Raw genomic sequence first — 72,089 nt, 5'->3', positions numbered from 1 at the left:
AAATTGCCTCTTCCTGAGACTTTAGAGCAGCTGTTTCAAGGATCTTCTGAAAGCATGCAGAACTCCTTCATGTCACTTGCAGGCCCAGCAGAAAAGCTATCTGGGCAGGTAGGATTTCAGAAGGTTCCCTGAGGAGCTATTCCGAGCATCCAAAACAGCCACGCTAAAACCCCTTTGAAAATGGGCTCTATGGTCAAGACATTTAGCAGACTTCTTCTTTGAATGGTTTGCAGAAGGTTATATTTTCTACTGACACCCTTACATTATGCGAACAATCTATAAGTTTCTTAAAGTAAGTTAACTCTTGAAATAACAAGAATGCCATGATGCTTCCTTGTAATATTGCAACTGTTACAGAGTTCATTTTATTCCAGATCTTCCCATTTCTAAAATTACCAAGGAGTTTTTTCCTTGGTTTTCCATTGTCATAGAAATTATGGTTTTGCTTGTTTTGTAGCTATAGTTTTTGAACTGGGACCAGTTGTATATAAAACCACATACATATACTGTATAACTAGAACACGTTTGGAATTATACTACTTCTTATACAGCTAGGCTTACACTATAAACTAGTAATTCTACATAGCAGCTTTCCTTATTCTTATTTTTCAAATATGCTTTATTACATCCTATGCACATGATCCTTAAGAATGGGGAAGTGGGGTACCTACAACCCTGGAGGGCACCAGGTTGCTAACATGTAGATTTAACTAGTATAATTGCTGCACTTATTATTTTTATACATAAATAAACCTAACTGTTGCACTTATTATTGTAATCTGCGGAAGGGAGTTTGCGTTGTTGATGAAAATCTACGTGGTAATTATTTGTTTGCTCATTCATTCATTGATGCAATTTATGTGGCCACCTAACTTGAAAAGGTGGTGCTTCAAGATTTCCATAAACAAGAATTAACACCTGTTGTTTCACTTTAAGATGAATCATTCTGACTACAATATTATAGAGCAGTTCTGCATGACAATCCCACTACTGGACAACATTTCAGAACTGTGATCCCATTGACATTTTATTGAACTGCAAAGAAACAATAATTTAACACACATTTGCAAAACATTTATGGTGATCATGCAGCTCTCCCAGAAGTTTCTTTAAACTGTCTTCCCCACCAATTCATCTGATATTCATATTTCATCTCAAAGTCTAGCTGGTTGGCAGAACAACAACGTATATGGAGGTCTCTTTGATTTAGTGGTTCACAGATCTTTTAAAAAAAGTTACTTTCACCTCTGAGTCTACCACTCATGAAGAACCAGCCTACAAATCACTTGTCAAGAACTTTGATCTACCTAGTTTCAGGTGGTTTCCCCTCTGTCTATTATTTCTGCCAAGAGACCCGTGAAAATTAAATACAGACCTCATCAATGCTTGAGTGACCTGGTGCTCCATCATAACAGCAGTGTAATAGCAATAAATCATTTCAACTTTAATCTATTGTTATTGATGAATGTACAATTATTTGTCATCTAATATGCTGAAAATGATGACCAAAGAAATATATCAACTTTTTTTTCCAGCTTCCAAGTACGGCATTGATGGATTGTATCCCTAAGCTGTTATTACACTTATAATGTGCTCTTCTGTTATGACAGCACAGCTAGTTTTTTAATCATTCCATAGTAATCAACTTAAGACAACATAGCAAGATTCATAACTCATGTTCTTTTCATTTTTGGCAGTGATGGGAAATGAAAGTGTATACTTTTGAAATAATTCTTACCTGACTAAAGCGAAGATTGCTTTAAAATTCTAAATAAACGGTTGCTTATTGAGCTGGAACTGAAAAGTGACATATTAAAATGTCTGTTTCTAAAGAAAATAATAATAATATGGCCTTGATTGAAATTAAGTTTTTGTTAAAAAAAGAAAAAGAAACTTTCTTCCTTTCCTTTTCAAGCAATTCAGTCTGAATTAAAGCATACGTGCCAGTTGGTTTAGCTGGGCAAAACTGTATGCATTTTGTGGTTGCAGCATACAAATGCCACAACATTTTGAAGTGAAAAATTCTGTCTCTTGATTATATCAGAATTTGATGGCTTGACAAGGGATTTAGACCTACTTTTAGAATGCATATGGCATATGATTTACTCCTTGGTGAGGAACCGAAGGAACCAGAATACACCAAAGACTCCTTTTGAAAAATGGACATGGAGGTCTAAATTCTCCAATTATCTTCCTTTTGTGGCCTTAGTTTGGTTGCCAATGCTGTTCCTGAAGGTCTCCCACCATTTTGAAATACCATGGCATGTGGTAATGCAGAATTGTGGCTATGGGTAAATGAAAAGCATGAGGTGCCTCATGAAGTGTTGTTAGAAGTGGAAGGCCATCTTCATCACTGCAGCACTAGGTAGGGCCAGAGTTCATGATAGCTCTTTCTTTTAACCCTCCTGCCAACCCCAATTGAGTGCGACATATATGATGGTGGTGCAGCAGGGAGAAATGAAATGAGAAACATAAAAACTCTGTCCCCTTCATCACCATCTTCAGTGGTACATTACTGAAATCATATTTGGTTTCAGTCCTGTAACAGCAGTCCAATGATAACATACTTAAATCTCCAATAGTTCTGATGGCCCAGTTCTGTGTTTTTGAATATGGCTCTTATTGAATTCAATGTAAAAGACTATTAAGTCTACTTAGACTACTGGATTAAAATAGTTAAATAAAGTTTAGATAGCGATATGGATAGAGTAAGTCGGTATAATCAAGTTGCTAGCTAAATCATCTCAAATTTGGGGTTTGGGTGGGTAGATGAAATGTTCTGTTTCTTTCTCTCAATCAAATTTACAGTACTTGTTTCTCCCCATTCCTCATTGGGGCAAATATCCAAGGAAAAGCAAAGGTTTATTGAGCAAAAATAAGTTTTGCTCTTGGCTTACACAGCTCTGCTGTGGATTCTACTGTGTATCTTAATCCTGCTAAATGTTAGCAGGAATATTCTGCTTTTAAAAATACTAATCCAACCAAGGCAATTAAAAGTAAAAGTATTAATAAAATTGAAATGCATTAATAAAGCAATCATGTGCCTTCCCAAGAAGAGCTGAAGTCACTTGATCCTGAAAGGGGGGTGGGGGAGAAACCAAGTGAGACACAAGGTTATACTTCTATCTCGGTCTTCCAATTTATGTCAGCTTGTAATGAAGAGGGGGAATACAATTAGGGAGCCTTCAAGGTGTTTTGGAATCTACCAAAGAAAGGTTCCCTGCTTGCATCCCCCAATAAGGAGGACATCCCCAAATTGCCATAAAGAATACAGTGGGTTTTAAGGAACTCACAACAGGCTGTGACAACTTTTATTAGCAAGTCTATATCTAGATGCATATTTCTCTGGGACCACACAACTAACTTGGTTTCTTTAAGGAGGCACCAAAAGATTCAGCAAGCCACCAGACTAGAAATTCTAGACCTAGAAAACCTAGAACTACACCGCCTTCAGTCCGATCTAAGTATAGTATATAAAATCATACATTGCAATATCCTACCTGTCAATGAATACTTCAGCTTCAACCATAACAACACAAGAGCACACAATAGATATAAACTCAAGGTTAATCGTACCAAACTTGATTGCAGGAAATACGATTTCAGCAACGGAGTGGTCAATGTCTGGAATACTCTACCTGACTCTGTGGTTTCTTCCCCAAAGCCCCAAAACTTTAACCTTAGACTGTCTACCATTGACCTCACCATTTTTCTAAGAGGTCTGTAGGGGGTGTGCATAAGCGCACCAACATTTCTACCATCCCTGTCCTGTTGTTTCTTTTATTTCTTTTATTTTTCTTATATCTATCCATGTATTCATAACTATGTTTTTACTTATACCTATTATCTTGTAAGAAATTGACAAAAATAAATAAATAAATAAATATTGGACCTTGTCCACTTCTGACCCAAATGCCTGTTTGTTCACTTGTTATAATCAAAACCTTCCAAGCTCACCTCAACATTGTCCTTTATCATGATCTCATTATTAATATTACTTTCCTCATCAGTTCTCTAAATATTTATGGGATATGCCTCCCCCTTAGCACTTCTATAAGGCCTACATTCTTCCCAACTTTCCTGTGTAAAACAGAGAAATGCCACCAAGAAGTGTTAGTAGAAAGTGTGCAGCTGTGACAAAAGGCTTGTTGATTTTGCAGCAAAGATTTGTTAGTAAGTACCCACTGATGATAGAATGAATATGATGCTTCTTAGCTCAGACTACAAACAAAACAAGTTCTAATTGAAAGATTAAAATACCAATAATAACCAATACTAATAAGTTTGTACAGAGTCAAAGAGACTCAAACCTCTGGGTGATATTATTCCAGAGGACAGAGGCAGTGATGTGATTCAACTCGTGTAACCAGCCATTCAGTAAGTGCGCATTTTGCGTGTGCATGCACCAAACACGCGCTTTGTGTGCACACACAGCATTTAGAAAAGACCATTTTTACCTATAATACTTACCTTCTGCTGCAGCCCCGATGAGTAAAACAGCTGATGCACGTCAAACCACTCTGCCACGCTAATAAACTGTGCTCAAAAACAAGGAAACAAAGCACAGGAAAAGGGCAGGGCGGATGGGCGGAGCCAAATGATCACCAGAACTACCAGCTCACCCGAACCTGTCCAAACCAATAGAATCCCACCCCTGGGCAGAGGCCATAAAAGAGAAGGCACATCATCCATGTCTCTTCAGATGCAGGGTCTCCAAAGCCATTTGATGGTATCATTAAATAGGAGACATCCATTGCCATCATAAGCTCTCGCCAACCAAGGACCATCTTTAGTGACAAGTAAAAATCAAATAAAATAGGAAACTTCTATCTAGTGACAGGCATAATGATGCCAGCAATGGTGACCATAAGAAACCATGACTTCATATACATGATGATATCACCATGAAACTACCGTCATTGTCTACTTCTATCATGATGCTTAATGCAAATACTGTACATTCTCTGTGGCATTTGTGGCATTTACATCATGAGTTGAATTAAAACTTCACAGGGATTTGAACTATGGTCAATGATTTAGTGCTTTCCAATTTGACAAAACTCAACTCCAGCTTCCCAGTTCTAATTGCTATAAAATTCCTTGTCTATAAATGTCATATTTTTTCTTACTGTATTGTACTTCATATCGGTTAATCCTGTATTTCAAAATTCTATTTTTATGCACCTATACTCCTAAAAATATTTACCTCATTTTCTTCTGAATAAGCATATTTAACTTTTTGTTCTCCATTATAACCAAAGAAAGCCAATTTGGTTTCATTGACCTAATTGTCAAACTTCCAATTGATTTCAGAAGAATTAGATGTCACCTAAAATGTTTAACTACAACATGGGATTTGCCAATATGTGGAAAAATAATTTATTTTTTAAATGAAGCCAGCATGTAGAAATAAAGCTACAAGACAAACCTGATGTTTACACGATGTCAGCATTGAGTATCACTTTATCTGTGAGAACCACCAAAATCTTGATTCTTACAACAGCTGTATGAAGGAGACCAAAATTATTTATTAACAAGAAAAACGTTAAACATTCAGTTTAGCATATGATAGCTTTGCCTTCATCTTTGCGATAGCAAAACAGTAGCAGATCTTTATATATTAATCAGGCCTTTACCTTATTTGTTTTTCTAGACAATTTGTTTTGAGAAGTTATGAATCTTGCTAAGAACATGCTTAGAGTTCCCTAGACTATAACCATCATTATCAGTTATCCTTAAGGGCAATATTTTCTTCTTCTTCTTCTTTGTAAAATCATGATCCATTTGATATCCCAAAAACAGCAGCATTAATTTTAATTTGTCACATTGTAGGGTGTAAATTGAGTAAATGTTAATAGCATTCTTCTTGAGTAATCAGTTCTACATGATTAACCTAAAAATTGCCAAAATGTTGTTTACCATTCATTTGTTTGGGGGGGGGAATGGCATGAGGAGTCAGAGAGAACTCGATTAATTTACTTTCTGATCTGTATTAAAACTTGCCACAATGATTCATAATCATTTCACTCCATATTTATTCTGACAAACCACTTTGGGTGCTGCTCGGAGTAAAAAAATATTGCTTCACTGACAACAACACTGATCTTATTTGTTTTCAAATGTTGCATGAACGTAAAGTTTAATCTTATATTAGCGTAGGTTTATTTCTTTTAAAAAGGTAGATTTTTTTCAGGATGACTCCTGTTATTTTTATATCTTTATTTTAAACTCAAAATATCTAGTGTGTGGTCTTTAGTACCATCTAGTGGAGAAAGGGGGACAGAACAGGAATAAATAAGATTAAATTCATGGAAAAGAAAGTGAAAAATAAAAGGGCAAGGAGCGTTGGCCATCTCAAGCAGAAAGATTAAGGAGCCTCTTTCTTTTTATCTATCTGTCTTTCTATCTGCCTACCTACTTATCTATCTATCACATTTTTAGGGTTAAGGCAATATATCAGTTTGTCATGATGTTCATGAAGAATTCAGAATAACAAGAGTTGGATGGGACCTTGGAGGTCGTCTAGTCCAACCCCTGATCAAGCAGGAAACCCTATACCATTTCAGACAAGTCCACCCTTCTTAAAAACCTCTGGAGCAGCCACAACTTTTGAAGGCAAGCTATTTCATTGGTTGATTGTTCTAACTTCACTTTGGAGTTCACTTCATTTGGGATTGTTTTGACATCATTTGGGATGTAAATAATTCAAGAGAAAAGAAATCTAAGGAGAGAAGGATATACCATTGTACCTTCCTCTCTCTTTTTTTCCTTATCATTTAAAAATATGTAGCTGTTATGGCCAATGTTCCTCCTCCTTCTCCTCCTGACAACTAGTATCAACCACAGCATTGGTTGATTGCTTCCTTGAAATGATATTAGCAATCCACAACTATGCAGACTTTTAGTTATGATGGAGAACGGTGGGGAGAAATTGAGAGCAAGAAAGATTACATTGAGTGGGTGCCCATATTTTACAAATACCACAAACTTTTCCGGCAAATTATTATGTGGAAGCTTACTGCATTTCAGTATGTTAGTATACTACTTTCAATCCATGGTTTAATAGATCTTGTTTGTCTTTTAATGCCTTCTGTGTATTTTTCACAACTGAAAGCATATTGCAATTTAGTTTCCCCTCATTTTTTCCTCCGACACTAGTATTGCTGGCAGAGCCTATATTTCCCTTTCATGGGTGAATCCAGCCGTATCAGTGAATAAGTACTTAGCTCTGGAACCATGAACTCATGAGGAAACGACATTTTCCAGTTAATAGAAAGAGAAGAAAGATGTTGCATGAATTCATGGCTCTGTCATTACATTGCTTTCACAAGTAGACAACTCTCAATAACAAGTCATTGTGGAAGTAGAAATGACATTTATTATGAGAGGATTTTGTACAACAGGGTACTAGTCATGTCTGTTTACTTAGAAATAAGTCCAATGCCACTTACTCTGAATTCAGGATTCAGAGATTTGCAACCCTGATGGTCTAAAGAATTTAATAAATGAAAATAAAATAACCATCAAAATATATTTTCAGGCTGAACAGGTGAAAATCTGCCTGTCTAGGGTTTTTTTTTCTGATGTTCATATTTTATTAAGCACAAATTTGTTCTGCCTCTTTCTTAATTTCAATTATTATTAAGGCCCTTTTTAAAAGTTTTTAAAAAGTATTCTCTCATATATTTGTTTAAGTCAATTTTCTTTAATATTTGCTTTTCAACTGACACTTTCTTTTCCATTCACATTGTTAACACATATTCCTTGATCAGAGAATGGCATTGCCAAATTCAGGGAAGTGTGAAAATAAAAACCAACATATAATTGTGCAGCAGTTTCTAGATTATTTCAAAAAGTGTGAACTGGGGTGGTTTGTATCAAAATATAAACCAAACAAATTTCTCCCCCATCTCTACTTCATGCAAAGCCTTGATCTGCTTAACATTCCTTCTGGACCAAATTGTGCAAATTTCTAGATTAATGATACTTTTGATTACATGTCTCTAATCAACAGAACAATATAATTATCTTTCACAGCTTGTACAGTATGAAATTTAAAATACATTTACAGCCCATTCCTCAAAGTACTTCCTCCAACATAACTCCCTTCCACTTAATGAACCTGGCACAGACTGAGAGGTGGGCTGTTACAAATTAAGTGGATACTAAATTGTCTCAATAGAGGAGTTATCCGACATAAATAACAAATTATACAAACAGTTGCAACAGAGTGATAGCTTTTCACATGAATATGTATTTTGCATCCTTTTGGTAAACTAATATGGGTGCTCAGCTCAACGTTTATGGACGTTTAGGTCTGTAAGATTAGTTTTGAAAACAAGTTTTGAAAATGATAATAAAAAAATCATGTAAACTATCCATGAAAATTAAAATGGGAAAAATATACATTTTAGAACAACTGAAATATTAATAACAAAAATCACAGTATCTATGCATTGGTCTGAATATGAGATCCCTAATTATGTCGTTTCATATTAGCAACCTGAACTTGGCTTGATATACAGTCTTGTATGAGTACCAAACTATGCACATGGTTTACACACATTCATAAGCACACACAGACACACATTTCTGTAATTCAGCAAAAGCCACAACAATCCAACTTTGGATGAGTTCTTATGGGCTTTCACGGTATTTATTTCAATAGGTCTCATGTAAAAATGCTTGTTTTATTCATATTTCCAACACAGCAGCCAATCCTCATTCTTACAGACGTTTATGAATATTTTCCTTCAGGTTTTGAACTTCCTCAAATTTTATCATCTTTGTTTGGCCTCAGAAATACCTTCCAAAATTTATATTTTAGAATAAAGAACATGTATAACGTGACCTTTGAAAGACATCACATTTAGAAATACATCTTGTCTGAAAAAAAGGCTAATTTTAAATGGTGTTAATGTTCATTTCATTTTATCTCTATTCTGTGGTTCCACCCTCAAATCCTTACAAGAGTTGGCTTACTAATGTTTTTTAATAAAATAAATAAGAGGAATGTTTAATTATATGCTAGAATGTGTTAAGGAATACATTTTTTAAAACTGGGAGTTTTTAATGGTTAAAAATAGTTTAATTAGAAACAAGATGGAGTAGAAGTATATGGAACTGCATCTAAGAATGAACATATATATGAGCCTATCATTAACGTAATGTGTCTCTAACATTACCAGTAGATTATCTGGAAAGAGAGAGGGTTGAGAAAAGAGTTAAAACCCTTATCAAACATAACTCTTTTTTGACTCAATGGCTTGACATAATGCAACATAAAAGACCCAAGTGACTGAATCAACAAAGATATCAATGGGATCCTAGTTGTCATTAGAAGCAAGATAATCTCAAGATTGGATTACTTTTATACTTTTGTCCATGGGCTCTCTTGAAAATGGTGTAGAAACAGCATCTGATGCAGAAAGCAGCTGCAAGATCGTTAAGCAGATTTATTAGTTTTACTTTTAATTGTTATTACTGATAATTAATTACATTGCTTTAAAGTTTCAATAGAAAGTATGAGTTTTTTTAAAAAAAAGAGGAAAAGATTGTTAAGGTTAGATAAGGCTAAATAACTTGAGATAATGATGGTTTTTAAAGGCTCAACTCAAGGCATTGGCCTTAAATGATTTAACAATCAGAAAGGATTACTTCTCCAGCACGATCCAATCTATTCAGTAAAATCGACTGGGAAGGCCATATTTGTACCCCCACCTAAGGGTTGGTCATACACTGTAAGGACTTTCTTGGTGATAATGACAATTCTGGAATCTCCTTTAGGAAATATAGTTAGATTTTATGCTGTCCTGAAAGTTACTAGTTTAAACTCATTCTGCGAGTCTTTTAACTGCTTTTTAAAATATTTTCCAGCAAACACTGGTTTTATTGATTTAGCATATTATTTTTGCAGTTTTGATGTTTTACATCTGGGCACTGCAGTGTATTACCTGAAGTGTCAAGTCAAGCCAAACTTTACTACAGTCAAAGCCCACCATAGAATTAAACAATGAACAAACTGTTAAAAAGTAAAACAGGAGTTTATTTGACCTGAGTTCTTGAAGGGTGGTAGTGATTGCTATTATTATTATTATGTAACACAAGCAAGTTAATATTATTACTAATCCAACAGAGCAGCTCAAGTCAAATTTGTAGTACAACTAGAGGTTACATTTAGAAATCAGAAGGAACTAATATCTTTGATTTCTTTGTCATGCTACCCTTACTATAAATCATACATTTTTAAAACTAACTACACTCCTACTTTTAATACTAGTTTAATAACATAATGAAAATTATGTTAATACTAAACACTGAACTCTGTTTTTCCTAATACTAAATTCTTGAAACTACATCAAATATGCCAGAGGTTTTGGAGAATGGGATACCTACAGATAGTTCTAGTCCAGTTTGCCTCTATTACATGCTTGAGCATTTCTCCTAATACTGCACTCTCAAGAATTTGGACCTCAAAGGAAGCACATTTCACATGAGTTATCTAACAGTAAATTGTCTTAATGTTTGCCATCAATATTTCCCACTATGCTCAATTATTTCTAATCCAGTGGCTTCTCTGCACTCCCCAAACCAGTCATTTCTTATACTATAAATAAAGTTAAAAATCTTAATTAATTAATTAAGTTAAAAAAAAGATTGTAAAATCTTTCAGGACTAACTCCTTGCCAAAACTATGATCACAAGCCACGGTCATCCCCATCTTCAAAAAGGGAGACACCAGCCTAGTTGAAAATTATAGACTAATCTCCTTATGCTGAGTCACCTGTAAAGTCATGGAATCAATTATTAACCAATCCATTATCCTCCACCTAGAGTCTAACAACTTACTCTCCAATAATCAATTTGGTTTCAGAAAAAAAATGTCCTGCAATTTACAACTTCTACACTGCAAAAACATATGGATTACACAACTTGATCAGCGCAAAGCAATTGACACAATCTACATAGACTTCTGTAAAGTTTTTGATTCAGTGGTACACAACAAACTACTACTAAAACTAAAATCTAATGGTATCTCTGGACACCTACATAACTGGATAGAAGCATTCCTTCAAACAGGCAACAATGGTCAAAATTGGGAGCATCCTATCAAATTCTGTACCTGTCAACAGTGGTGTCCTCCAAGGCAGCGTTCTAGGACCAACTCTCTTCATACGCTACAAAAATGACCTCTGTGATCATATTAAGAGCAACTGCATTCTCTTCGCTGATGATGTAAAGCTATTCAACACCACAGAAAATAATACTACCCTCCAAAAAGACTTTGACTATTATCAGGATGGTCAATCAAATGACAACTTGAAATCTCAACAAATAAATGTTCTGTCTTACATATTGGCAGAAAAAAAAAATCAGAAAATAAAATACAATCTAAATAGTCAAGACCTTGTTGATGATCCAGACTCTGTCAAGGACCTTGGAGTACTCATCTCTAATGATCTAAGTGCTAGAGCCCACTGTAACTACATAGCCAAAAAGGCATTAAGAGTTGTTAATCTAATCCTACGTAGTTTCTTCTCTGGTCATATCACACTACTAACTAGAGCATATAAAACATTTGCTAGACCTATACTTGAATACAGCTCATCAGTCTGGAACCTGCATTACGTATCTGATATTAATACAGTTGAGAAAGTCCAGAAATATTTTACGAGAAGAGTCCTCCACTCCGCTACTCGTAGCAGAATACCTTATGCCACCAGACTTGAAACTCTAGACCTAGAAAACTACGCTCTAGACCTAGAACTACGCCACCTCCAATCCAATCTAAATATAGTAAGTATATAAAATCATACATTGCAATGTCCTACCTGCAAATGAATACTTCAGCTTTAATCATAACAATACAAGAGCACACAATAGATACAAACTCAAGGTTAACCGCACCAAACTTGATTGCAGGAAATACGATTTCGGCAACAGAGTGGTCAATGTCTGGAATACTCTACCTGACTCTGTGGTTTCTTCCCCAAACCCCAAAAACTTTAACCTTAGATTGTCTACTGTTGACCTCACCCCCTTCCTAAGAGGCCTGTAGGGGACATGCATTAGTGTACCAATCGTGCCTACTATCCCTGTCCTATTGTCTTTTATTTTTCTTGTAAGTATCTATCTCATGTATTCAAAATTATATTTATTCTTATACCTGTATCTTGTAAGTGATTGACAAATCAAATAAATACTAAATACAAAAAAACCCCTAAGTTTTCTTTGAATCGGATGGGTGGGTGGATGTTAACCGATGTATGGCCTTAATCCTAGATAGATAGATAGATAGATAGATAGATAGATAGATAGATAGATAGATAGGATGGAGAGAGAGGGGGAAAGATCTTCCTTTGTATGTTTTTTTTTATTTTCAGTGGATATTTTATTATCTGTTGAATAATAATCTTTTATATAACCACATAGAGAAATAAAAAGATATGCCAACATATCAGAACCCAAAGTAAACCACAACCTACCTTTGAGGTGTTTGTGTTTGTTTTTTTCCTTACAATTCTTCCTTTACGGTTTATTGGCTGATTTAACATTGTGTCCTTTCCAGTGAGATGGAAGATCCAAGTGCCAGCAGCTGATTTCCCCATTGCTAACCATGGCTGTGTCCTGTGTCCTTCCTGGAGGGATCTTTAATTCTTTGCACCTGATTAAATGGTAACTAAGAGTCATGCTTTGGGGTGATTCACTGGTTTGGATGACTGACTAACAATCTCTACAGGGCAGTGTACAATTTACTTGTGTGCCCTAATTAGCACTGCTAATTGGGGCACAAAATCTATGTAAAATTGGACCCTCTTTTTTTTTTAATCAGCCATCTTTTTGAATGGCAAGCAACTAAGATAAAAAGTTTTATTTGTCTCTTCTGTGAAGTACGTCAAACATATGCATAAAAACTTTGATTGTATCTATGTGCAATACATACACACTGGTATGCAATGAGGACTGAAACTTTCAGTCATGTTTCACAAACTAATTACCTATACTTATTTATTTATTTGTTTTGTCAGTTATAGACAAATTCATTATCCTTCTTCTCTCTTTTATATTACAAAAATCTCTTCAGCCCTTTATTTCATCCTTTTTCAAAACTCAAATTTTACTTTTTATTTTTCAAAAATTGAGAAATCATTTTCACTCTTTTCCATTTTCAGCAAAAAGTCTATAAAGGATACCCAGTCTTTTATAAAAGACTGTTTCTTATAAAAGTTGGCTGTTCATCCCTCTGTCTCCTAAAGCCATTCCCACATACCATTACAGTACCTTAGCCTCTACATGAAACTGGTTCCCAATATTCTTCAGATACGATGTTGAACATTTCCCAATTTTGTCACCATATTTTCCTGAAAGAAAGATGGTGATTTATTCTCCAAATAATGCCCTTTAAAGTAGAAAGCCTTGTCTTATGTGCAGTCCACAGAAGCAGACACTATTGAAAAAGAAAAGGTAGGAGATAGATAGAAATAACACAAACAAATGGTTGGAAGAGTGGGATCCCCATCTCGTTTGTGTCAGAGGCACCATTTAAGGCACTTTCAATTTGAAATAATTAGATAGTGACATCACCATTGCCAGGAATGCCAGTGGAGTCTCATTTCATGTCCCCTTCAAGGAGCTGGAGTGAATGACAGGAGCTCACCCCACCACACAGCAGCACTCGGGTCTCCAATATGGACTTGCTAACCTTCAACCCAGCATTGTAACCATGAGCCACCACTCTCATTGGAAGAGTGGAATGAGAGGGAAAAAAGCATTCACCATTGTTTCTTGCCCAAGAGCGGAATTTCTATTAAAAATGGTGGAGTCCACAGACAGATGTTCTGGAATGCACACTATGGCTGATTAACTGTTGTTGTTTTTTTAAAAAAACTCCTTATGTTCAGTGTGTATGAAATTGATTTGAAAGCAATAGAGATCTGGTTTCTTTTCTTCTGGCAGGATGCCTCCACATTTCATGTGTCCCAGAGCACTCCTGAGAATAAGAGAACAAGGTAGTTGGAAACTGGTGGTCTGTAGCATTTCAGTTTCTAAAAACAAGTGAGAAAGTCATGTGTGAGGAAGCCATTTGTGGAAGTTTGCAGCTGGGAATGCAGTGGAAGAACCTGCAAGACAAGATGGCTAGAGGAGCCAGAAAAAATTGAAAACCTATTCAGAATGCACAACTTTTGTCAACAGTCATGAAGGCCCTGCTAGGCAGGATCTCACTAGTTTCAGAGTATAATTATACTGTATATAAAGGCCTGCCTGACATTCATGATGACCAGAGCTACCTGTCGAAGCTCTAATAGTTACACTCAGGATTTATGAAGTAAATATCATCCATCTTCTCCAACATTCATTGAGAAAGCATAGCCTGTTATTGCTTCCTTCCTAAACTTGTAGGAAATGGCTTCCAAATCCCTTGTCACCTTGGTATTTTGGCTCTCCACTGGACCTAATTCAACTTCTCCATTCCCTTTCAAACTGTTGTGCTTAGAATTAGACACAGTATTCCAAATGTAATGGAACCACTACAAAATAACCTAAAATCTGGATACATCAATAGTCCTTTTAAGGGTTGGTTACACACATTCCTTGCTCATATAGATATAGAAAAACAAAAAACAAAGCAAGCTTTCAAGTATATTTAAGTAACTGTTTTACAGATCACACTATTTCATATATCAACATACAGCCTAGATAGTTCGTTGGTTCATTTTTTAAAAAAAAATCAAATGTACATGGTTACGTGTATACTTGTAAAGATAACTTTGGAGGTTGCAGGTACAATGAAGCTTCTAAGAACTATTTCTTATATCAATTAGATATAATCAGATGCATTTTACTTTACATATTTCTAAAAATATATTATTCTGCCTTTCCATTAGCCAAGGTCAGCGTATTCAGAATAGCCACAATATAACCAACAATGCAAGAGAAAATCAGTAGAATGTTAGCCTCTTTAGTGAAGAGACTGTCCAGACGAAATGCCTGGTGGGGAAACGTATTGTGTCTTTGCAACAGTAGAAGTTCATCTGAGAGGCAATGAGACAGTCCTAAGGTCTGCCTGAAATGATCAGAAGACTCAGTCTTGTCCCAAATGAAAGCAGTTTTATCAGTCCACTTCAGAAACAAAAAGCAAAATTCTCCACAAGATGTTCAGAACCAAAATTCAATCCTCTCCGTGCATTTCAAGACATTAGACAGTTTGAAGAAACATGGAAAGGGACAAGTTAATCAGAAGGAAAATGCTTTTTTTGTTTTTACTTTTTTTTTTCAGAGATGAAAAATATTAGAATGTGGTAAAGTACAGTTGGGAAGATGAAGGTGTGGCTATTTTGTTCTCTATTCACAGGCAATAGTTGAAAAGAAGTTCTCCAGCCACAGTGCATTTTAGGAGAAGGAAGTGGAATGATAGCATTTATGCCATATTCTCTGTTCTTTGTAAACTCTTAGTAAAATAGATTGTTTTGCTAACTGGGAATTTCAAGACTCTTGGCTAGACTGGGATGTTGAAAACACTGTAGAAGATGGCAGCCCCAAAGTAATTTCACAACATCTTGAAGAAAACTGCAGGAATCACAGGAGTTGTGCATGGCCTCTTTACATTTATCATTCCAAACTTCCCAACCCTTTCCTTAAAATTCACTTTTTCTAAGCCAGTCTCTGAATCTATACACTGATCTTGCATTTATCTATTACATTTCATTTATTATTATTCTATGTTTATCTGTCTCATTAAGATTCAAATAAATCCTTCCTCTACAAAAATCAAATTTAATGCCTCTAAAATTTCTCTTGTACAAAGTCTCTGCATTTAACAAGTCTTATCCCCACCAAAGGATCAAAATCAAAACTCATCTGATTCTGGTGGGAAAGCAAGGAATAAATCAAGACTTTTCCATTTAAAAACAATAAACATTTAAAGGATCTAAGCAGACTTATATATTTACATATTCAGATATACTTCTTTTCCTAAAATTTAACAAGCTTATGGAAGACTATAAATCTTAAGGTTATACCCATTGTCAGACTTTCTCCAACAGTCTGATAGACAGAGTTATAAGAGACAGACAGACATATATGTCTCTTAATAAGAGACATAAATCTTCGACTTTCCAGATTATATTTCAGATTCAGTCATGGGTCAAACAGGGCTGAAATGATGCAACTTCCCAGTCAAAGCACATACATCATCATAACTTTATTTACAGTCTTTCTTTCTTTCTTCCTTCCTTCCTTCCTTCCTTCCTTCCTTCCTTCCTTCCTTCCTTCCTTCCTTCCTTCCTTCCTTCCTTCCTTCCTTCCTTTTAATTATCTTTCCCATTCTCTTTCTTATTCTTCCAAGGTCCTATGTGTTTACTAATCAGGATGGCTTTCTATTATTTCCACTGTTAGAAAAGAATATGCCTTTGAATGCCAGTTGCCATGGAGTACAAGTGGGAGGCACAATTGCCTCTTTCACTCTTCAGCTTCTAGGAAAAACAATATTTATCTGTTTAGTTAGAATTTAAAGTTTTCAAAAGCCCTACAGTGACTACAATTGTGCAGTAAGAACTCAGTATTGACCAAGGAATTCCGACCACCTTGTCATTCGTGGTGATAATATATTAGGTGTAGCTTTGTTTCCTGCGATTATGCCCAGGATTGGCTTGTGGCCTGTGATTAGTGGGAAGGTTCTCTCGTAGATATATCTGTGGAAATATTTTATTCCGGTGACAGCGGCCAATGCCTCTTTATCTAGTTGACTGTAGTTCCACTCCGGCTTTGACAGAGTCTTTGAATAGAAGGCTATGGGTCCTTCTTTCCCATTGGGTAGTATGTGGCTGAGTACAGCGCTGATGCCGAAAGATGATGCATCGCAGGTTTCTGTTATTATAAGTGTCTCACTGTATTGTATTACTACGTGGTCTGATGTGATCAAGTTTTTTATCTCCTGGAATGCTGTTTTTTCCCGTTGCCCCCAGGACCAGGTTGCTTTCTTGTCAAGCAACCTGTGCAGTGGTTCCGCAATGGTTGCTTTCTGTGGTAGGAATATATTATAAAAGTTAATGAGTCCTAAGAAAGCTTGTAGATCGGTTTTATTTGTGGGTCTGGGGGCTTCCTTGATTGCTCTGACTTTATTTTCAGTGGGGTGGATTCCTTCGCTGTCTGTAAGGTATCCTAGGAATTCAACTTTTCTGGCGGCTAATTGGCACTTCTCCTTTTTTACTTTTAGTCCAGCCTCCTTGAATTTGCCTAGGACTTCCCTTAGGCAGTCACGTAGTTTTTCTTTGTTCCTGGCGGATACCAGGACATCATCAAATTATGATACCAACTCTATGGTTAATTGAAGAACTCTGGTATGTTTTTTGAATGTTACCTTGAATTTTCTGGTACCTACTACAGGGATTTTGTTCCCCTGGTAGTCTTTCAGATTTTTTTTTTTTTTGAGTTCTTCCTGGCTCATGTCTGGTATCAGTTTTTTTATTGTGTCCCATGATACCATTGACAAGTATGAGCCTGAATCCACTTCCATCCGGCAAGGCTGGCCTTCTATTGTGACCTGGACATATACTTTCTTGGCATTTGTCATGTTGGAGTGTCCGATGGTCACCGTCTGGTGTGTTTCTTCCTTTCCGTTGCTTGTTTCTTTCCCTCACCTGCTTCTGTTGTCTTGGTTGCAACAGCTCCCTTTTTGTCTTTCTCTCTCTCTCTAGGGGGGGTGTTCCATCTTTGTCTAGGGCTGTAGTTCTTTCTTGCTCGGCATGCCCTAGCAATATGTCCCCGCCGTTCACAGTGTTTGCAGATGACATCTAGGAAATGGCACTCGAAACGTAGATGGTTCCCCTCATAACCGGCACAATGAAATTCTCTCCTTTTTCCATTCCGTTCCTTTCTGACCTGTTCTGCTCAGAGTTGATTTACCCCTTCTTCTTCCTCATTGTCTTCCAATGGGGACTCAATGTCCTTGTGGTGGGTTGTGGTGGTATTTTGGGGGGTCTCCGGTGTCTCTTTGTTCATCTTCCGCATGGTGGCCGCCTATTTCTGCATTGCTTCTGCTGTAGTAGCTTCCTCTATCGCTTCTTTTAGTGTTATTTTGGGTTTTGTTAATAATCGGCCCTGGAGTGTAAGGTCTCTCAGTCCCAGGACCACTCAGTCCCCCATGGCTTCATCCAAGTTTAGGAATTCACATGCTCCGGCAATGTCTCGCAACATTGCAACAAAATTGCTGATGCTCTCTCCTTCTTTTTGGTCACGTCAACAAATTTCATGTCTCTCGATTAGGCAGGAAACGGTTGATGTGTAGTGAGCCCTCGATAATTTTTCAAGGTCCAGCCAGGCCATCATTTTCATGTCGGTGGGTGCCACTATCGTTTTGGCCATCTTAAATACCGCTGGACCGCAATGGGTTAGGAATATGGCCTTCTTCCTGTTTTCGGATACATTATGGAGGTCACTTCCTTCGAGGAACATAAGGAATCGGTCGATGTACGATTCCCAGTCTTCGGTTGCCAGGTCAAATGGTGTGGGTGGCGTGTTGTTTCCAGCCATGTCACCTCGATCATTGCCGGTGTTTGTCGGTCACCATGTGCTCACTGGTTCCCTTTGTCTCAGTATCCCACCTTAACAGTCGCCACTGTTAAGTTGTGGGAATGAGACTCAGGACACCAGCATGATATCAATCTGTTTTACTTCCATATAGGACTGGGCGTCTAAGAAACCACGGCACCCCTTGTTATAGTCGGGCTGCTTGTGGCTATGGCCAGTGACAGCTCTTCAAAATTCCCGCTGCCACAGATTGACCAATTGCAGGGAAGTATGCTAATACATAACACCTACTGTGACTACAATTGTGCAGTAAGAACTCAGTATTGACCAAGTGGATTTAAATATCTCGCACATAGAGTAAGGGCCATGGGCTTAACAAGAAAAGTTAAGGTCAGCAGTAGGATAAAAAAACTATCTAAAGGCAAAGAAAATGGTAGAGAGTTTGGGCTTAATATCTATGTGTTAGAGCAGAGCTCTCCAACTTGGCAACTTTAAGACTTGTGGACTTCAACTCCCAGAATTCTCATAGCTGGCTGGAGAATTCTGGGAGTTGAAGTCCAAAGTCTTAAAGTTGCCACGTTTGGGGACCTCTGTGCTAGAGCTTCAAAAACTAGATAGTTGCCAAAGCTAATTCATAATAGAACTTTTTTAAAGAGTTGCCTGCAAGAGAACTTGTGACTTTTGACTGACTTGACTCCTGAGCATTTTGATTGACTGCAAACTTCTCATTTGCCAAGGCTTTTGATTGCCTGAAAAGAACTATAGTGAGTGGTCAGAAAGTCGGAGGAGTCCAACACCTTGCTCTGTATTCAAGAATCAAAGCATCTCCAAAAAAAAATGACATCTAACAAAAATAAAAAGTTAGTTTTAAGAAAGGGCCCAGGAAGGCTTTGGCCCTCAGACTTAGAGAGGATGTTGAAACCAGATCTGCAACTTTCCAATAAAACCAGAATTTTTCAACAACCTTTTCAAATATATTGTACACGTTTTTTCCTTGACCCGTCTGGCATTGTTCTGTGCCAGCTAAAGTGATGGGTACCAAACAATAAGACCTTTCAAAGAGTTTGAAAAATTTAAAAACTGCATATTCCCATTTACCAGAGTTCTCTCCTCTGTGAATTTTATGTTGGTGTATTTTTTTTCTCTTCCATAGTGCCTCTGTCCACTAAACATTAAACCAGAATGTCCACTGAATGTTAAACTAGAAATTTAAATCAGAAAACCTCAACTACTGAACAAACTCTTGGAATTGAATTCTGGCTGATTTGATGTATCACCTTCAACAGGCTGACCTGATCATTTGAAATACAGATATTCTTTGGATAGCCCTACTGTGCCTGGGCCTGAGTCATTTCTATTTCTCCCAAAGACCCACAACAGGGAAGCTATCCCTTGAGTTGAGGATATTAAATTAGGAATTTAAAGAGGCCCATAGTTATAAGACATGACACCATATATTCTCCTTCCTTGACTTAATGACTAGAGCCAGCATAAAGTCTGCAATGGAGGACAGAGGAAAACAACAGCTGTATAAAGATTTTCATTAAACCTTCTAGCCCATCATAATTTCTAATGTCAGCAGCTAATCAAGAACTTACTGGCTTCATCAGTGAGTGGTCAGAAGAGACTTCCCATGGGACTAATTTTTTTTTCTGCGAGGATGAAATGTATTCTTATGCCATCACAAGGGTTTTACTGCATTTGGTGCACTGAATATAAGCAATACTGCATCGCCTTCTACTGTTGAAATGCACATTTCAACCATTGGAGTACATGATTTATCTTTCGCAATAAAAACATTTATATAAATGACAAGAGGTTTGACTGCATTATTAGTCAAAAGGACAGTCAGCCATTAGCAGTCTTCTCATGCGCACAGCCAAGACTTATCCCACTTTGATATTTTGATCTATCATTCGGAAGGGGGGAAAAAGGAGGATAAATGGAATCTATTCACTATTAAATCTGCATCTGAGGAAGTATGGATGCGCATGCAAACATTCTTAATAATGCTTGTCTGTTTAAAATGCAATCCTGTGTTCACTTACTCAGAAATTAGAAAATTACAGAAGAGTTCACTCTCAGTGTTATGTGAATTAAACATTTCTGTCAAAATTTGGGTAATTATTTTTTTCAAATAATTATTTTGATGCTGCTTTCATTGATGGATTTATTTGCACTTTTCTTTAATCCACTCATCCTTATGTAAAACTTTTCTAATTAAAGTACATTTATATGTAGCACTTTCTAAAATTAGTTGTCTTTTTCTGCATAGCTTTCCTTAATGCATATTTTTCTTCAGTTATTGAGCACGAAATAGTTTGAAATAGATGTCAAAGACTTTGTGATTTATAAATCCATTTGGCTATTGTCTGGGAAAAGAATATTTGTAGCTCAGGATTGAACTGTGGAGTCCTAGGTGTTCTCGGTACTTGGTTGTTTTCTTGCAGATGTTATGTTACCACATTAGGTAATATTATCCATACTAGAAGGGAGTAAGATTTGCTCTCTGTTTATATGCATGTAATTTACCTGTCAATGTTTCTTTTGGGGGCTTTTTGATTATCTTTTTCGAATGCTCTGTACATGTTGGTAATCTCTATGTGCCTGTTGATGATTGATTTCTCTGAGTGCCAGGCTTTGAGGAACTCACAGTGTTTTTGGACTGGGCTTGATCTAGGATGCTCTGGATGCTATGATGGATTCTTTTCTGGTGATATATTAAACAATTAGAACCATATTTTCGCTATACAAATAGATTCCTTTTTCCATTGGGTCCACCCATACCCACACCCACATCAAATTGTGATGGGCTGAATCTACTAACTTGAATCTCTTAACAAATCAGGAATTGAGAGGAATATAGATCAGCATCTCTCTCCATATCTTATGCCTTTTTCCCCTATAGAAGTTTGATATGAGCTTTTAATACTGTATATTGTCTTATACACAGGATTTACATCCATACAACAATACAAGCAAAGGAATAGAATTCATACAAAGCATAAAAGAAGGAACAGACTGATGAGCTATTAACAGCAACCAAAAACACAGTAAGCATTACACTCTTCTTGAGGAATGTAAACAGCAACAATTTTAAACAAGGTATGTTTGTTGACTGGTTGGGCAATCTTGGTTTCTTTCTGTTCAGTTATGGAGGAAAGATCTGGTAAGACTGACAATGCATAGAGATAACAATGGTAAATCAGGGAGGAATAAAAAGAAATAAATTCTAGAGGGTAGGATCTGGAAGGTAGGATTGTTCTTTTCTAAACCCAAATGGCCATGCTAGGGTACATGAGGTTTTGTTAAGCTAATGCAGCCTGAATGAAAAGTAACAACAGAGAAAACTCTAACCGCCTACTAAATCTGGCTTTCCTAGTCACCATACAGATAAATGATAAAAACAGTAGTGGGTTTTGACCACTTAGGGCACTTATGGTATAAAAAGGATTATATGGAAATGGTACCTTCAGAAATGAAAGATGAATTCTATTTTTCTCTGAGCTTTCCAGTACAGGGCCAATTTATGGAGACTTTCAAGCACACTGTTGGCCCATTCCAACACAGTTTTGTCATAGGTGGATAACATTATTATGCTTACAAGACATGTGGCTGCTTTTCTATCTTTTCTAGGAGTAACCTCAAGTAAAATCAATTACATTTATATCTAAGAGTGTGTATCTGTAGATCAGTTCTGATCTTTTATCTCATCCATATAAAGGCCAAAGTGATCCCAGTGGTAATACAACCACCTGGTGTGTGCGTGTCTCTTAATCTGGTAGACTGGTTCCAACAGGTCCCAAGAATAATATCGGAACTCTCTGTCCAGAAGAGTGCAAGGAACAGGTAATATCCTGTGCACAGAACCTTCAGACTCCTAGGACCTGAAATTGAGAGAGACTCAAACCATCCATAATGGTAAGAAGGAAAAAAAATTACATACACATATCCATACACATACGTACTATATATGGTAAGTTTATTACATTTATACTGGAAAATGTATTACTATTTTGAGCTTAGATATCATTAATGAATTGCCACAAAACTAAGGGGAATCTCTAATTCCAAAGACTCTAGAAGATGCTTATTTTATGAAATAAGGACTGAAGTCATGCAACTCAAAGCAAACAAGCCAAGGATAACATAGGCTCCATTTAAGACTCTACTCATAGAACGAGAGTCATGCTAGGATGAATGAGAATGATGTCCCTGAAGCATATTATCCAAATATAATCTCTGTTATGCTAAACTACATCATAAGCAAAACATCATTTGCCATATGCTTTTCTCATTCCCAAATGCCAGCAACAATTTGACTTTGCAATGAACTCAAGTGCTGAGACACCAAGATGTGACTTTTATTAGAGCTGGTATAAGCTAAGAGTTGATATCCTTCCATTACGGTTCTGATGCTAATTTTCACAGAAAATGATTTCCTCCTTAACCAGCCCCACAAACCAAATAAGGCATCTTCTCTGACATATGACTTACAATGGCATTAAATTTATTTAAATTGTTTTTTCCTGTGCGGTGATAGTGCTGACCCTTTTATTCTGTCAACAATTTGTTCTTTATATATTACGGCTTCATCTCCTAAATTGTGAGAAGACGAGTCTGAGTTCTTTATATTTTAATTGTACCATCAAAGCCCATCGAGGATACGATAAAGTAACCAGAAGTTAAATTATCAATAAGAGTCATTTGTTTTGCATTTTTTATTTTTAAAGAATACTTATGAGAATTGTGATAAATTAGCAGTGACAAACTATGTCTTGCAGGCCAATTTTGTGTGGAGACTTTAATTAAACATTGCAGCTGTTTATCTCTATGGTGATTACATTTTCATATGTAAATTACATGTATTAAGATCAAGATACTTATGTAAATGTCACTTGCCTTAATGTTTTGTGTTCTTGTTATTAACATTTAACCATCAGCTTGTAATCTGCTTGTACTGCATTACACTGGCATGCGCAACATGACTAAAATAAGGAGATTTAGATCTTAATAACAAACAAGTTTTTAAAGAGAACTATGGCTTACAATGTAATTGAGATACAGAGAGATTAAAAAAATCCAAAGAGCTGTGTTTTTTTATTTCAGATTATCATTGGTTAGAACTTTTCCATTTCTTTCATGTCACCCATCTGCCAGTCAACAAATGGTTCAGAGAATAAGTCATGTGTATCTCCAGTTTTGAAAAATAAATTAAAAATGGAAGACATTTGTGGATTCCAACATCAAAGCTACATTAAAACCCAGTCAAGATATACCACATCACTCACATAAATCTGTAAGAAGATAGCATGCCATGTAGACAAACAGTTATATACTATATATAACTAATGGAAAAATCAAGTTATTATAGGGCACAGTTTGAGCAAAATACATCAATCTAAGACAATGAGAATAACAGACATATTTATTATTAAATAAATGGGATGTAATAGGGCTTAATCTGACAGATATGTCCCATGTCACTTATTAGGCAGTTTGATACCTAATAAAACAACATTTGTGTTGTTCAGACAGCAAGATTAGAAATTTTCATGATGTCAATTTTTTTTGGTACTTCACCTTTGCTACCTTGTAATGCTGTTACAAAATTTCTCTGTAATCAAAGATTGGAAGTGCTGCAAAATGAAAGGAAAAAATGCCTTACCCACTTTTCCACACAAAGAAACCACTGCTGGATCAAAGGGTCATCTATTAGTGTTGATGTTATTTCCAGCTCGATGTTACTCCCATTTGTGGAGTATTTGTGTGTCCATTTTTCAGCATACTTCATTAAGTTCCTTATTATCTTGAGACCCTAAATGGGTATTTTCCTGCATCATTTTTTTTCTTTTTATATCTTTCTGTCATAGTCTGATTTTTATTTTTTAATTGCCTTACTTTTTTTTAGTGGAAGCAGACTAATGCAAAATCTCTTGGAAGAAAGGGTACAGTTTAAGCAGCGCTTGGAAGAGATGCATTATACCTTGTCATCATGTTCTGCCACTACAGAATAGTAGTGTCCTGATGCATAATCAAACATTTGCTTCATTTCTTCACCCATCCACATTGATGATATCGTTTCATATCCCTTTGTAGTCTAGCCACTCTTTATAACAGAGCATTTAGCAATAAAAATAGCATTTAGACTTATATACTGCTTCATAATGCTTTATAGCATTCTTGGTTTACAATTGGTCACCATGTTGTCCCCAACAACCTGGGTTCTCATTTTACTCACTTTGGAAGGATGGAAGGCTGAGTCCACTTTGAGCTGCTCAGATTCAAACTCCAGGATGTGGGCAGAGTTAGCCTGCAATTATGCATTCTAAGCACTGTACCACCAGGGCTTCTAATTGCTAATTTTATTATTAATTAAACTTTTTCAACTACCTCAAAACTGAGGAAGGCTAAACCTGGAAAAATTGATGGTGTTCTGGTCACAGAAATCACTCAAACTTAAGATAAAGTCGTTGATTCCTGAAACCTTTATTCACCTTTCTTCTACTCTCACTAAGACATTTCCAATAAATATAGATGTATTTTTTTTAAAAAAACATTATAGATTCAATTGCTATGGCACCATAACAGACTGCTGTACTGACCAATAGGATCAGAGATTTGTAGATGTTCTCAAACCAGGTCAGAACAGATTTACCCTTCCTTAGTGGGAAAACTGTATCCCTAATCCACTGAATTTCTCCAAGATTTGAACATCCTGAATCAGAGGACACTCCTATATTTCATTTATCTCAAAAAAGTAAAGAAAAATAAATATATTTATTTTAAAAAAAACTAATGCACATAACAAATATGAAATCCAATGGCTAAACTTAAATACTAATAATTGTTTGCAGAACATTTCCTTGTAATACAAGCAAAATTATTTATTTCATTTTCTCTCCCCAGCAAAGGAAGTAGAAAATAAGAACTGGGCAGTAAAGATTTTTTTTTTTGAGGGGGGGGGGGGTTAGGGCATAAAATATACTTTCTGCACACAGTAGTAATTAATAATGGGAAAGAATCCTGAATGTTTTATAAGGTATTTGCAAATTGTTACATTGCTGTAAAGATGGTGTGATTGTCTTAGAAGCTCTTAAACACAGATATATAATGATGAAGTTTAACCAACCAACAGCTTTTTTTTTTAAGCCTTTAATAAGAAAGGGTTTTTTTTCCAGGGGGTAGTCTTGCCATAAAATATATTTTATTCATTTCCCTTCCATCTACTCAAAATAATGACCTGGAATAATAACTGTTAGATTACTTTAGGTGAGCAGCCACTATAATTACCAAAAGTTAATTAGAATTATTACGATAACAGAGAAAGCCATTCATGTTATTCTGACTTTTAATAGAGGGACCCAACACTCCATTTTATTCATGAGCTCAGCTCAGCCTTTTTAATAGCTCCCCTCCTTTACCAAATTAAATGTTGATGGATTGTCCTCTCAATGTGTGTGCAAGCTCCCTCAGAGCTATATTTATTATTGACCCTAAAAACTAAACTACAATGAAGGACCATAAACAATTTCTTGTCTCAAGTGAGCAGTAAACATCCTTAACTTCATTTCATGCTCATTCTCTTCTTTAGGAATGGCTTTAATACTACATTTTGCCAAGCTGTTCTTGCTTAATCAATGAAAGTCAAAGAGAGAAAGAGAACATTGCTCCTCTTTAAAAAGAAAAAGAAACAAGATGGCAGATTGCTACTGTTGGCCAGATCTTGTGTACCACAATAGTAGTGCTGTCACTATAGCTTTCTTCAGTTCACAAAGTTATGTGTTGAGTATCAGAAATTGTGCAAGCTGGGATGGAGAGCATGTAAATGTGTACTGAAATAATTATTTGAGAGGCTAAGTGAGGATATGGCCAAAATAGTCTTCCATTTTCTAACTATATAATTCATTAAACAAGTTTTAAGAGCAACATGTGATTGCGAACATACTATTATGGTACAGAAGGATCACTTTGTGCTTGGTGTTTGGTGAAGCCCAAATACAGTGTTATCCTGACAACAACAAAAAAGTCATCCTGCAAGGTTTTGAGTAGACCAAAAGTTGTAAAAGACTCAGGGCCAAATTTTAGTAGGATCATTGAAAGTGGAAATGTTAAATGGCTAAAATAATCTATATTTTTAGATATGTTAATCATGATTACATTTGCTTACAATGATCTTCTGAACAGTGCGTGTGTGTGTGTGTGTGTGTGTTTGTTTGTTTGTTTGTTTGCTTAATTATTAGAAAGACTGGAACTTTTAATGCATCTGGGAGAGATTTTCAGTTTGTTGTCATTGTCCAAAAATAACTTTATTCACACTGGTTTAGTAGCATTTTCTGCGTTTCATAAACAGCATATGGATCTAGGTAGAATTTAATTCAGTTTTATTTATTAACTCCCTTTGGCATCAAAGGTCTCAGGTTATGTGTTTGAATTTATTTCTTTCCATCCAGTATAAATTGGTTAGGAACTGGTTACATGTTCAGAGCTGACAGCTTGATCAAAAATATGTGCAGAGCAGCATACCATTTTGATATTGTGGCCAGTCACCCATAGAATCATTGCATATCATGCTTATTAAAGATTTTTACAAAAATAAAAGGTAATCATGAAAATATATGAGGAAATGTTAAGAAAAAGAGAGAAAATAAAAGAAAAACTGTGGAAAGCAATACACAGAGAAAAAGAAGAAAATAATTAAGAAAAGGCTTTTATATGCTTGCCAGAAGTTATAAATACATTTAGCATCCGCTTCCATCTCTAAAATTACATTACATAGTCCCTCAGTCTATATTCAACCTTTTGAATCAACAAATCCAAAACTCACATTTCATTTTTTCCCTATTTTCAGCAAAAAAAACCATAAAAGTTTTTTAGTTGTTTATGATTGAAACAGATCAATTTTATAAATTCAGCCATCTTCACAATCCAATTCTCCATTGTGAGTGTTTCAGTGTTTCCCTATCGTCACCCAGGGAATCATAAAGAACTACTTTATAATATCCCTAGTGCTATTTAATCTAAATACCCAGATTCAACATCTGGCTAGGCCAAGATAGATCTGACTTCCCAAGTATCAAAGAAATCCATTGTGCATAGTGAAAAACCTACTTCATTCTAGGTAACAGTTCTAAAGTACTACAATTCCCATCCAGTTGTATAATTTTTGAGAAGGTTCGTCCAAATCCAAATTTTCTCACATTCTTTGTAGCTTTTTATTTGGATGCCATCCTCTTAACTACTTAACATTGGAACCCACTGTTGTTTTGAGAACCATAACTTCTTGTTGAGGTTTCTTAAAGGTCTTCATTCTGGTATTCCACATGGTGCATAAGCTAAAATCTACCAAAACAATCTCTTTGGCATCTATTGCTTCCTTTGAGTCGGTCTCATGCACTCCATCTCAAACATATGTTCACTTAAGTTGACACAGATGGTATGTTAGATAATAACACCGATAACAATATGGTAACAAGCTTGACTCCAAAAATGTCAGTCTGTGAGTAGAAAGCATATTTACCTTGCTCGCCAGAAAAAAAGGATTTACAACCTAGGCAAGGAATATTGCGTGAAAAAAATATTCTTGATTCCCCAGAAAACTTGTTTTCTGTTTGTACATTTTCTCTATCTATTCTTATTTATTTTACACTTATAAACTGGTTTTCCTTCCAGGAGCCCTCCTCCTGAAGAGACAAACCAGAGCTGCACAATAAAACCAACCTCCTGATGTGTGGCTTTCAATCTTAACAATTCTCAGCAATGGACATTTGGATGTTTCCAAGGTTGGAAAAAGCTGATAAGTTATCCAGATGCTTTAAAACTGATCTGAACGTTTGTGAAAGACTAATCATACCATAAAAGAGATTTCAAGCTTTTAGTTTCTTGAAAATAGAAAATGTAGACACAGTGTTTTACAAGAAAGGGGTTCCTTAGCAATTATTTCTTCTTCTTTTTTCAAGAATGTGTAGGACCAAACAAGTAATTGTTTGACCAAACAAGTAGTTGTTTGGGGAAGTTATTTATGGCAAAAGTTTCTGAGCCAAGGCCTTCATTTCTTTGAATGCAGTATTACTCATCTCATACTATAGCAAAATATAAGCCAGTTAGACACTGAAGAATCAGAAGGTATTTGGGGATGTTAGCCAAGAAGCTGCTTGGGGAAAGATATACTCATATTGTTGCATCTGGAGAGGATGAAGATTAATTCCATTAATTGGCTTTGATCTTAACCACAACTTGTCAACATGTGTGTTGCTCAAACAAAATGTCACTGAAGAATAGGTAACTGAGAATTCTCCAAACCCCGCTACATCTCATTGCTTTTTGGCTCAAGGGATATGGAAAGAGGACAATCCTAGACTCTAGTTGCTATCCAGCAAGTAATGTACAGCATTCTGTAATTTCACAGTGGGAAAGTAACAAAAGACACACATAAGATATAGTTGTTTGTTTGTTTGTTTTTCACATTTCTAAACTGCCCATCTCCTTCAAAGAGAGAAAATTATCAAGTTGAGGCTGCCATTTCCCAAAACCTGTGAGTGTGAACAAATCTAGATAAGCCAATAATCTTATAAAATAAAATCATTGGTTTTAATGTTATTGTTTGTGCCAGGGATTCCCCTATCTTGTTAAGATTCCTCAAACAATGTTCCAAAGAAATTGATCGCTGTTCTAACATCTGTACAGAGCAGGTTCTAGACCAGGGATGTCAAACTCACACCATCACGGCAGCATCACACGACATATCACAACTTTTCCCTCCTTCACTAAACCAGGGGTAGGTGTGGCCAGCACGTGATGCATTGGGCCCGCAGGCCACAACTTTGACATCCCTCTTCTAGACCATGCAGTGTATTCTCATAGCTACATTTTCCAATTATGCATAGTGAGTAGAGAGATCACAGCAATATGAATATAAACTGATCCTACTTAACAGAATGTGCATAAATAAAAAAGCATCTGAAGATAGCTAGGCTAAACTGGATTTGGAGTATTATAAACATATTTGTATTCTAGCAAAATAGGGCTATGTGAAATTTCATGCATGGCCATATAAGCAGCTTCAGTGTAGCTTGCGCTCCCAAGTGGTACTGAATAGATCAATGCTATTGAAGATACAGGATGAAAAGTCCATCTTCACAAAAGAAAAGTTGATAATTGTCTTTAAACTGCTAGCAGATAAATTTGACATCCTATTACAGAAGCTTTTGAATCTAAAATGTCAGTGTAGTGTCTTCTGTTAGATATTCCAGAGACCTAAGATCTAATTCAGTTGAACTAGACAGAAGTTGATCAGATAGACCAACAATAGCATATTTATACCAGAATCTGATGCACTGAACAGAATGCAGATCTGGAAACTATTAGAGAGTACCCTCTGAAACTTGTCATATTAGCTCTAGAGATAATATTATCTCTGTAATTCATGCAGTAAAAGTATATTTACAATTTAGTATTGCTCTGGTGGAACTTGAGCTAGGATTAAAATCAATGCAACACATGCTCCAACTTTTACCTCATAGAATATGTCCAATATAATACTAAGGAAATAGTATCAAAAATCAGTTAGTGATCCAGAAGAATCAAAAGAGTCATTCTCCTATCTGGATAATTGGTTTCTTCCAAGTTGACTGGAGCAATCTCACTAGTATCTCATTCAAGACGGTCTATGGCCAGAAAGTACTACTCATTACCTCTGAGTCTTGTCAAAGGCATATTCTTCAAAACAGGACCTGCTATTGCCTCTACCATTATCCTAGGTACAACCCACCTACACTGAAAGTACACTTTACCCATTGCACCTAGGTAATCTCCTCTTGGGGGGGTGGGAGAGGAGTTATTATCAGCAAGAGGGAGTCAAACTGGGTTGATGTGTGGTGTGATGAACTACACAGTAGTCAAGTATCTTGCTTACTTCCCTTATCTTCAATATCTGAAAATCACTCCAGGCACTCCAATTAAAGACTGCTGTGAACACCTCCTTAGAGACTGTCAGAACTGGTTTACCATGTCACTTTTACTTCAAGTTCCTTCCCTTTGATGATTGTTTATCCAGTTAATGAACTTCATCCAATAAAGAGAACGACTGCAAATATTTTACAGAGATGGAGATGAGACAGGCAAATCCTTTATTGTTAGGAGGTTAGGTGGGGAGGCAAGAAGAGAACGATCATAATTATATTTTCTAAATTGGAACGTGAACATAGGTTACTTGCAATAATGTCATCCTTAGTAAAACTTCTTAGAAGGAGATAGCTGAAATAAAAGGCATTTTACTCTGTGATTAATGATTCAATTAATCATACTGATTATATGATTAATGGTTTACAATCAGACTTTTATTAAAGACAATAGTCACTTTTAGATTGTGGAGAATGGTTTTTGCAATTTTTCAGAAGAAAAACTTGTAGTAATGATTCAAATTATCTAAACTTGTACAGTACATATTACATATTAATCTGCCTAGCTGAGTAATGAATACACAAAACTGCAGATGCCCTTTTGCAGTCATGTTATCAATGTATGTTTCGAATTTGGATGTCCTTTGAGCATGCTAAAATGATGTTATACACATATATTTGGCAATTCAATTCAGTAGAATAAGCTAACATAGAAAAACTAACCAGAAGGTCTAAAGCTGTCTATATTATAGTAATAGATAAAGGAACTTCCTATCAATATATGTAAATACTCCCATTTTCAAACTGAATTTTCAAGGTCTAATTTGAAAGTCCAAATTTGGAAAAGATTGGGTGGTGAACTCATCCCAACTCACTGGAAACTATAGGAAAAAATTTTAAAGTCTAACTCTTTGCAATTTGATCCAACTACTCTCCCAAATACTTTAAGCATGGTTATGCCCTTGACAATATCCGGAATTGAGTTTGACTTGAAGGATATGGTATCTTAGGAGTACATTTTGTATATATATACATATACATATACATATACATATACATATACATATACATATACATATACATATACATACATACATACATATATATATATATATATATATTTTTTTTTCTTAAGTTTTCACGGGTACTTACATGTATGGCATTCGGCTTTGTTCGGGTATTTTCCCACGTCATAGTAGTTGTGCTTTTAAAGTTTGCGACATTTCAGCAGAATCTCATCTGCCATCCTCAGGCTTCTGGTGATGGCAGATGAGATTCTGCTGAAACGTCACTACAACTTTAAAAGCACAACTACAATGATGTGGGAAAATACCCAAACAAAGAATGCCATATATATATATTTATATATATTTTTATATATATATAATATATATATATATATTTATTTTCTGAGGTTCTGTGGGTATTTGTATGTGGATCTTTGGTTGTTCGGTTTTCTCCCGCGTAAGATTCGAAGTATCTAGGCAACGTTTCGATGAAGTCTCATTCATCATCTTCAGGCTTCTGTCTCCGGCTCTGTGCTTCTCAGAGTAATGGAGATTGCAGCTGCTTCCTCCTTTTAACTGCCAGTGGGGGTGGGACTTGATTGGGTGGGGGCTTGGCTGTGTTCTGATTGGGTGGGGGTGTGTTCTCATTGGTAGGGGTTTGGCTGTGTTCTGATTGGTTGGGGGTTAGCCGTGTTCTGATTGGTTGGAGGCGTGTTCTGTTCAGGTGGGGGCTTGGTTGTGCTCAGGTTAGTCTTAGTTGCTGGGGGATTTGAGCTGGTGAGCTGTGATCTTGCTGTTTGGCTTCGAGTTCGTGGCCTACACCCCAAAATACAATTCACCATGGAAACAGAAGCCAACAATCAACTTCCTTTCCTAGATGTCTTGGTATACAAAAGATCCAATGGCTCCCTAGGACACACCATCTACCAGAAGAAAACACATACTAACCGCTATCTACATGCACTCTCACACCACCACCCAGCACAGATCAATTCCGTAACCAAGACACTCATCTCCAGAACAAAATGCTTAGCCGATGAACAACACCAAAAAACCGAACTACACACTCTCACCAACGTACTTACAGCCAATGGATTCCAAAGAAAGAAGATTACCCACCTAATCCAAAAAGAAACCCCAACCAAAATCCAAGACAGAGAACAAGAAAACGGCAAAGCCCTCCTCCCATATATAAAAGGCACTACAGACAAAATTAGCAAGATCCTCCAAAAACACAACATCAAAACAGCATTCTGCACAAACAGAAAAATATCCACCATCCTAAGAAACCCCAAAGACAAAATCGAATTAGAAAACCAAGGAGTATACGAAATCCCCTGCACTGCCTGCCCTACCACATACATTGGACAAACTAACAGAAGAATAAGTGCACGCATTGAAGAACATAAGAACTCAATCAAAAAAGAAGAAACGACCTCTTCCCAACACCTCAAAGCCACAGGACATGAAATTGATTTTAAAAATACCAGAACCATCGCCAAAACTGAACACTTCAACAGCAGAATAATCAGAGAAGCCATAGAGATAGAAAAACGCCCACACAGCATGAACAAATGAGATGACACCTCCCACCTTCCAGCCATTTGGAAACCCGCCCTCATGAACAGACGAGTACCTAACATGAAGAAGGGCACCAGACCCACACCCATGAGAGCCACACAAGATGCCACCACCACACTTCCATGTAGAAAACAGACTCACACCCACTCAGAAGATGAGACATGACCATGGACCAGAAGCTGCACTGCAGCTGCATCACTACCCACTTCAAACCCCTCCAAGCCATACATGAAGCAAACCGACACCCACTATGAAGATGCAGCACGACCACGAACTCGAAGCCAAACAGCAAGATCACAACTCACCAGCTCAAATCCCCAGCAACTAAGACTAACCTGAGCACAACCAAGCCCCACCTGAACAGAACACGCCTCCAACCAATCAGAACACGGCTAACCCCCAACCAATCAGAACACAGCCAAACCCCTACCAATGAGAACACACCCCACCCAATCAGAACACAGCCAAGCCCCCACCCAATCAAGTCCCACCCCACTGGCAGTTAAAAGGAGGAAGCAGCTGCAATCTCACATTACTCTGAGAAGCACAGAGCCGGAGACAGAAGCCTGAAGATGATGAATGAGACTTCATCGAAACGTTGCCTAGATACTTGAATCTTACGCGGGAGAAAACCCGAACAACCAAAGATCCATATATATATATATATATATATATATATATATATATATATATATACATACATACATACATACATACATACATACATACTCTGTATGTGTGTGTGTATGTATGTGTGTGTGTGTGTATATATATATATATATATATATATATATATATATGCTGTGTGTGTATGTGTGTATATATATATATGTGTGTGTGTGTGTGTGTGTATTCATAGATTTTCATGGGTACAGGTATGTAGGTCTAGGTGTGTTCGGGTCTTTTCCCATGTAAGATTAAGAGTATCTGCTTGCACTGACACGAAGCTGAAAGCACCAACCTGAGAATGGCGAGTGGGACCTCGCTGAAACGTTGCCAAGATACTCTTAATCTTACACGGGAAAAGACCCGAACACACCTAGACCTACATATATATATGATTTTCTTCTGGAAGTATCTGTAGTCATCTTAATTTCACATTTAATTTCACATTACAAAATCAATCCAAGGAACAACTGGTTTTTGAAAAATATAATACTTCTCACTGGAGCACCTCAAAAATAGAGAGATATTCATGGACATTTTATACAGATAGATACCCTGTTTCCCCCAAAATAAGACCTATCCTGAAAATAAGTCCTAACATGTTTTTATGTCTGCGCCCAATGTAAGCCCTGCTCCTAAAATAATCCCTACTTAATAGCCTGCACAGCCAGGCACTGCCACTTGTGTGGCAATGAAAACAAGGACCAGAAAACCCCCGGTTTGCTCCAGCAAGTGGCTGACCCATCCCAACCCTGGGAAGAAATAGCTATTCTGCCTGGTTGCTCACAGTGCCACCGCCACAAGGGAAGGCAGGGCCTCCACAGCCAGGCCATCCACGCCCCGACACATGCCTCATGGTGGCAGCACTGGCAGCCATGTGCATCAGGAGCTAATGTAGCCATTGGCCCACTTCTGCTTGCTTGTGGCCACAATGGAGTAGGATGCCGAGCAGTGTGATAGTGCCACAGCCAGTGTGATAATGCCATGGCAGTTGTTGGGGCATGGATGGCCTGGCTGTGGGGGTCCTGAGGTAAGTCGGTATGGGGCACATGGGGAAGCTCCACCCTTTGCCTCATGCCATGGCACTGGCATGTCGCTCAGCCTCCTCTTCTACTGCGTCCATGAGCAAGCAGAAGAAGTGGTCCTGCTGCACAAGGCTACTGGAGGTCCTGCTGGACAGGGCTATTGGAGCCAGTGGCATGAAGTGAGGCAGGTGTTGGGGTTTGGGTGGCCTGGATGCAAGAGCCATGATGTAAGCCAGTGTGGGGCATTTGGGGCAGTTCCATTCATCCACCTCGCAGCAGTGGCACTGGTACATCACACAACCTCCTGCCCTGCTGCATGCAAGCAAAAGAAGTGGGCCTCCTGTACATGGGGGGTGGGGGGAATAAGACAGTCCCCCAAAAATAAGCTCTAGTGTTTATTTTGAGACCCCAAAGAAAATAAGACCCAGTCTTATTTTCAGGGAAACACGGGTTGCACAGTGTTTAAAGATAAAGAGTTCACCTGTCCAGTCATGTCCAACTCTTGGAGGCAGCAGTCATATCAATGTCTTAGTCACTTTTGATTGGGGAGTCTTAGTTGAGGGAGTTAGCATTGTCCAAAGATGCTTCCATGGTCATGTGGCTGGCATCACTATATGCTGACATGCATGGAATACCATTATCTTCCCACCAAAATGGTACCTATTTATTTGTATGCTTTCAAATGGATAGGTAGGCAGGGAGATAGGGCAGGGCTGGGAGCTGGCACTTTCCAGGTGACAAGTTCAGTGTCTTTAACCAGTGAACCATCACACACCCTACAGTGTTCTTAAACTTTCAAAAGTAGGAAGCTGAATATTCTCCTAAAATATACATCCAGGAGAGCACTAGGCAACTATCTTCTCCTATAGTTTTAACAGGACAAGGAGACTAGCCAGTGTAGGATAGCAATCAGATATATGATAGACTTCCAACAATCTGAAACCATCTCAAGAATTGGTTTTTCAATAGCCATTGTCTATGTATGTCTTTTCATACAAAGAACCTTAAAAGGGGAGGCAGAAGTAACCTCAATTTAAAACGTGAAGCTGAAACCAATTCCTTTGCTGGCTCTTTGCAGATAATGAAAGATGAAGACATTTATGTAAGGTATTGCCAGCGCATTTTAAAATGATGCTGTTATGGGACTAATAAAAACACCCTTTATTTACAGCATCTGCAGCATGAGAAATCTCAACTTTTAAGGTGGTGATTCTGAAAAGTCAGCTTGGATTATTATCTAGTAACTATCCCGAAATGCATTTCAGGAATTTATGACAAATGTTTCTCAGGCTTTTTATTACGTGATAAAGAGTGTAAAAAGAAGAAAACTAGAGTGTCACCTTATAATTTAACTTGTAAGCTGCCCAGAATCAGGGCAGATGGGTGGTATAAATATGTAATAAATAAATAAACAGTTGGAAAAACATAACATGGCCACTGTGGATTGGAATATGATGAGCCTGGGTGCTGCTAGTGATATGTTTGTGACAGAATCATTATTGTGATAGATTCCTGAACAGATTCTTTTTCTTTGAGCAGCCTTGCAATCCCTTGCATCAGGGTGGAATTAGAGTGACTGAACAGAACTCAAGCGTTTACTGGTCAGATGCCCTTCCTGACATCTACATGAAGTCCATAGCACACAATTATTCATTGTGCCCAGAGAGAGAAATATCTGCTGCTCCCTAGGATCGAACTCACAGCCTCCTGATTGTGAGGTGAAAGTTCTACCTCTAGGCCATCAACCTGCTGGATTCCTGAACAGAAATAAGTGAGATAAATGCTCTGTGATGATGGCGATGGTGAAAATTATAATAAACCCTGTACAAAACAGCAGCAATTCCCCTTGTCTGTGTCAGCTGTATCACCACCTGGCTTCTCTCTGCCGAAAATGGTAGTGGATGTCTCCTTAGGGTTTTTGCAGTGCTCCAAGGAGATTTTTATCAGCCAAAGGCCTTCTACCTAAGCATGCAGAGGAGGTATACAGAAAAGCACACAGTGAAGCAATGAGACAACTTGGATTCCCTCCTTAGAAGCAGGGGGCTTTGGGAAACCACCTCAAAGGAACACCTTTCTCAAAACATTGTCAAAATGAAACACTTGTTTTGCAATGCTTTGCAAAGTCCTGATGTCATCCTGTTCATCATCCTCTTTATCATCATCATCATCTCTTCAGGGGTTTTCATTTGTTCTGCATGAAGACTATTTGATGGGGCATTTTAAGCTTGAAGTACTCGGAATTTGAAACATCTTGCATATTCATCACTAGGAAATGAAATTGACCTTCCTCAAATTCTTCCTTTAACATTCTATACCAGTGGTGGCTAACCCTTTTGGGCTCCTGTGCCAAAAATTGAGTGCATGCTGGCGTGCCAGCACCCAGAAGGCAATGTGCACCCCCCTCACCCCCTGCACGTACGCATGCAATCCCCATGCCCCCCTTACCTGCACTGCACCTCACAGCTGATTTTTGGCTGGTTTGAGGCCTTTTCGGCCTCCCAGAGGCTTGAAAAAAGCCTGTGCAGGCCGAATAGTCCCGTTTCGTCACTACCCGAAGTGACGAAACAGGCCTATTTGGCCTGCAGATGCTTTTTTCAAGACGCTGGGAGGCCAAAAAAGGCCTCAAACCAGCCCAAAATCAACTGTGAGGTGCATGCACATGCGCAGTGAGGTAAGTTTGCCTGCTGCTCACGTGCCGGCACAAATGGCTCTGCATGCCACCTGACCTGTGTGCCATAGGTTTGCCATCACAGTTCTAAACTGTCCTATTTGGTTCAACATTATTTATGTTATTGATCTATATCTATATTGATCTATTATTTTTCTTAGCTTCCCTTGATTAGGATTAGCTTCCCTTTCTTAGCTTCCCTTGATTCCCTTATATAGGAAACAATCAGAAGAATGTGTGTCTATCTAAGTGATCAATCTACATGTGTTTCTATTTGCACATAGAATCATAAGGATGAAAATGGAGATAACTCTACTCAGGCACTTGGATTAAGGTGTAATTATATTAGAATTGCTTGTTGATGGGCATTAAGTACAATTGCTCAATTTTGCATGTTCCTCATTTTCAATATTTAAAATAACTCATATTGCTTCAAATTTGTGGTTTAATTCTCAGCCATGGGACATCTCTGCTTTCTCAATATCAAATAGAAATCATGCAACTCATGATATCAATATGAGGCTGATGGGGAGGCCAAATCAGAAGTAAGAAAGTGCTTGATCTGAAAGAAAGAAATCAGAAGAAAGTGCTTGATCTGCTTCAAATGTCAGTTCTGAATCTCTGAAAACAGACCTGGACTAGCAGTGGGATCCCACCTGTTCCACTACTGGTTCAGAGATCGTGCACACGCGCACACCTAACACATATGTACCTAACACGCCTGCCCCAACACACACGCACCTAATGCGCACATGCAGCTTTTCACATACCAGCTGAGGCCTGCAGCGCCAATCAGCCGAGAGGAGAAAGAAGAGAAAAGTGCAGAGGCAGGTAGGAGGCAGGTGGGAGGCAGGTGTGCTTTTCTCTTCTTTCTCCTCTCAGGTGATCATCTTTTTTTCCTCCTCTCAGCAGATTGTGGGAGACTTTTTTTACTACCGGTTCGGACAAACTGGTAGCAATTTTTCATTCCTTTCACCTATAAAACATGCCACCACTGGCCTGGACTGTTTAATAGCTTGTTGTATTCTACCTGGTCTGTAGATCAGAAGCCTCATTTGAAAACCATCCTTGGACCAGAAGCCTGAGTTGAAAAACCAGAACCCTATTCTCGCCGGACAAAAGTTCCCTGTAAAGTATTTACCCAAATCAGATTGTGTTTTCCTTTTAGATTATGCGGCACTTTAACTCCTTCGTTTTCTATTATTTATTTATTTATTTGTCTATGTTGTGGTCCCACCGTTCTTGCTTGTAGGGAAATGGTATTTCTCGGAAATGTTCCAATGTTGTTACGTTGTCTTGCCCTTGTTTGTAATCCATCTGTTTGATTTTCTTGCAACAGTCTACTAAGTGGTCCACTGTTTCTTCAGCTTCTTTACAGAGGTAACATTTGTTGTCTATTGCCGTCTTCTTAATTCTGCCTTTGTATACATTTATAGATTAAGATTATAGATTAAAATAACCTTTGTGGTCATTTTTTTTTTTTATTCTGAGCACACTGGCACACATTAAAAATGAAATTCTGTTACCTGCTCTCAAAAGAAAGTATGTATCTACTCATACTCATACATAGCACACATATATACATGCTATATACATACATATATACATACATACACCCATACACATATATATACATATACATTCATGCAACAATGTTGACAGGTTTTACTTGCAAAGGAAGTAAAGGCTTGTTCTTATGGCTTGGTCTTGTGCAGTCTGAGTTAGCCCCTCTGTCTCTTTCTTCAACTTTTCTGCTCTAAGTCATTGCCAAATCTTATTTTTATCTGCTTGGTCAGCTAGCTTTTTATGTACTCTCCAAGAGGTAGCAACTGTTTGACAAGGCAAATAATACACTAACTTGCCATGTCTCTCTTCTTTTCTTCATTTGGTCTTTCTTGTAGGTCAGGGTCATCTCTTTGTTATTCAGTAAACTTTCATGGTATACTACTTTCAGTGCATCTTCTTCACTATCCTTCAGATATTCTTCCAATGCCTTTTTCATCTTCTTCTTCAATTTTCTGGTGTACTTGTGACATTCTGCAGTCAGCTTCATAAGTAAAATCTGTCAGCATTGCTGCATGGATAAAGGGCATGATTCACTGTTATTATTTTTCAAGGCTTTTAGTGCTGCTGGAGTCCAGTCTATTCTTCCAGCTCTGTATCTTCTTCACCCTTGTAATGTATTCACTTCTAACCTTCTTCTTGACTTCTTTGTGCTTGATGTTGTCGATCTGAAGGATGCCCATGTACTTGTAATGATTGCCTTCAGCCAGACTCTTAGTGTTATTTTCATAGGGCATCTTTATGCCTTCAATTTCCCACTGTTGACGGTGAGTGTGGCACATTTGTTCAGCCTAAAATCCATGCATTACCTTGGCTATATATACAGAAAGTATTGAGCAATGATTTTTATTTCAGATGGTGTTTTTCCATACAGTGTTAACCCCGTGGCTGTGAAGTACTCCTTTTCAAATGACAGGAGGGACTCTCCTATCCAGAGTTAAGCACAGCTTTCACCCAGCAAGTGTGAAGAGAAAAGGGATTAGTTGAATTTAAAAGGGCTAATGGGCACATTCATCTATTTTCAGATAGTGTCATTTTCAGACAAGTTCAGTCAAAAGATCATTCCATCCCATCTCTGCATTAATTTGTGTTTTTCAAAAAACAAAAAAAACTACTTTTAAATCTGTATTTAAATGAAGTTTTTGAGCATATTGTCTCTCGAAATACACATTTATGAATGTGTTTTTTTCTCTCAGAATACATATTTAAAAATACTTGTTTTACAAGTTAAATTTAAGAACTACAGTATATCTAAACCTACAGAAAGTGTGAAAGCTGGTAGAATAACATTCTTCTCTGTACATATGTCAGGAGGTACTTTATTCTGTGAGATTGAATGTCTTAATCATCTCTATAGACAGTACCCAAATAACCCTCAACTCCAAAAGATGTCCCTATTATTCTTTGCACGCACAAAAAAAATCAGTTTTATAGGTGAAAGGAATGAAAAATGTAGGAGTCTAATAGCAAGAAAATGATGGGATTTATTCAGGCCGCTTAATACCATTTCTCTGAGCTCAACGCTGCCCATTAAAAGTTGCTGGCAAAAGGATTGCCAATAAATATGAACTAATCCCCAAAGTGTTCAATGTGACTAATAAGCACTTCCATTTCTTAAATTCATGCCATGTGGTGCCCAAAACTCTGGTAAAAATGGAAGATTTGCTAATACTAAATCTATGCCTGTGTTATAAATTGAGCCACAATGTATTAAAAATAATAAGATCTGTTCATAACCCTTTAGCAATTACTGCCATTAAATGCTATATACATAATTCATACCACTGCCCTTTACTGTTATATTACTCATACTGATTATTATGACAACAGGGAACAGAGTGAGGTAGTGGGCCCAAGATAGCAAACATTGGAATATTTCCAGTTAAACCCTTCTGCTAATAGAATAGCTTTTATCAGTGGAAAGGAAGGCCCAATGTTACTTCAGAATACTGAGACTCCTCTCATAGCAGATGTGGGAGAGGTACCAGAAACTTTGAAGAGGAAGAGAGACAGAGAAAATATTATTATTTGAACAAAGCTTTGCTCTTATATTGTTGGCCTTCATTCAAGAACTGTAACATTCCTAATTAAATTGGCTGTTTTCTAACTAGCTTCTATTCGGATGTATTGGACTCCCAGTGACTATAATTGCCATCCATGGATGCTGTGGCTTAGAAAATATAAATGACAAAGGAAGTATAGGAGGCAAAGGCCAAAGTGAATTAATCTTGGATTAATTAGGTTATGGTTTAATTAGGCGGAAGAAGAACTGCATGTTATAGATAAAGGCATTCTAAAGAGGGAAGGCCTCTGTTTTTAGGTGATGGGTGGAGGCATCTTATTATCTGATGTTGTTTTGCATGCAGGAAAAAATATTTAAAAATTATTGCTTGATTAATTGGGGAGCCTGTTTCTAATCAATCAGGATTTTAAAGAGGTCAGTCCAGCTGATAAATCAACATATTGCTGCCATATTTCTTGATGCATTGTGTTGCTCTGGCATTAGAGAACCAATTTCACCTATTCTGTCTTGCTACAGTAGACACTGGCATTTTATACTCAATTATCTACGATTTTCCCCCAGTGGCTGCTCTGAATTATATTAATAGGAGGTAATATTGGCAGAAATAGGGGGACGCAGTGGCTCAGTGGCTGAGATGCCGAGCTTGTCGATCAAAAAGGTTGGCAGTTCGAATCCCTAGCACCGCGTAACAGAGTGAGCTCCCATTACTTGTCCCAGATTCTGCCAAACTAACAATTTGAAAGCATGTAAAAATGCAAGTAGAAAAATAGGGACCACTTTGGTGGGAAGGTAACTGCATTCCGTGTACCTTCAGTGTTTAGTCATGCTGGCCACATGACCACAGAGTCGTCTTTGGACAGTGCTGGCTCTTTGGCTTTGTAACAAAGATAAGCACTGCTCTCTAGATCCAGAAACAACTAGCATGTATGTGCAAGGGGAACCTTTACCTGTACCTTATAGTCAGAAGTAGACTTAGGAATGGTAAAGTACATTACACAAATCTCCAAAGGACTTTACGTCAGTCTGGAAAACCTATCTCAAAATGCTTTGCATTGTTTACCTTTGATGTTCCCTAGGCTTTTTCTAAAATAGTTTCCATATTTTATTTATATATCTTTCTTGCCCAAATTAATGATTGAGACCATTCATCCTTCCACAACTGGGTCTGCCTGGCAGCTTAACTTAATAAACCTATTCTCAGTATAAGCTTTCATGAGAACTTTATGGAAATATTTATTTTTCTTCCTCTTCTGTCTCAAGAGTAAAATATTTGGTTATATGGCTAGTATCCAAACACACAACGTTGAGAATATGTTGAGGATAGCCATTTTTAAACAGCTACTGTACTCTTCTTACTTAGAAAGCAAAAGAAAAGAAAGAAAAGGAGATGTTGTAATTTGGTAACTGATTCACAATCATAGAAATCAAGAGGCCACAATACAATTATTTCTTGATTTTCCTCATCTTTTTCATCTTTTATAGCAAAAGAAAAAGAAAAAGAAAAGTTAAAGATTCCCATGTTATTACCACATGAGGGCGCTATCTCCTAAAAAATGTATCAGCTTAAAAAAAAAGTCAAATTCAAAGGTTGAAAACAAGTCATAGATGTAAATGGACAATTTTTTCTTAAAACAAAACAAAAAAGATTTTGAAGCAGCATTTAAGATGGGTCTGTATATTAAGGCTTTTTATTCTGCCATTTAATTCTATCAAAACTCAAAACTGTTTGTTTGAAGATGAGACTCCTCAGCAAGAAAAACGGTGAGAAAAGGTGGGGTTTGAAATTCCAATATAAAGCAAAGAAAAAAAAAAGATTAGCCACAAGGAAACCATATAGGAATATAGAACAATGGCCAAGTCTTTCTTTGGCTTCCAAGTGGTAACTGATTTTCCACATCATCTTAAATGAAAAGTAGCAGAAGGTAGATCTGGAAATACTGATAGATCTCTAAACAATATAAAGGAAAGACATGCAGAAGTTTGCTTTCATTTGTTAACAACAATAACAAAAAAAAAATCTGGTGTTCTCTTCCAGCCATTGTCTCCACCTATTTATAAAGCCATGTCTACAAGGGAAGCCCAAAGTCTTGATACCTATTTTAGGGAAAATACATCAAAGGTGGTATTCAGCAGGTTCTGACCAGTTCTGGAGAACTGGTAGTGGACATTTTAAGTAGTTCGGAGAACCAGCAAATGCCACCTTTGGCTGGAGATTTTACAGTATCTTTCCCCTGCCACACCCACAGAACCAGTAGTAAAAAAAAATTGAATCCCACCACTGAAGTACTTACTTCCCACTGAAAAGCAAACCCAGAACAGCCAGATCACCTCATACATGAAAAAAAAACCTTAACATTTCATTTAATTATGTCCAAAAAGAAATAAAATAGAAATTACACCAGAATTATAAAGGATCTTACCTCAGATCCCCTGTATCTATACTTCCAAAGTTCAGTAGGTTTTATCCCAAGAAAGGGACCCATTGCCTCTCCAAATTTCATCCTATTATAATAGAATCTTTAAAAAAAAATCTCTGACACTATTTTTGGTTTTCCTATAAAAATAGGCTAAAAGGATGGATTTTATTTAGGCTCTGTTCCTGCAGTAAATTGGCTTCCTGCAGTAAAGTTCTAAAGTCCTAAAATTTGGATTTAGTTGAATAAGGAGAATAAGCACTGCATCAGACTGAATTTCAATTTAGGTGGCAGATCATAGCCAGGTAATATCAGTGCTGTGAAATAACAATTGATATGGCAGAATTAGATTCAATACTCATCAATATCTGTTTATATATAGTGCAGTTGACATATTTACAAATCTGATATAAACGAGAAAGGGTACAAAAAGATATTGCCTTCCGACCTTTTCCTTACAATCAAGGAAGGAAGGATTCCATAGCCTGAAATTCTTCAGAAAGTGGGTAAGATCTCTTATCATTGGCTTTGGGGTTTTTTTTTCACTTTTTGCCTCATTCTGAATTCTTTCAAGTTGCAATGAAGATAAAGGAAGAGAAATCCTTTTTTTTCTAGCTACAGCTATCCTAGATCTTCCCTGCTCAGCATGAATCAGTAGTTAACACAGAATTCTTGGATCACAATTGACTTTAATGTGCATCAGTCAGTAAAGTTTCATATAGCTATGTTCTGCTTTATTTTGAGGTTTCAATATTCTTTTGTTTCCTTGGTTTTTTTAATTATGGATTACAACCAAAACTTTCTTGCTAAACAGCAGTGAAAGTGCAGTCAAACAATGTGTTCACAGGAATGTCCTCTGTAAACCACAATTTCATCAAAATGACATCACAATGTAAATTGTTCTCCTAAGGTTCTTGACAATGATATCATAAGGCATCTGCATAAGGCATCAAATTGGCATCAATACCTTGTTTTTCAACTTTTGTCATTTGCTCCCCTTGACATATATCCATGTGTTCCCTGTCCAATCATCTATCAGCATTCTAACCAAAGAAGGTATTCAGCAGGTTCTGACCAGTTCTGGAGAACCGGTAGCGGAAATTTTGAGTAGTTCAGAGAACCGGCAAGTACCACCTCTGACTGGAGATTTTACAGCATCCTTCCCCTGCCACACTCACAGAACCAGTAGTAAAAAAAAAAAAATGGAATCCCACCACTGATTCTAACCCCATTAAATCCTGAGGAAAGATAGAAAATGAGAAATAATAACATAAATTTGACGTATGAATGTATAGAGAACAAAGAAATTTCACTTCAGCTTTCTGGTTTTTCAAAAGTAAGGAAAACAGAAGATGTACTAGAATTTGTCAGCATCTATCAATGGATTAATCCTCCCATTAATCAATTAATGTAGTCAGGGAATGTTTGCTCATTACATGTTACTCTGAATAAAGTTTGAAATTAATTGTCTGAAATGAAATTATTTAAGATGTAACAAGTAAAAAACCCTGCTTTATATTTTATCTGCTTTAAATATAAACCCAGTGTGGTAACCTATTGTATGGACAATTCCAGAGCTGGAATGGATCGCTTCTATCTCAGATGTAGTGAATACATGTAAGTGAATACATGTATGTGCACAACTGAACGTTGGCGGGGAGATTTAAGCACAGAGCAACATATAATGGATCAGGAAAAGAAAAAAGGTAATTAAAAAAAAACTCTCCTGAGTTTCAAACCAGCAACTTTCTATTTACTGCACAAAAGTTATATATAGCCATCATGCTATTATCATATTATCTAGTATCTTCTGATTTTATTACAGTACTTTGCTGTTTGTCTGTACACGAGAGCTTATGTACCAGAGACAAATTCCTTGTGTGTCCAATCACACTTGGCCAATAAAGTATTCTATTCTTATTCTTATTCTATTCTATTCTAGTACTATAGTAATATAGATTTAAATAAATTTAAATAAAAGGGCACTAAACAAGGGGAGGGATTAGTTGTTTGTGGTACCTGTATGTATTTGTTTAAAATTGTATATTATGCACACAGAGACACAGACACAGAGACACACACAAACATAGAAAAGTATATATATCTAGGGAGACCCACCAATAGGTTTGAGGGTACAACAGAATTGCTCATTGGGGGGATGTGATAATCTGCAGTGTGGATTGAACACCTCAAAAGATGTTATCAAAGTGTCTCAGTCCAAACAGTCTTTTTAAAAAATTGGCTTAGGGTCAAGTCAGCGTGAACACATGACAGGAGCAACTTCAATTCTAAGTGTCAAAATGCCTTCAAAAATATTTCATTTCCCTGGTCTCTCTTTGCCAGAGATGAGTTTTGGTGTCCCTATCACTTAGAACCAGAGTGGGGAACTTTAGGTAAAACACTGACTGAGGTAAAAAAAAAAAAATTAAAAAAAGACCAAGCAATTATAATTTTTTTGGCATCATCTCCATTTGACTTAGTGACTGAGTTCCACAATTGTGTTAAGAAACAGTTGCTTAAACATTGCTTAATAAAAACACAGCTTGCTAGGTTCGAGCAATGTATTGGTAATGTGTTACAACTCGGGACTTGCAAAATAACTACCATGGCTTATTCTACGCAACATCCTCAGCAAAACCATAACATAACGTGTAAAGCAAACCTGTGTGTACAGAGGTGGTATGCTTCTGGTTCAGACTGGTTCACCCGAACCGGTAGTTAAAAAAAAGCCGACAATCAGCTGAGAGGAGAGAAATCCTCTGACAATCAGTTGAGAGGAAAAAGAAGAGAAAAGGGCAGGATCGGCCCTCCCATCGGCACTTGCGCTTTTCTCTTCTTTATCCTCTGAGCTGATTGGTGCTGCAGGTCTCAGCTGGTATGGGGAAAGCTGTGCACCGGTGTTAGGCAAAGCAGGCCAACCAAGCCATGTCCACCGAACTAGTGGTAAAACAATATGAATCCCACCACTGTGTGTGTAGCATGTGGTGCAGTGGGGGGATTCAAAATTTTTTACTACTGGTTCTGTAGGCGTGGCTTGGTGGGCATGGCAGGAGAAGGATACTGTAAAATTTCCACTCCCACCCCACTCCAGGGGATGGATACTATAAAATCTCCAGTCCCTCCCCACTCCTGGGGGAAGGATACTGCAAAATCCCCATTCCCTCTGCACCCAACTAACCTGCTTTCCAGCTCCGTTCTCCTGTGCAGGGCAACAAAAGAAGACCCAGCCGATCAGCTGGGATTCGGGAGGCAGAGAATAGATGGGGTCAGGGCCAGTCAGAGGTGGTGTTTACTGGTTCTCCAAACTACTCAAAATTTCCACTACCGGCTCTCCAGAACTGATCAGAACCTACTGAATACCACCTCTGATATGGGTAGAGCAGTGGATGGATTGTGCTCTATCAGATTGACCTCTTTCAGATTGACCTTTCAATTAAGAATACCAGCCATTAATTTCAAGGGCCAAACGCCACTTTAGAATCAGGTAGCTTTTATCCCCCAAATCCAGCTTTACATAACCAACCTCTGAAACCTGCCAAGGTTAATTTTACATTCAAAGTCATTTCAATGCTAATTAACATTTTGTATCAATAATTGGCAGGCAATGTCATTCTTGTAGAGAGCAGCCATATTCCTTTAGTGAACCTCTTTGTCGGTCAGGGATTCTTTGAATAGAAAATGTTTTTTAATCAATGTCTCATAAAAAGGCTTGACAGAATAATAACTTTGCCATGATTTTTAGTCAATTGCTGTCTGACAACTGAAAAGCATGTCTATTCAGATAGCTTTCACCCATGCGTAGGCTAAAAACTTTGCAAGTCTTATATTGCTGGATTGATTGGAAATAAAGCAGGTTAAGTTAACAAAAGTTAGCAAAATAGGCAAAGTACTTCTTTGCTTAAACTCCATATGTCCTTGACTGAACGCTCATTATGCTATCAAAATGCAAATAATGCAACGTAAAGGCCTTTCACCAAGACTGAACTGAAGAGCCATTCACTCATCTTTGATGTGGCAGAAAACTATACTAGTGCGAAGTTCACTGTCTTACTTGTTAATGCTTATTTTGCTACTGTTGCCTCCATGCAATTAGAAAAAAGATGCTAAATGATCATTTAGGATGCTAATTAGTGGCACACACACACATAAAAATCTAAGCAACCATTTTTTTCTGCCGTGCCTCTTTAAAGTTGTCTTCCTTTGATGGTCATCCCTTGGTAAGACAAGCTTAAGGGTTGGTTCCAGAGGTGGTATTCAGCACGGTCTGACCAGTTCTGGAGAAGCAGTAGCGGAAATTTTGAGTAGTTCGGAGAACTGGCAAATACCATCTCTGACTGGCCCTGACCCCATCTATTCTCTGCCTCCCAAGTCCCAGCTGATCAGCTGTGTCTTCTTTTGTTGCCTGTACAGGAGAACAGAGCTGGGAATCAGATTAGTGCGGTGGGGAGGGAATGGGATTTTGCAGTAACCTTCCCGCAGGTCTGGCGTGGAAATGGAGATTTTCCCCTGTGACACCCACCAAGCCACACCACGTCCACCAAGCCACACCTATAGAACCGGTAGTAAAAAAAAATTGAATCCCACCACTGGCTGGTTCCATGCTGAATATTACATTGTTGTTAATGTAGCACTCAGCACTATCCAAGAACATCCAAGGTATGTAATACCAATTAGGCTTTGTCAGCCATCAGTTAAACTACGGACAAAGATGGGAAACAACAGCAATAGAAACCAATAGGGTTAACCAAGGAGAAAGCAAATTATTCAGCACTAATTTGGTTTCCTGCAGGGGACACATGGGAAAAAGAGGCAGTCCTAAAAATGGGTGTCACCTGACATCTTGACCTTTTCTGAACCCTTTTTCAATAAGGCTGCACGCCATGAGATAAGACAACTTTTTCAGTTCAGATACTGAGTTTGGGCCCTGTTCATTTATTGGACTCTTGTTTCTTGAAAAACAATCAAGCGTCCATATTCCTATTACCCATTTCCTTCTCATATTCTGGTGTACAGCCATTCTGCTTCAGGAATGCATTAACAACCCTGCCAGATAGCTGCTAATAAACTACTTTGTAATCTGAATTCCATACTAATAAATCCAACAGGGAAGACAGTTCTGGAAAGATTTTTTTAAAGTTACATTGTTTAATAAGTGTGTAGAATTCCAATTAAAGCCAGAGGTCAAATGTTATTGGGAAATAAAATTGCAGCCAAAGGGTATCCAAGAGTTATAGTACAATATTGTCTCTAAGTAGAGATGAATTGACTCCATGTTGAAAAATGCTTTCTTATTTCATCCAGAAAATATTGGACCTCTGTTATTAATTATATCAGATAATTCATTGTCAGGCATACGATGCTGGAACTTGTCTAAAATTTTCCAAATAAATATTGTTTAATACATTAAAAAATTGTTTCACTGTCAGTAAACGCTACTAAGGAAGAATAAATGTTCTGCATGGAACTGAGCAATCTGTCACTTGCCCTTTTGAAAGCATTCAAAATATTGAAAATTTAAGAAAAAGATTAATTTTTAACATTTGAAGTAAGTGAAGCTAGGAATGTGTGATTTATAACATTTGCTTTTCTTTTTAAAAAAGTTTACTTTTTACTAGCTAAAAAGAAAATGATCTACAAAATTCAGCAAGTCTCCCAAATCGTTCTCAGCTACCAAAAGTAGAGTTTAATTATGAGTTCTTTTGAGGATCTTTGATTTTTATTTATTTTACTCACAAAAGAACAAACAAAAACCCTGTGTTTTTTCAGTGATTTTTCTTTGAAGTGGACCTTCTGAAAATATCACCTGATATTCTCCAGTATCCTAGAACAGTCTTCTATGGGTCTATGACAACTTGCCATAGCCAAATCGCCGTGGCCAACTCACCAGGCCCACTTGTTACAGCTAGCACTCCATGCAACAATTCCCCATGGCCAACTTGCTACAGGCCAACTTGCCGCAGGACAAGAGTTACACTAATGTTGAAGAAATAGAAGAATACAATCATTGAAGAAAGGATATCAAAGGATGAACAAAATGAAATATGAATGACAAAAATTAAAATACTTTTTAACTATTTTAAATAATTAAATTGAATTATTGAATTGCCCTGCAGCAAGTTGTCCTGCGACGAGTTGGCCATGGCAGGTTGTCCAGCAGCGAGTTGGCCATGATGAGTTGGCTTGACCAATTGGCCATGGTGAGTTGGCCATGGCTAGTTGGCCATGGCAAATTGGGTGCAATGAGTTGTCCCTGCTGGTCTTCTACGTGCCTTCCAGATGTAGAGAGTACCTCTCAGATGTTTGGGCTTCAACTTTCAGAGCCCCCCAAGACATGTGATCTCCCAACATACCAAGCTAACAGTGCTACTGAGAAGGATTCCACAGCTACGGGATATTCAGGGTTGAAGTTGATTTTTCTCAGGATATATTTCATGCAGTTCAGAAACATGTGGAAGAAAAACAGAAATGATTGCCTACTTCTTCACTGGTTACTAAAGTTCAGGATGATTTAACTGCCATAAGAAAGGGCCAGCTTCAAGCAATGGCAAGCTGTTTAATCTTGATTTGGCAACTGATTTGACAGAACAGACCAATTCTGTAGAATGGATGTAAAAGTCTCAGTTGGCTGTGATAGTAATTTATTGCAATTCTCCACTTTACTAGTCATGATTTAGAGTTGGAAGCAATTATTTACTAAAACTCTCAAAGTATCCACCTTTAATGTTTAAATGGTTTGGATGATTCTTATTCATAATTGTACTTTAGTGACAGAAAAACACAAACTCGCCATATTTTAAATTGTGGAAATGGTGTTTTGTTTGTACAACATGCACATACAAATGATTCCTTCAGTGAAATGCAAGATTCGTATGTATGAGCTGATGGTAACTGTTGTCAGAAATTTGTGGGGGTGTTGAAATTTGTTGATAGATTTCTTGCTATAAGAATGGATACAGCCATTAAACCGTTTTTAAGAATCCCCAAGGGAACAAATTAGAGCCATTTTATTGGCTTTTACCATATATTTGCATTTAGAGTTTAAGCTGTTCCATCTTATGCCACAGTGCTTAGAATGCAGTACTGCGGACTACTTTTGCTTACTGCCGGCTGCCTGCAGTTCGACAATTCGAAACTCACTAGGCTCCAGGTTGACTCAGCCTTCCATCCTTCCAAGGTGGGTGAAACGAGGACCCAGATTGTTGGGGGCAATATGATGACTCTGTAAACTGCTTAGAGAGGGCTGTAAAAAGCACTGTAAAGTGGGATATATATTTAAGTGCTATTACTATTGCTATGTTCAAGTCATTTTGACTCTAAATCAGATTATGAAAATCCTGAATAGATTGAGACTCTTGGCAACATCTTGCCAAAAAGCCACGGTGGCACAGTGATTAGAATGCAGTATTGCAGCTACTTCTGCTGACTGCTGGCTGCCTGCAATTTGGCAGTTCAAATCTCATCAGGCTCAAGGTTGACTCAGCCTTCCTTCCTTCCGAGGTCAGTAAAATGAGGACTCAGATTGTTGGGGGCAACAGGCTGACTCTGTAAAATGCTTAGGGAGGGCTATAAAGCACTATGAAGTGGTATTTGTGCTATTGCTATCTTGAAAGTCGTTCAGTCTGGACTATAGTCTATTGTATCCACTCACTGGATGGTTTCCCTAATTTTGTATTTTCCCATCTTCCATTCCAAGAAAACAATTCCTAATCTATGTCTTCTCATGGTTAAGGTTTTCCTGGGCATATATACAATTATATGTGTGTGAATGTAATTTGTATATGTATGTGCAGGCTAAGCATGGCATAAATTTTTGGAGTTAAGTGGAATGTATATGTGCAACATTTCAAAGAGCAGAATGAACACAATGAATTCTGCCTTTTTTTCTGTTCCTAGCATTGAAAGTGGAAAACCCCAATTCTTCATATAGCACAAGTTATGTTACATGAATGTTGATTAAAAATATATTGACTAGAGATTGTAATACTCTAAAAAATGAAGGTTTGTTTTATTAATAGCAAAGAGAAAAAGGAATCAGGAAAAGAAAGATAATCTTTGAGTGAGCTACTCTCTCCATATTTTGTTGCTGTTTGCTACAGATGTTTTTTTAAAAGCCACCACAGTTCTTAACTGCAATGCGAGTAAATTGCCTGTGTTAGACAAACCTTAAGGGGAACATAGAAATTAGAAGTGTTACAAATTCAGTGTCATCAGATCAGCTATGTCAATCCTATAAAAGTGATCCTTCTATTGTTTCCACTGCCATTCTTTGTGATAAATACTTGTGGGTGTGCTCCAAAGCCACACTGATAATATTGTTGGGAACTGAGCAATAGCTGGAGAAAAAGTTGGAAACAAAATTGTCTAGGCCTAAAGGCAGAAATAATAATGCCACACAGTGCCATACAGTGCCACACAATGAAATCTGTCAATAATATTTGTTAACACAGTTCTGCACAGAAGAGTATTGGTTTCAGGACTCACTACAAGATTGAATCTTCTACTATGAAGGTACAGTAGCCCAATTTGTCTTAAAGGCATCTTGCCTTAGATGACAAAACAACTCATATTATTCCTCTGAATTCTGGAATCTTACTCACTAAACTCACAGTCCTGGTTCCCCCATTAGTTAGCAGGTGGTATTAAATGTATAAATAGCTCCAACCTGTTTGTTTTCCGAATAGATTTCCAGGAAATTTAAAACATTATAGGTGGAAGAAAATAACTGAATTTCATAAAAATTAGCACATCAGTTTTTGAAACCTGTTTCTTAAAATGCACAATAGTTTGGGGGATTTTTCCATTTTGCAAGAAATTTGGAGCCTAAGCAAGAATGAGATGCGTTGAAGAGAGGTTTTCCAAAGGAAAGGTGTCATATCAAGTGTCAGGGGAAAAACCTGATGAGCATAGCTGACTTTAGGATTCAGAGGTTTATTAGAATTTAAAGCATAGTAAACATAACACACTTATTTGCATCACAATGCAATGTGGGTCAATTGGACAAGCAATCAAAAGGGACGACTTGAGGCTGATTGGCAACCTCCCATTATTCAACTTTGTCTTTTATAACTTAAAATCACAAATCACATAATTTTCAGCATCTGTCCATGCTTTCATAGCAACAGGGGCAGTTATACATTCCTCCAACCTAAATGTTACAACATAGTTATTTTTTACATGTACTTTAAATGCACACTTCCTCTTTGCCCACAACATTTTGCAAGCTAAGCAACTGCCAATGTTGCAAAGCACCATTCTGACATATTTAAAGGTCACAATTTCAGCATCCAGATTAACATTGATTTTATATTGGGCCCTTCAGCCCTTAATATACATGATAATGCAGGTAGATAGGCCTATATTAACAAAAAATGTTGGCCATAATATAGACCTGGAAAATTGGGAGAGAATGTGGGGATCAAATTACAAACTAATTACATCCACAGCATACAAGGAAAATCAATACAAAATGTTCTACAGATGGCACCTTCCTCCCGCTAGATTGGCAAAAATGTTTAACTCAGACCCAAATTGTTGGAAATGTGGAAAAGAAAAAGGCACTTATTTTCATACCTGGTGGACATGCCAGGAAGTGAAAAAATATTGGAATACAATTAGACAATGGATAGAAGAAATCATGAATCAGAAAATTGTATTTAATCCGGAAACTTTTTTATTAGGTATAATAACACAAAAATGCAATAAAACAGATAAATTTATTATGTTACATATATTAACAGCTGCAGGGATTTTGTACGCACAACTCTGGAAGGAAAAAAGGGTTCCACCGGAAGGCATGGTGATTAAAAAAATAATAGATTGTATAGAGATGGACAGGCTAACGATGAAAATAAAAGACAGAGAAGATTCAATTTATTATAGGGCCTGGGATGCCTGGTATGAGTGGTTTAGAAATAAAAAGAAAATAAAATGGCAATTAGGAAAAGAATGAGGGAATATGTAAATATGTAAATATACCATGGAGAAGATTGAGATGTAAGGATAAAAGATATTGATTTACAGTAAGAGTAAGATGCAATGGTAAAGGAATAAGTAAATACATATACTGAAAAATGTGAGGAAATGTAAAAGATGTTTTGATGTTGATAATAATGTATAAAGTTTTGTTTTATGTTTTTTTTTAAATTTGGAAACTTAATAAAATTTATTAATAAAAATAAAAAACAAAAAAACAAAGGTGTACATGAATTTTTTTCCCTTACACAAGGAATAATTATTTATATATAAGTGGATTTCAGCTGACAAAAGGGAACAGAAGATGAGGTGAAGCATTGGGAACTGTCACCTATATTTTTTGTATGGAAAAAAAAATGTAGCCTTTAAGTTAGTCAGATGGAAAATATCAGGTGTATGTAAACAGAAACAGGAGTTTAGTTCAAAACATTTCATTTATTCCATGCTGATGTAATATACACAAGAACCTGATCTACTAGAGGTCAAGGCAAATTGGCACTAAATAAGAGTCAATGGAATTCAAGGGTCTGGACTTAGATCTCTTGTGGGAGAAGTGGTTCCAAACTGATGACACATTTGACCCTCTCCTCAGGCTCAGCTTGGTCATCTCCAGCATAAAAGCTAGCTATAAAACATCTTGCTCCATCTAAGCATAGGGAGATGAAAAACAGCAAAGCAATAATTGCACTTGAGGTTCTTGCCATTGAGGCCTTAAGACACTAATTGGAAGAAAAGAAGTCAGATCAAAGCTGATCAAAATAATTAATATTTGCTACACCTCTTAGCTTTCCTTGTCATACAGTATACCTTCTGGACTTTATAATGGTAGGTCTTTTGGAATATTTTATATTTAAGACAGACAATATAAAGATGCACATTTCTCCTCAGACATATAAAAATCACTTGCAATGTTCCTCATTCTAATTTGGATTTGCATGAAGGTAGAATTATGAAATGTACCTTGTTATTAAAACTACAGGGGTTCATAGTTGGGGTGTCAATAACTGCATGTGAGGCTTATGGTGTTTTCATTGCTTAGGTTGGCGGGGGGAAAAGGAATGTTGGGGTCAAAGCAGCTGAAAATAAGATTGGGATGTGCAAAATTATGTGGGGAATTACATGCAGTCCATGAACAGAGACTATGTACCAATGATGTAAACACAAGTCATATAGAGTAGGGTCAGAAGCCATTATGAAAACCCCTTAATCTCCCAATGCATGGACAGACTTAACCACTTTCAGCTGGGAAACTATTAGCATCTTAGACCAAGCCGGTTGTGGTATGCTACCGGTTCGGACCAGTCCCACCGAACTGGTAATAGATCAGCTGAGAGGAGGAAAGACCAAAAAGACATGGAAGGGTGGGAGGGTCGCTCCTAGCTTTTTGTTTCTTCATCCTCTCAGCTGATTGGCTTGTTAGGGGTGCATGCATTAGGGTACACCACACACACACCTCCATGATCACCCACCAAACCGGTAGTGACCAAGGTAGGATCTCACAACTGGACCAAGCCAAATCCAAAAATGCTAGAGAAGTCCTGGAAGCTTCATATTAGACTAACCAATCATCAATAGACACACAGAGATAAACCAATTTACACACCATTTAAAAGACACAATTAAAAAAAAACAACCTAAGAAGGAAACAGAAAAACTACAACACATCCTTTTTAGCAGACTGCATTCAAATAAGCAGGGATTCGCCGTAGACAAATAATCAGGCAGAAAACAACCATCAGGGAACTACAAAGGAAGAAACTACACTCACCCACAAATTGATTGGGCAAGTTATTGAATACAAACAACAGCAAACCCCACACTCACTCACACAGATTATGTTGGGTAAGCAAACAATCAGCCTCAGAGAGGACTAAGAATTCCAGGATCTTAAGTATTGCTCCAATTGTCAAAGCTTATATTTTCTGCATTAGTAGTTGCTTCTATACAAAACGGTACAAACATGGTTCAACATTTACCTATGACATCATTCAGAGATGGATAGTCTTAAATATTGTGGAGCCTTGAAACCATAAATTTAGCAGTTAAGATTCATGCTAGTGTATATGTATGCAGAGGGCCATGCATTGCGTTGATTAGAAATGGTGTCGCCAATTAAGCAAATTGGAAATAAACATTTGTGCTAATACATTCAGGATTGACATCATGATAACATGTTTTTGCCTGACATGATTTAGTGTGGATTGTAATGCAAATATTATACTTTGTCATGTGAAAAAAATTCTATACCACATTAAAAAAATGATGCAAAAAAGATGATTACCAATGAATGTAGTAGTTGATAAGAATATGTCACTTAATGCTTCTCATCTGGCAACAGTTCACAACCTAAATGGGCCTCTGTAATGGGGAGAAAGTGGTATCTTAATTCAACAGGGATACCATATCTGCAGAATACAAAACCTACTAGATGGGCAGCTAAGAGTTTCCTATATTTCTTTGCTGCCGTCCTGTGTTAATCTGATTTTTTGCAACTTAAATTTGTTAGCTCTAGCAGTCACATTAGAGTTTGATACTCTCTCCTCTCCTGCTTAACACATATATGAGGGTGCAGAGTGAGCTCATTCATCCTGATGGGGTTGGGTATCATAAGTATACATCTCTGCCCTTGGCAAATTAAGTGGTGCCTGGAGGCTGAGGGGAGGGTCTGCAAGGGTAACAACAGGCTTCAGCTGAACCCTGACAAGAGCAGCTCTGGGTTTTAGAGCCTTCTGGATCTGGGAATGTACCATCTTTGATACTAGATAAGGTTGTACTACCCCAGACAGACCTGGTGCAAAACTTAGGGGTCATTCTAGACTCTCCTCCACAAGAAGCAGGTAGCAATCGTGGCTAGGAAGACCTTCACGTAGCTTTGTGCTGTGTTCCAGTTACTCCTCTTTCTGGACCATGAGGCTCAACAGGTATCCCTGTTGAATTAATATCCCACTTTCTCCCCACTATAGAGGTCCATTTAGGTTATGAACTGTTGCCAGACTGTTTCTGTCACTTATGCCCTGGTTACCCTCCAGAATGGATTAATATAATGTGCTCGACATGGAACTGTCCCTTGAAAAACATTCAGAGGATTTGGGGACTCAGGTTTTGTGAGCTGCATTGATTGCCAGTTTGCTTCCAAATGCAATTCAGTGGGCTAGCCTATGGCATGGGATCAAGTTAGTTGAAGGACCATCTCTTCTCAGTTATATCTACCCATCACATCAAGAGAGATAATATTATATCTACCCATCACACAGAGATAATATATTCTGAGTCCCATCTGCAAAGGCATTTCATCTTGTGGGACCTTGGATTTTTTCTGCCTGTAGCCTCCACTTTCTGGAATGTCCCCTTCTGCCCCATCTCTGTTGGCCTTCTGGAGAGCCTTAAAAAGTGGTACTTGCATCATTCCTAGGGATCCCTTGGTGAGCCTGCAAAGTGATTGAATGATGCTAAGTGAAGGCTGTCCTTTAGGTTTTATTCCTTTTTTCATTTCTTTATTTTTAATGTTCTCTCCCTCTCCCTCCCTTCCCCTCTCTCCATGCATGTGTATATTTGTGCCCCAGCTCTGACATTTCTTTTCTAACCTCTTCTGGATGACTTTATTTCTATTCTAGACTCTCTAGTCTCTTCTTGCAGTCCTCAGCCATCGCTTCAAAATTCTCCCTCCATTCACCCTCATGGCTTCCTCCATTGATTTACCGTCTTGTCCCCCAAACCCTCAATCTACTGCCATTGCTGCATTACCATCATTGAACCTCACCTTTACCAATACAGGCTTCTGCCTCTGGTCATGATCCACAACCACACCTGCTCCTGCTGCCGTCATCGCTTATTTCTGTCTCCAGTTCTACCACTTCTTCTAGACTTGGTCCTGATCCAATGCTACCACTGCTGATCCTGCTGCCATCAATACTGCACTTTACTATCTCTGGAGTTCTTCATCTCCATCTCCCCTGGCCTCTACCATCAGCCTTAATCAGGGGTGGAATTCAACCGGTGTTACTACTGGTTCGGTGACTATGTTTTTTGTGCGCATGAGCGCCAGATGCACACTGCACATGTGTGTAAAAAACCTTAAGTGGTGCCAGCCGGACAGCTGAAAAGTGCTGCTAGCGGGCACACAGCATTCAAAAAGCCTCTTCTTTCCTGCTTTTTCAAACTCAGCTGTGCCGCGCAAAGCAGCTGAGGTTAAAAAAGCAAGAAATAAAGGACAGATAAGAGCCCAGGTAGGTGGGTGGGCCAAACAGGTCAGCAGACAGCGAACCGATTCGGTGTCTGCTGCTCTTCAGAGCTACCGGTTCTATAGAGCCGGGCAGAACCGGTAGCATCCCACCCCTGTAATCTATTCCTACATCTCTCTTCTGCTGCCATCCTCACTAGCTTTCATTACAGATTATTCTCCTCAGAGAAACATCTGAGGTTTTGTACAAGTGACAGATTTTTTTTTTCTTCATCTCAAATGATTAAGCCGTGGTCTGACAGAGCTCTCATTGCTGAGAACATTTTCCCCGTCCCTCTCCATTATGCTCCTTCATCAGACAGACTTGGCTGTTTTTCCTAAAGCTTCAGAACCTGCCAAACAAATTTGAACAAAAACTATGTCTTGATTGAAACATGGGAGTTATTCCTTCACAAGCAATAAAAGAACTCTTGTTTCACCTTCAAACTTTGAGAAGGGCGGACAGGAGCTTGCACCCATCGCTGCAGTGGTGCTAATATGCATAATTCAGCTTGGGTTAAGCATCAGGATGACATGTGTCACTTTGGTTGCATTTACTGTTTGATGCATAGAGCCATGCAGGAAGTAAACCAGTCAAAATTCTCTCCCCGTCTTATGAAACTCTTTTTATCTAGCAATTACTAATGGCTTTTCCACCTTACCTTCCACTAAATCTTTGCCACAGATGAAAGGTAGTAAAATGCTTTTCCTGACATGAGGAGCGATAACAGATTATGTAACCAACTCCAGAGTGAGCTTTCTCTAAAGAACTCACAAGATGATCTTTTCATGATTTGATTAGAGCAGGGGTGTCAAACTCGATTTCACTGAAGGCCGCATATTACCTCGGAGGGCTAGAGTGGGCGTGGCCAGAGTGGGTGTGGTCAGCTCGACATCACTCATGTCAGGGGTGCCTGTGGTGTCCCGAGCCCTCTGCCAGAGAAAACAGGCTCCTGAGCTCAGTTTTCGGCTGCAACGGCCTCCTGTAAGTAACTCTCCGCCAATGAAAACAGAGCTCAAGAGGGCTGTGTGCAGCCCACCCGAGCTCTGTTTTTGCTGGCAGAGGCACCGCAGGTGAGTCTTTCGACGTTTCCAGGGTGGCCCTGCGGGCCAGATCTAATTACCCCACAGGCCAGATCTGGCCCCCAGGCCTTGAGTTTGACACCCCTGGATTAGAGCCTGATGAATATCTAATGTTTAAAAATGATTACACAGTAATAAGTCATTCTGAAAAGCATGTCAATAGCTTTCATAAAATAAAATAAATCATCCTTACGATACTGTCATATACTTAGGCAAAAACAGAGGAGTGGCTAGTGAACATTTTTCAAAGATAACGTTCTAAAAAGCATGTCAATAGCTTTTATAAAATAAACTAATCATCCTAATGATACTGTTATGTAATGCAAAAACAGAGTTTTTCAGTGGCTAGTGAACTTTTTCTCAGAGACAATTGGCCTGTCATTATTGAGAAATCAGCTTTTTAATTTGCTCATATCATAAAGAAGAGTTTCCTTTTCCACTTTCTTTGGAGAGGGTTCATTCATGACATGCCTGTTCCCTGAAACTTTATGGGAATTAAAACTCTCAATAAAGATCTAGGTGAAACTTTGGGGGGAAAGAAATTCAACCCAGTGTAAAAAAAGCAACATACTATTCACACGTGACCAGTAACCAAAAGCAAGCCATAGTCAAAGTGCAAAATTGAACAATGTTGGCATCTTCTGTCACAAAGTCCATTCCTACATTTACACTACAGAGATATAACTACTGATTACAAAAGTAATAATCAATAGTACAGCAAATCCAGAATTTGAAGACATTTATAATGAGTTATAATTTTTTAGGAATATACTGTACATGCACAAAAAGTAGAAAAGGTGTTTTTGGCTTCTTTTTTTAAAAAAGAACATCTTTTTTACAATATTTCATGAATAAACATATCAAAAGTGTAATCACTGGCTTCAGCAAAACTTTATATGGGTTGTGAAGTTTGTTCACCCTTACTATATGTTTTCATTTGGTAGGAAGATGCTAAAATAACCAAAGACAACAGCTTTCACACTTTTAATTAGGTGAGAATTGCCAGTCTGATTGAAAACCAATTTTAAAAAGAAAATAACGACATTCATTACTCACTATAAACACACATATTAGTTTCAGCCTTCACACTTCCTGTATTTTTTAAGAAGTAGCAGAAGATGACAAATGGACTAGAATTTGTTTGTTTTTTAGAGGTGGCAGTCATAATAATGACGCACACACTTATATATGTGTGTGCTTTTTTTAAATCACTTATTTATGCATTTGTTGTATTTATATGCCATTTGTGGATCAGTACTTCAAAGGGCTGTTTAGTTAAAAACGAAAGAAATGTAAAGCAACAGTAAAGTTAGAAAAGAATAAAGTTAGATGCCAGTAATAAACCAGATAATAAACCAAAGAGCTGAAAGTAAGAAAAATAGTATGCTGTCCTTAAAACAGAACAAAGAAAAAACAGAACATCTATCATGTTCAAAAGATCAAAGAAAAGTCTTCCCTTGATACGCAAAGATAGTGTAGTTGATTTCAGATAATCCTTTCCAAGGTAAGCTTTTGAGAAATAAAAACAATATCATCTCCAAAAGATCCTCCATGGGTAATAATGTTGGATTCCATTAGAGCAAGGGCCTTCAAACTTGGCAAGATTAAGACGTGTAGACTTCAACTCCCAGAATTCCTGAGTTAACATGACTGGAGAAGGAATTTTTGAAATTGAAGTCTACAAATCTTAAAGCTTTCAAGTTTGAAGACGCCTGCATTAGAAGGGAATCTTAAAAATAATGAGGTCCCAACTCATGTAGGCACTCAATTAAGCTGTTTTTCCTGTCATCATCAACAGCAGCCCAATAGACACTACAAAATATCTTTCAAATCTATATGGATAGCCTTGCCAGGCCATTCTGGGCCTTATGTTACAAATGAACATAGAATATAGAAGAACAGAGTTGGAAATGGCCTTGGAGGTCATCTACTCCAATTCCCTGCATGAGCAGGAGAGTTGATACCATTTCAGACAAGTAGCCATCTAGTCCCTTCTTGAAAGCCTCCGGTGTTGGGGCACCCACAACTTCTGAAGGCAAAGCATACCGCTGATTGATTTCCAAATTTCTCCTAGTTCTAGGTTGCTTCTCTCCTTGATTAGTTTCCATCCATTGATTCTTGTGTTGCATTCTGATTTTTTGGTAAATAGCAATAGCACTTAGACTTACATACCATTTCACAGTGCTTTACAGTTTACAGTCTAAGCAGTTTACAGTGTCAGCATATTGCCCCCAACAATTTGGGTCCTCGTTTTACCCACTTCGGAAGGATAGAAGGCTGAGTCAACCTTGAGACTGGTGAGATTTGTACTGCCAAATTGCGGGCAGCCAGCAGTCAGCAGAAGTAGCCTGCAGTACTGCACTCTAACCACTGCACCACTATGGCTCATAGTGGCTCAAATAGTTTTCAAATACTGGAACACTGCTATCATATCTTTCCTAGTCGTTCTTTTCACTAGACTAGAATTAATGACCCCAGACTGTAAATGTGATCCTTAGGACAAAGCTGGGCATTTTGTGTGGCGGGGGTGGGGGTGGGAGTCCGAATCAAAGCCCTAGATATTAGGCCTTCAGAGGCCATAAATGAACTATTTGAATTTTTCTCCCTATTTACAGTATTACAAAGCTATGAAAACATCTTAGGACTTCACATGTGCAATGCTTTTCCACATTACAATCTGTCCTTTTCCAAATCATTCTCAATTTACTTTAACCACATTATGGGATTCCCCAGGCTCCTATGCACATGCACATCCTTACCATCTGTAGACGATGAAGAAACCTTTCCTGTATTTCTTCCCTTTGGAGGAGAGTGAACAATTTGTCCATTTAAGAGGTAGGGTTCTATGATCTGGGTCACCAGGAATGAATGCCAGTCATTCTTCAGATCCCGTGAGGGGAAAGCAATCTCATGCCTTCGTTGACTAGACACCAGAGGAAGCAGTTCCCCCCACCCACCCACCCACCCTGCAGCAGTTTTAGTGTGGAAGGGGGTAAGACAGAGATTATTACTAAGCCAGGAAAACAAAAAGTGAAGATTGACAATCAGATCAAGTCCTTCCTAAAGTGATACATATGGTGGGAGGCACGAGCACAAACAACCACAAATGCATAAGAGAAGCAAAGAGAACAGAAACCCCAGTGTTCCTACGGTAGTTGAGAGCAAAGGTGTTTTGCCACTTTCGGCACACCTCTGATTTGATGGTGGTGGGCTTTCCAACTTTGCTGCGTTCAAATCTCAGGGTGGGGGAGATAAAACCCTTTCCATATTTCAGCTCCTTTGTCTCTTTTCCACAGTGATGGTTGGACAATGAGACAAAGTTGATGTTTTGATGCTCTTTCAGGCCCACTTTTAATCAGAGTTCCTAACTGGTGGTTCCTCCTGCTTCTTTTCCCCTCTGGCTGGGGTGAAATTCAAAAATCCCCCCTGTGGGCGTGGCTGTGGGCGTGGCTTGGTATACTTGGTATAATAGTAATAGCAACCAGGCCCGATTTTTTTACTGATTCAGATCGTCCCTACCACATCTCCTGAGGTGGGCCAAAGTTGGTTGAATTTCACCCCTGCCCTCTGGATAGGAAAAATATCAACAAGCAAACACCACAATTTTACTACTGATTCTGCCTTAGAAAGGAAATATGGCACCATTCTGGTCAATTTCACATGATTTTTTTTTTTTAAAAAAATAAGAAGAAGTCTAGGTTTCACTGTTTCATCAGCAAACTTTTTTTTTTTTGAAGGCTCAGCTTTTTCACTATTTCATTGGTGAACCTGGAAAAACAATTAACATCAAAACGGTTGCCACCAGTGATCAGAGGAGGTGTTTTCTTATCTTGAAATGAAGTGCAGCAGGTGAACAGGACGCAACTGCTCCAGATGGCACAAGACATAAAAGTTTCCTCACTATTTTTGTCATATAGCAGAAGAAGACAGTTGCAGGTAGCCTTTCTGGTGGGCTCAGCTGGGTAGAAGAGGACATTGTGGGGTAAATTGCCCTTGAGAAATGGTCAGGGGGCCATTCTCATGCTGGGACAAACAAACGCTGGGATAAACTTTAGTTACTGTAGCATGGCAAAAATACCATGTGGAGAGTTAGATGAATAAATAAATGGCTGATTGGTCAGCCAGCCATATAAAGACACATTATAAAGTTAAGAAAAAATGATCATGATTTAATTTCTGGCAGATATTATTTCAGCTCATTAAAATTGAATGACCCTGTCAAACTTATTCAAATTCAAACTTTTCAAGACCCTGTCAAACTTTTTCAGGTTTTCAAGCTTAGCGTGTACATATGTGAGAGATGTTTTTGCTGTCCCTGAAAGTGGTAAAAAAAAATCTCCTTAAATAATTTGGCTCAGAACTACCTATAGGCAATCAGTAGCATGGACTTGAAAGTTTATAAGGTTAATATGTATGTGCTTCTGTCTGGCCGTCTCCACCATATATTACTAAGAAAAAAATTGAAAGGATTCATTTTTGCTGTCCTTTTTTACTACTGGACTTTCAAAGTGATATGAACAAACAACATTTTTGAAATCTTACCTTTCTTCTCTCCATACTGTATTAGCATTACAGTATGTCTATAATTATTAGCAAAACATTTTATTTATTCAAGTTGTACATGTCTGGATAATCTCATTGATGGATATGTTTATACTGTGCTTGGAGCAAAAAGCTATTGATTATTAAAAGGGCTGGTAAGGGCTCCACCTACATCAATAATGAAGTTTTTTTTTTAAATTGCAGAGATGCAAAGTAATTAGATATAAAGGAAAAGTATAGACATGAAGAAGGAAGCTTGTTTCTTTTTTTATTCCTGTTACTAGTCTATGGCTGCTTCAAAATTCAGAGACTGTTCTACTGCAGAAAGTGGGTTTCCAAAGAGAATATAAATGAAAGAATATCATTTTAGTTCATAATTTATGAAGGTAGTTGGCACCCAATTGGAAAAGAGTAGACAGTGAATAAAGCTTAATGAATAAATAGTACATCTGGGTGGAAAATGGCTTCCCATGCTCCTTAAGTAAAAAAAATTTCAGATCTACACTAAGATCCAGTGAGAGTAACAAATAAACAAGGACATTGCTATGTAGGAAAGCAAATTAACAGCTGAACTAAGGGAAAGCAAAAACATTTAAATGGATCATATTGTGCCATAATGAGAGAAACTTGTGAATGTTTGTTTCCCATGGAAGCAGGTTAAATGCTGAAGCCTTTAATTTCACATGTATGCTTTGGGATGGTGGTTACAGCTTTCAGCTGTGATTAATCTCCAAAGTAGTCTGGAGGTAGCAACTCATGGAAGCACAGACCAATTTTCTTTGCATAAACAATCCCCATTCCTGATTGTGAAGCCTTAATTTAATGGCGGTCAGTGCAAATGCACCATCATTATTTTTCAGGATTTGTTTTTAAGACATAAGAAGCAAAAAGGCACATTAAACCTCTGATAGCTTTAGCATATATTAAGGCTTTCAGAGGATGAGCAAGTGGGCAGCTAATATATCTAGAGTTTGAGATATTTCTAGACATGCAGTGGCTCCTGTAGTTACTTGCTGTCTCTGCATTTACAAGACACTGACCAGCATATCACAGGAACAAGTTTTTGTATGTAAGAGATGAAATGTACAATATAAACTTTTCCCCTTCTTTTTCCCTTATACATAGTGCTGGAAGAAATATCCTTCTAGGTTCAGTTCCAAGTGGGGGGGGGGGAAACACTGGAAACATGGAGGCTGTTTGGAAAGATGGTTTAATGGTGGACAGGACCACATACCCTGGAGCTCCTGGGCGAAGAGGGAAGAGATGCCGAAAGTCCCTGGGTTTTATACCCTCTCTGGCTTTGAACTTCCTGGAGCACAAGAAGAGCGTCCTGACTGGTTGCTATCAGAGGTCATAGCTAGCTTTGTAGGTTGTCTGTGTGCTAAGTTTGGTTGAAACTTGTGGCTCTGCCTGAAGAAGGTTGATGTTTGTTATGTAGAATAGACTGGCCCAGGCTTTACTGGCCCATTAACAAGGGGGGGGGGGTGAGTTTCTGCCTCTCTGAGTTTCTACTTCTCTTTAAGGGGAAATATTCTGCCTTTTTAATATTTCCTAGAATATTTCATTTTTCTAGGAGGGGGGTAGGTTTTAACTTCCAACCATAATTCTCTTTCTACTGTTACAGACCCAAAATAATCAATTTCATTGTTTACTATTATGATCATAAAATAGAATTAACAGAGGGATAGAATCAAGATCATGTGACATGTTAGTACCACTTCATAATGCCTTGGTAATCTTGCATCCAGATTTGGTCACTATTGTACATATAAAAAAAAGATACTGAGACTATAGAAAGAAGCAGATAAGAGCAACAAATATCATTAGGGGACTGGAGGCTAAAACATACAAAGAACAGCTGCAGCAATTGGGAATATCTACTTTGATGAAAAGAAGGACATTCTCCAAAGCACCTGAGGGCAGGACAAGAAGCAATGGGTGGAAACTAATCAAGAAGAGAAGCAACCTAGAACCAGTGGAACAGCTTGCCTTCAGAAATTGTGGGTGCTGCATCACTGGAGCTTTTTAAGAAGAGATTGGACAACCATTCATACGAAATGTTATAGGGTCTCCTGCTTTTTTCCCCCAGAAAATTTTAGTTTATTCAAAGAAGATTAAAAAAAAAAAATACCAAAGGTCCCTTCCAACTCTGTTATTCTGTAATAAATAGATTAATAAACTTATTTTTAGTATTTTTTTAAAGAACAGCTTTGGTACTTTGATCTCTGTAGAGAAAGAATAGCAATAGTAAAACCTGTATCTGCAGTAGCAATAGTAATAATACATGTAGTCCTTGATTTACCACAAGTCGCTTAGCAACCATTTGAAGTTATGATAAACCTACCTTGGGGTTACTTATAATCCAGATTAAAGTTCAGAGAGTTGAGCTCACACACACACACACACACACACACACCACAGTCATGTGACTGAACTTCAGGTGTTTTATAACATTGCTGCATTTATTGTAACTAACCGATTTTACAACTATCATAACTTATAACTGTAGTGATCAGACTCCAGTATGGTCATAAGTCAAAAACTACCTGTAATAAGAGTATCTCTGTTGTCTATGCATGCTACAGATATTAACCTACATGGCTAGCCAATCAGCAAAAACATAGTTGGAATGTTAACTGAAGCATCCTTTGATCTTTTCCTTAGTTTCTGATTAGGGTAGAATTTTCTCTCTCCCTTTAAGTATTCTGCCATTGCTCACATCCTTTTCAATGTGCCCATTTAATTCTTGTGCAATAAATGAATAACATATCTTTATTATTTGACTATAAGGAGTTTTTCTTCCTGAAAAAGGAAACCTAACATTCCTAGATCATTTACCTTGGATACATTCTAATTTGGTCCATTAGATAAGACATATTTTTGAAGCTTCAGAATACACATGACCAGCCTTGGTCCATTATACCTGAACAATATAACTAAAGAGTTTGTTTAGAGAGAGTTTTTTTATAAAAAAAATAACTCAAAGCTCTCAGCAAAAATACAAAAAGACCTTTTTCTGAATATATGACCTTTACGTCAAGCCAATCTGTATACCAACAGCTTCTGAACCTTCCTAACATTATGATTAGTACAAATCAGAAAATGCATATTTTTAAAGGGACTGGTTAGAAAGATGAAACGGGAAAGCACATGTTTGAACTTTAGGATTTGAACCAGGTTGAATGTTACAGTCTGTAAATTTGTTGTGAATTGTCAGTTTTTAAAATTAAATGAAATAGAACTGAGGATAGTGCCCATATCTGCTTTGGACTTTTGCTTAAAGGGGCTTGATAAATTGTAAATAAAAATAAAAAAATAAAAGATAGCAGATGTTACCTACTTCCAGCAAAAAATAATGATGAGCCCGGTGCCAAAAATCTTCGTGGACCGCAGGCAACACTGTTCAAAGTGTGGAACATTATGCTGGGATATAAATATGTTCAGACAAATTGTACATGAAATACTAATAGCACAGGGTTGTGATTCAACCAATGTAACAACCAATTCGGTGAGCATGCGCTTTGTGTATGTGCAGAGGATTTGCTAGTGACCTTCTCCTGCAATCCTGCACTCTCCCTGTGTGTTAAACAGTTGACGTGCGGCAATCCACTGTGCCACACGAAGCACCTGAGCTTGAAAACCAGGAAATAAAACCCCTCAGCTGATCATCAGAGAAAACTGGTTCGCTTACAGATTATCCTTGGACTTACCGATTCAGCCGAACCGGGCCAAATCGGTAGAATACCACTCTCTGTAATAGCAACATTATCATTGAAACTTCTGAACCTAAGAAGAAAAGACAATCATGAGAAAAATGTGAAATGACTTGAAAAACTTGGAGAGAAGCAAAATCGAGAAATCTTAATTACATCACACAATCAGAAGGAAATATATATTGTGAAATGGAAGGAAATGACAGATGGTAAATTGGATATAGCCTGAACATAGTGGGGGTAGAAAACAGGCTAAAGAACTATTTTTTTAAAAAAAAATTAAAATAATTAACAAATTAAAAAGAACAGCAGAAGGTAGCCATATTAGAGAAACAGCAGGAAAAAAAACAGACAGAAGGTATTATAAAACCTAGAACAGGAAATATTAAAAGGATCAGAAACTTGGCTCACAATGTGGGAGAGAGAAAGGTATAAAATACAAAATGTTTTTGTTTTCTTTTGTTTTTTGTTCTTAGTAGGGGGAAAGAGAAAACACAGGAGGCAAGCAAGCATTTCAGTGTTTCTGCCTCGATAATGTTCAGATTGTCTAGCAGGAGGAAAAGAAAGGAAAGAAGAAACAACACACTCCAGACTTTGGGGTATTTTTTTCTCTCACAGGTCTCTCTGCCCAAACTCTGCATTTTCCTGCATAGTTAATAGTTGTGGGCTTCTCGGAAGGTATCTTTTTGCCTCCTACGGAGGTGGGGAAACCACTGGCTATGCGACTGAAGAGATGGGGAGGCCATTGGCTGTGCAACTCACATTGGGTTGATTCTACCTTTTAAACCTGTAGGCATAAGGTTAAGTATTCCACTTGTCTGAAATTCATGAAGCTGGCTAGCCAACAAAGCTTAAATAGCTTGACTATAAAATAATTGGTAACTAAGGTTAAAAAACAACAACAATAAATAAAATAAAATCAATATAATCATTGCATGGATCCAGCCACATATCTGGATCCCAGTGTTTGACTCTTCAGCTGATTATTTTACCAGTGAAGGGAGATACTGGGCCATAAAAAATAATCTGACAGAAAGCCCCAGATTTCTTTTTGACATCCCTTGTGTTCCGAAGTAGATTACAAGTTGAGAAACTACAAACTTCTCCAATCTGCTGCCTTCTAAGATGGGGAAGTTCATCTGGGGACAATGTGGAAATGCATAGGAAGGAAACTACGTTTGGGAGGGATCCTCTTTCGACATGATTGCAACTAATCTCTTCTAGATAAAATACTCGTTTTGAGTAAACCCCCAATATAGGCAACTGCTGGTTTTTTAGAAGGTATAGAGAGGGATTAAGCTATAACCACTTTATGCCAGTTCAAATTAGGTTACCTGGATTCCCCTAGTTTGTTTGGTGCATATGTCTTTAAGCCCATGCTGAATATGCTGGTAAACTCCAGATTTGATTATCAGCACAAGTTCTACTAACCCCCATACTTTTTTTTGGCCTAATTTAGAAGCTTCAAGAGATAGAAAACTCAGTTTGCTTAATCTTTGGAAAAATTTAAGAGATTATTTTACCCTTTTGTTAAAAGATGTGTCTAAGCTGCCATCTAAGCAAAATACAAGGTACTGGGTTATTATACTTAAAGATTAACCTTGCTTAGATACAAATATCATGAAAGAATGCCACTTTTTATTTGTGACTTGATATATTGATATGTATGATATATATAATATATAAAACAGACATCTTCTGGTTTTCCATGAGGTTCAAACCTCTACCAGGAAAGAAACTGGTAGAGGTAACCCATTGGATAATATTTGTCTATCAACATTCAACGGGAATCCCTTAAAATAACATCTGGCTATCAATATCTGACAAGTCCCAAATAGAATGGAACAGGTCCTATGGGATATAGGGAACTTAATGGAACAGCTGCAACTCATTACATATTATACCAACAGGTGTAGAATAAACATTATTCTCACAGTTAATAGTCATGATAATATCCACTACATATGGGGAAAAATCAATAAATTCTTAGCAATACGTAGTGCCCAGAACAATGGATGATTGATCTGGATGGGATTAGAAAAAGCACTTGAGGTGACTTTGTGGTTATAGTCTCCATATGCTTATATCATAAATCAGTCATTTCATCAACTATGAAAAAGAGTATACTGTAATTCTACTCAAGCTCTTAGTGAATGCAAAATCCTGATAAATCTAAAAAGAACCTTCTGAACATACCTAAAATATGGTTGGGTTTCAGTATGTGTGTGTATATACAGTATATTTAGATATATAGTTATAGATATGACATTTATAGGCTAGCCTAATCTGCTATAACTCTGGGTAGTTTACAAAATAAAATTATAAATATTTTGTAATATTTAGGAGGATTAACACCAGTAAATGTCAGCCCTTCCAGGAAAACCAGACAGGAAATACAACTAGATGAGCTTATCGTGAGGCACATATACAGAATCTTGCAAATCTGAAGGTACAAATTTCCACCAGCACTTTTAACTGCTTGATCAATTATGGCAGGTCCTTCCTAAGTTTCTTCCTCTGACCTTTAAAACACTAGGGACTCCCCCACCCCTTATCTGATCATTTCCTAGGCAGCATCTCTTCCCCTTGTCTCCTAATGCAATCCATTACATAAATGACAAAGTCGCTCTCAACTGCAATGCTACTATGGTGATGGCATAACTAAATGTAGCTTTACAAGTCAAGGATGAATACTCCTTAAATACTGCAATGCAATGAAACAGCTATACATTATGTCTCCTTGGTCCTGTTGTTTCAGCTTATAATCCTGTGGCAACATAGACAGATAAATGCAGGAGCGGACAATACGTAGCAGGATTACTACTCCTGTGATCTCTGCCCATTGATTTTCCCCCATTGATTGAATATTTTATTTATTTGATTTGTCAATCGCTTACAAGATAATAGGTATAAGCATAAACATGAGTAAGACTACAGGAAATAGGTATGAATAAATGGGGACAATAGAACAGGCATGGTTTTGCACTTATGCACGCCCCTTACAGACCTCTTAGGAATGGGTTGAGGTCAGTAGTGGATAGTTTGAGGTTAAAGGGGTGGGGGTTAGAGGATGTAACAACAGAGTCAGGTAGTGCATTCCAGGCATTGACCACTCTGTTGCTGAAGTCATACTTTCTGCAATCGAGTTTGGAGCGGTTAACATTGAGTTTGTATCTGTTGTGTGCTCTTGTATTGCTGCGGTTGAAGCTGAAGTAGTCATTGACTCGTCGGACATTGTAGCAGATAATTTTGTGTACTATGCTTAAGTCCAACTGTAGGCGGTGTAGTTCAAGATTGTTCAAGCCCAAAATTTCAGAATTTTTCCCAGATGAGATCTAGAGCACATCTAGAAAGTCACATGTTAACCTCCCCTGCTATAATGGTTTGTGGTACATTCGCGATGCTATCACCAAAATATCCAGTTTTGGTTACTACATTACAAAAAAGATGTTGAGACTTTGGAAAAAGTGCAGAAAAAAAGCAATTTAGATGATTAAGGACCTGGAGATTAAAACATATGAAGAACAGTTGCAGGAATTGGGTTTGGCCCACCTAGAGAAAAGAAGGACTAGGGGTGGCAGAATAGCTGCATTCCAGCTGCCACAAAGAAGAGGGGGTCAACTTATTTTCCAAAGCACTTGTGGGCAGGACAAGAAACAATGGATAGAAACTAATCAAGGAGAGAAGCAACTTAGAACTAAGGAGAAGTTTTCTGTCAGTGAGAACAATTAACCAGTGGAACAGCTTGCCTTCAGAAGTTGTAGGTGCTCCATCACTTGAGGTTTTTAAGAAGAGACTAAACAGTCACTTTTCTGTGCAGACTATTGTCTGAAATAGTATAGGACTTCCTGCTTGAGGAGAAGGTTGGACTGGAAGACCTCCAAGGTACCTTCCAGCTCTTCTCTGATTGATGGAAGTCACCATTCATTGCAGAGGATTTATGGAGAAACACACCTGTAGTTTATTTTAATATTTTGCTTTGCTTTGCATGCTAGGGTCAGAATAGCTGTGTTTTTCTCTCGGTGATTCAGAAGGAACTTGGTGTTTGCCTTCAAGCAGCTGAGCAATATTGCCGCCTCATGATGGATGCCCAGCTCAAGTCCAATATTGAAAGAGGTGATACATAATGGATTTGAACTCAGTCGATGCAGAATCTGTGTCTCACTCTATCATACACGTTCAAGAAATCCGTGTACTTGAAAGAGATACAGTTCTGCGTTAAGAAGAGTGATTTTAAAATACAAAAGTCATTATTTTGGGTGCAACTTTTTAGGTGTAGCTGATGATAAGGGGCAGAAGAGTGGAGAAGGAGTATTCAGTTCAGAAATTAACAGATTTCATCTGTAATCAAATGGAGGCTTTGAACACTAAGATTAGTGGCGGGAAGGTTTATGAGATTGCTGTTTGTGAGTGATCTGTGTTTCCATTTCCACCTAAGTGTAATATTATACAATTTCTCAGAGTTGTGCAAGTATTGTTTCCCTGAACTTTCACGCAAAGCATTTATTTGCATGCCTCCCCCACTTTAAAATCAAACCCCTCCCCTTGCTGCCACATTACTTTCTTTTGCTCTGTTTTGGATCCATCCAGCTAAAAGAAGGTAATGAACAATTTTCTGGCCATTGCAAACAATCAGAGTAGCTAAGACAAAGGTCTTCAAACTTTGCAAGTTTAAGACTTGTGGACTTCAACTCCCAGAATTCCTGAGCTAAAATGACTGGAGGAGGAATTCTGGGAGTTGAAGTCCACAAGTCTAAAAGCTGTCAAGTTTGAAGATCCCTGAGCTAAGAGAAGACAATCAAACAATGCTACCCTCTGCAATCCTCTGTTAGAATCCTGCATCACTTTAAAAAAAAAAAACACGAATTAAAGCTGAATCTCTTCTGGGGAAGAGGAGAAGATGAGAGCTAATAGAAAGTCTTCAAGGCAATGCCAAATCTCTTGTCAATGTTAAGTATGCGGTCTCTTTGCCCCAGCAAAGAGAATGACATCATCCAGGTGACACAAAGCATTTTTTTTTTTTTTGGTGAAGGTAAAACTAAACTCTCTCATAACATCCTAATTCTTTTCCAGCCATAGGAAGAAAGCTATTAACAAATAACACAAATACTTATGGATTCAACTTTGCCATCAAATTTTAACTCACACTTTTGAAGACTTGAGATTGACAGTGCTGGCACTGCCA

Source organism: Pseudonaja textilis, chromosome 1, assembly GCF_049901715.1.
Source record: "Pseudonaja textilis isolate UNSWEBS1 chromosome 1, rPseTex1.2, whole genome shotgun sequence".
NCBI lineage: Eukaryota > Metazoa > Chordata > Lepidosauria > Squamata > Elapidae > Pseudonaja > Pseudonaja textilis.
The sequence above is the reverse complement of the archived record's forward strand: the minus strand, read 5'-3'. Positions refer to the sequence as shown.